Here is a 72,089-nt window from a genome sequence, read left to right as displayed (position 1 = left end):
ATCCCTATACAAATGCCGAATATAGCGGCTTTCTTGACAGCTCTCGCTATTACCTGATCACCGTACCTACAAAGAAAAAACAAGCGTCGTATTAACAATGTCGCATTCCGAACACCATGACCGCCGATAACAACCTCGGATGTATATCACGGCCTCTAAACGCCAGCTCCACCACTTTACGGTGGTGCAAAGAATAAGAGCTGTCGACACTTCCGTGGTGGAGCTGTGCCCTATGTTTACATGAACAAACGTAAGTATGATTTATATTTTATTTGATAATTTCATTTAACGGATATATCTCGAAAATCGGAGAATGTGGTACCGTGTAAGAACACTTCTACTGTAGGCTGGTTACTATTTCGTTTCAATATTGTGCAAGCTGTGGTGCCAGGAGCTTTTCTCCCGAATCGGACAGGTGCATTTTTTGAGATTTGATTGCAAAGCAAGTACATTTCGGTGCTTACACACCCCGTAAGAACGTTCTCACGCATGCAAACATAACTGTTATTTATAGTACCTATGCCGGAACACAACATTACTGATAAGCACTTCTTAAAAAGCAAAAATGCATATATCTATAAAAGTGTATATGGACGATTTACAATGTCAGAAATCAAAGCATTTAGCTACGCTGCAAGTAGATCGCGTATTAATTTCAATATATCAACTAAATGGCATGACTATACTCTAGCAGTGTGTGTATACTACGCGATAAATTACGTCATATATGCTATGTCGGAAGGCAATATTTTGCTTAAAATGAAGACTTAAAACAAAAGTATCTCTTCTTTTATTACACGACTTTAAATGAAACAAAGGACAATATATGTCACTTGAAGAGTCCCGCCTTCGTTTTATTACCGGAGTATTAGTTTCATCAATCACCGACAAACCTGTTTCAAAAATGTTTTGGTAGTGCTCCGTCAGACGGCCGTCTTGTGAAAAGGTCTATCGAAGTGTTTTAAGAAACTTAACTCTCAATCAAATTCTGGTAAAAGACCGAAGGCAGGACTCCGTAAGCGGCGTAGATTGCGATATGTTTCATTTGAAATTGTGATGAAATAGCAAATTTATCTTTATTCGAACCAAAAAGTTGCCTTCCAACGTAGGATTTGTGACGTAATTTATCACATGGTATAAACACACTGTCTAGGGAATCTCAATTGTTTATGCAAAAATACACTAAACTGGCTATCAATTTAAACTAAGTAATACAAAATACACGTTAAAACACTTTATTAAATTAATATCAATATTTAAATTTTACGAACTTCTTCTGATATACCGGCATACATCCGGGGTTGTTTTCGATGGAATATGGCCAAGGTGTACAGAATGTTAAAATTGCATGTTGTTTAACAATAAAGCCAAAACCTGATAAACCCACTTTAAACAGTAAAGTAACAAGAGGAAGAAATAAGTGCGTAGGAGGGTCGTTCAAAAAAATCATGACTGTCGTTTTTTTAATCATTCCTTCCAAAACTACATATCTGCAAATAACACGATGATAGTGTTGTTATTTTTTGCCAACTAGCTTGTTGACCATTTTTGTCACAGACAAGTAAACTAAATGCAAAAGTGTTGAGTTGAGTTGAGTTGAGTTGAGATAAATTAAGTTGAGTTGGGTTGAATGACAATCCGGGAATTATATTTCTCACACCATGGATACGTAGATCTTAATATTTCCCATGCTGGCCCATGGGCAAAGATACAAAAAATACTTTCATTACTAGGCACAAAAGAGCGAAGAAATAAATTATTTTTTGTACTATATTTTGCTAAACTGAGGTGGGTGTAAAAGCATCTACAATGGCCCCTCGTATAAGATAGGTTTCTCCAAACATTTGCGAGTTTTTTTCGCTCGGGATAGGATGAACCTATCTTACACTCGCGGCCATGGTAAAAACTTGTTTTTTCCCTCCTCAGATAAGTAGATCCAATAATTTAACCATGCTAGAAATTCTTATCTTGTCCACGGGCAAAGATAAAATGCCCGTATGGAACTCCTTTTTAATGGTCATCACATTCTAATTACCTCCCTTATTGAAGACTGTCGTCTGTAGCATTGTGGAAACCTTGTCTTGTGGCAATATTTAGAACGATAAATAATTATTTCTCGCTTCAAATGTTCCCATAAAACAGTTTTCACACACCTTTCAATAAATAATGCTTTACTCTCCTTAGAACTGAGCGATCTGAGTATTATCATAGTCTGAATCACTACGCGCATATCCATGACAATCATGAATTATCGCATATCCATACGCAATTATTTTCACTAAGCACAAAAGCGTTCCAGCAAAAAATACATTTTTACTTAATTTTGTTTAACTGAGGTGGGAGAAAAGCAGCTACCATAGCCGCCCGTGTAAGATAGGTTCATCCCGAGTCTCGCGCAAGGTGTTTTGCGGAAACTCGGTAGACCTCGTTTCCGCAAAACACCCTACGCTCGGGTCGGAATGAACCCTCTCGGCCATGGAAAGTTCTTTATAGTTCATGAACGAGTATGTTGGGTCTTGTGTTATCATGATGTCAATTTAAATGTTTGGAATATATGTTATTGTCAAATTATTCAAAAATAAATTACTATTGTCTTTTAAAACATACTTTTACGACGAATTATATAAAGCATGTATTTTTACAACAAACAAGAACTTACTCTTGTCCGACGAAAAATGGTTCAACTTCAACAAGGAGAGAGAATAGCACTGGAAAAAATATAAAACAGTTTATAAATCGTAATATTACCCATCGTTACAGCACCAATAACCAAATTCCTGTTTTTAACGTGTCGTCCAGGACAACGTTCAATAACTTGCATGTGGTTTTCATGAATAACGTTTTAATTTATGCGCATGCTAGGTACTGAATGGTTCAGCTCCGCCTACTGTCAACCGTCCTAATACGGGTGTCAATATATAGACGATAGCAAAGGTTATATAAAACAAAATAGTGAAAAGCTATTCCAACCATTTGGGTTTATATTTATTTTTATTTTTTTAAACAAACCACGATAACCAGTTGATTTATATATTTAAATCAAACAGCAATTTTCGATTGATTAAATCGTAAATTTACCTAATAAACCCAACACGTGAAATATGTTTTCCATAATGCAAGTTTTCCTTTTTATGTTTCTTAAGTTAAACGAATTCTTGACTTCAACAATATTGCAGTTATTTTAATATCTAGCCAGGTTCACTGATGTGTAATAACGTCCGGTTCAATTCAGGCAAACTAATCGAATCGAGGACGTTTTTTTCATCTAAAACAATGAACCAGGAAATCACGACGCACGTGGCATAACTGCCTTGTAAGATTTATATGTTAAGATATATTGTGATGTTCCATTAAAACACTATTTAAGCAATTTGTTAATAAGTAAATATCCATATGTTTCCATTTATCTCATCCTATTTTGTTTATTCTCTGTGATGAATGTCTTTACGTGATCCCTTTTTATTCACATATTTGCACACGCCTACTTAACGTCCACGAACTTCTTTATTTAAACAGTCGTCCGTACCTGCTAATACACGTCAATTGCCGTAAATACCCTATCCGTCTTAAACACCCATGTCCATGAACTTCTTTTATTTAACATCTACCAGTACACGTCAATCGACTGATATAATCCTATATTCACACAGAGCTACTTGTACACGGCCATTGCCTAATTTATTCAAACCTTCGTACACTCCTACAAGCACACACCCATTGATGTTTATATTCCAACCTTCGTAAACTCCTACAAGTACAAGTCCATTGATGTTTATATTAAAACCTTCGTTCACACCAACAAGAACACGTCCTTTGAGTGATTTATTCCGACCTTCGTTCACACCAACAAGAACACGTCCTTTGAGTGATTTATTCCAACCTTCGTACACACCAACTAGTACAAGCCCAATGACTGAATTATTCCAACCTTCGTACACACCAACTAGTACACGTCCATTGACTGAATTATTCAAACTTTCGTACACTCCTTCAAGTACACGTCCATTGATGTTTATATTAAAGCCTTCGTACACACCAACTAGTACACGTCCATTGACTGAATTATTCAAACTTTCGTACACTCCTTCAAGTACACGTCCATTGATGTTTATATTAAAGCCTTCGTACACACCAACTAGTACACGTCCATTGACGTTTATATTCCAACCTTCGTACACACCAACTAGTATACGTCCATTTACGTTTATATTCCAACCTTCGTACACACGAACTAGTACACGTCCATTGACGTTTATATTCCAACCTTCGTACACCCCAACTAGTACACGTCCATTGACGTTTATATTCCAACCTTCGTACACCCCAACTAGTACACGTCCATTGACGTTTATATTCCAACCTTCGTACACCCCAACAAGTACACGTCCATTGACGTTTATATTCCAACCTTCGTACACACCAACTAGTATACGTCCATTTACGTTTATATTCCAACCTTCGTACACCCCAACTAGTACACGTCCATTGACGTTTATATTCCAACCTTCGTACACACCAACAAGTACACGTCCATTGACGTTTATATTCCAACCTTCGTACACCTCAACTAGTACACATCCATTGACGTTTATATTCCAACCTTCGTACACCCCAACTAGTACACGTCCATTGACGTTTATATTCCAACCTTCGTACACACCAACTAGTATACGTCCATTTACGTTTATATTCCAACCTTCGTACACCCCAACTAGTTCACGTCCATTGACGTTTATATTCCAAACTTCGTACACCCCAACAAGTACACGTCCATTGACGTTTATATTCCAACCTTCGTACACCTCAACTAGTACACATCCATTGACGTTTATATTCCAACCTTCGTACACCCCAACTAGTACACGTCCATTGACGTTTATATTCCAACCTTCGTACACACCAACTAGTATACGTCCATTTACGTTTATATTCCAACCTTCGTACACCCCAACTAGTACACGTCCATTGACGTTTATATTCCAACCTTCGTACACCCCAACTAGTATACGTCCATTGACGTTTATATTCCAACCTTCGTACACCCCAACTAGTACACGTCCATTGACGTTTATATTCATACCTTCATTCACACCAACTAGTACACGTCCATTACCTGATTTAATCCAACTTTCGTTCACACCAACTAGTATACGTTCATTGACGTTTATATTCCAACCTTCGTACACACCAACTAGTACACGTCCATTGACGTTTATATTCATACCTTCATTCACAACAAATAGTACACGTCCATTACCTGATTTAATCCAACTTTCGTTCACACCAACTAGTATACGTTATTGACGTTTATATTCCATCTTTCGTACACACCAAATACCCCAACTAGTACACGTCCATTGACGTTTATATTCATACCTTCATTCACACCAACTAGTAAACGTCCATTGCCTGATATAGTCCAGCCTTCGTTCACACCAACATGACACGTCCATTGTCTGATATATTCCAACCTTCGTTCACACCCTCTAGATACGTCCATTGACGTTTATATTCCAACCTTCATACACACCAACAAGTATACGTCCATTGACGTTTATATTCCAGCCTTCGTACACACCAACTAGTACACGTCCATTGACTGATATATTCCAACTTTCGTTCACACCAACTAAACACGTCCATTGTCTAATATATTCAAACCTTCGTTCACACCAACTAGATACGTCCATTGTCTGATATATTCCAACCTTAGTTCACACCTACTAGTAAACGTCCATTGACTGATATATTCCAAATTTCGTTTCCACCTACTAGTGCATGTCCATTGACTAAGTTATTCCATCCTTGGTTCCCAACTTCTAGTGCACGTTCATTGACTGGGTTATTCCAACCATCGTTCACACCTTCTAGTGCACTTCCATTGACTGAGTTATTCCAACTTTCGTACACACAAAATAGTACATTTTCATTGTTTGATATATTCCAACCTTCGTTCCCACCTACTAGTATACGTTAATTGACTGATATATTTCAACATTCGTACACACCTACTAGTACACGTCCATCCACTGATATATTCCAATATTCGTACACGCATACTAGTGCACGTATATTGACTGATATATTCCAACATTCGTACACAACTACCAGTACACGTCCATTGTCTGAAATATTCCAACATTCGTTCACCCCTTCTAGTACACGTCCATTGACTGATATATTCCAACATTCGTACACATCTACTAGTAAACGTCCATTGACTGAAATATTCCAACCTTTGTTTTCACCTACTAGTAAACGTCCATTGACTGATATATTCCAACATTCATACACACCTACTAGTACACGTCCATTGACTGATATATTCCAACATTTGTTCACACCTACTAGTACACGTCCATTGGCTGATATATTCCAACATTCGTACACACCTACTAGTACACGTCCATTGACTGATATATTCCAACATTCGTTCCCACCTACTAGTACAAGTCCAATGACTGATTCATTCAAAGCTTCGTACACACCTACTAGTACACGTCCATTGACTGATTTATTCCAACCTTCGTTCCCACCTACTAGTACACGTCCATTGATTTATTTATTCCAACCTTCGTTCACAACTACTAGTACACGTCCATTGACTGATATATTCCAAACTACGTTAACACCATCTAGTACACGTCCATTGTCTGATTTATTCCAACCTTCGTTCCCACCTACTAGTACACGTCCATTGACTAATATATTCCAACATTCGTTCACACCTTCTAGTGCACGTCCATTGTCTGATATATTCCAACCTTCATTCCCACCTACTAGTAAACGTTAAATGACTGATATATTCCAACATTCGTACATACCTACTAGTACACGTCCATTGATTTATTTATTCCAACCTTCGTTCACAACTACTAGTACACGTCCATTGACTGATATATTCCAAACTACGTTCACACCTTCTAGTACACGTCCATTGTCTGATATATTCCAACCTTCGTTCCCACCTACTAGTACACGTCCATTGACTAATATATTCCAACATTCGTTCACACCTTCTAGTGCACGTCCATTGTCTGATATATTCCAACCTTCATTCCCACCTACTAGTACACGTTAAATGACTGATATATTCCAACATTCGTACATACCTACTAGTACACGTCCATTGACTAATTTATTCCAACCTTCGTACACACCTACTTGTACACGTCCATTGACTAATATATTCCAACATTCGTACACACCTTCTAGTACACGTCCATTGGCTGATATATTCCAACCTTCGTACACACCTTCTTGTACATGTCCATTGACTGATATATTCCAACCTTCGTACACACCTACTAGTACACGTCCATTGACTAATATATTCCAACATTCGTACATACCTACTAGTACACGTCCATTGACTGATATATTCAAACATTCGTACGCACCTACTAGTACACGTCCATTGACTAATATATTCCAACATTCGTACATACCTACTAGTACACGTCCATTGACTGATATATTCAAACATTCGTACGCACCTACTAGTACACGTCCATTGACTTATATATTCCAACCTTCGTACACACCTACTAGTACACGTCCATTGACTGATATATTCCAACCTTGGTACACACCTACTAGTACACGTCCATTGACTGATATTTTCCAACATTCGTACACACCTTCTAGTACACGTCCATTGACTAATTTATTCCAGCCTTCGTACACACCTACTTGTACACGTCCATTGACTGATATATTCCAACATTCGTACACACCTTCTAGTACACGTCCATTGACTGATATATTCCAACTTTCGTTCACACCTACTAGTACACGTCCATTGACTGATTCATTCAAACCTTTGTACACACCTACTAGTACACGTCCATTGACTAATATATTCCAACATTCGTACACACCTACTAGTACACGTCCATTGGCTGATATATTCCAACCTTCGTACACACCTTCTTGTACACGTCCATTGACTGATATATTCCAACATTCGTTCCCACCTACTAGTACAAGTCCAATGACTGATTCATTCAAAGCTTCGTACACACATACTAGTACACGTTCATTGACTGATATATTCCAACATTCGTTCCCATCTACTAGTACAAGTCCAATGACTGATTCATTCAAACCTTTGTACACACCTACTAGTACACGTCCATTGACTGATATATTCCAACCTTGGTACACACCTACTAGTACACGTCCATTGACTGATATTTTCCAACCTTCGTACACACCTACTAGTACACGTCCATTGACTAATTTATTCCAACCTTCGTACACACCTACTTGTACACGTCCATTGACTGATATATTCCAACATTCGTACACACCTTCTAGTACACGTCCATTGGCTGATGTATTCATACCTTCGTACACACCTACTAGTACACGTCCATTGACTGATATATTCCAACTTTCGTTCACACCTACTAGTACACGTCCATTGACTGATTCATTCAAACCTTTGTTCACACCTACTAATACACGTCCATTGACTAATATATTCCAACATTCGTACACACCTACTAGTACACGTCCATTGACTGATATATTCCAACATTCGTTCACACCTACTAGTACACGTCCATTGGCTGATATATTCCAACCTTCGTACACACCTACTAGTACACGTCCATTGACTGATATATTCCAACATTCGTTCCCACCTACTAGTACAAGTCCAATGACTGATTCATTCAAAGCTTCGTACACACCTACTAGTACACGTTCATTGACTGATATATTCCAACATTCGTTCCCATCTACTAGTACAAGTCCAATGACTGATTCATTCAAACCTTTGTACACACCTACTAGTACACGTCCATTGACTGATATATTCCAACCTTGGTACACACCTACTAGTACACGTCCATTGACTGATATATTCCAACCTTCGTACACACCTACTAGTACACGTCCATTGACTGATATATTCCAACATTCGTTCCCACCTACTAGTACAAGTCCATTGACTGATTCATTCAAACCTTTGTACACACCTTCTTGTACAAGTCCAAAGACTGATTCATTCAAACCTTTGTTCCCACCTACTAGTACACGCCCATTGCCTGATTTTTTCCAACCTTCGTACACACCTACTAGTACACGTCCATTGACTAATATATTCCAACATTCGTACACACCTTCTAGTACACGTCCATTGGCTGATATATTCCAACCTTCGTACACACCTTCTTGTACACGTCCATTGACTGATTTGTTCCAACCTTCGAACACACCTACTAGTACACGTCCATTGACTGATACATTCCAATCTTCGTACACATCTACTAGTACACGTCCATTGACTGATACATTCCAACCTTCGTACACACCCACTAGTGTACGTCCATTGACTTTCCGGGGAATAGCGGGGACTTGACTTTCGGTCCAGCCTAGCCCGGGTAAAATTGCCGCCTGGCGGGGACGAACTGATGGTCAAATCGCTGCCAAATGCACCCGTACCCAAGGGACCTTAGGTAAGGCCCATAACCTAGCTATATTTGGCGCGAAGACACCCGGCACTGTTGGGTCATCGGGAAAGTAAAAACACGGCCCATTTCCTCGGCTATACCCGGTAAACCCCCGGACCTGGGGCGGGGCGTGGTTACAATTGACTGGTGCATTACTTGTATACGCCAACAAATGTACGTCCACTGACTGATAGTTGCTGATAGACGAGGTAGTTGCTTACATATTAATTTTCGGTGCTCGCCTCAGTCGCATGCATAACCTCAACCAGAATTTCTAAGTAGGATAATAAAGGACCATAATTTGCATTATACGCAAGATAATGATTACCTTCCATGGCCGCTCGTGTCAGAAAGGTACATAGCAACCCGTGACAACTCGGCCATCTCCGGCAGGCTTCGAGATATACCTCGTAAATAGCAATAAGGATATAAACGAAAATGTAATACCGCCAGCGATTAACACAATGTTTAATCCGCGTAAAGAATGCCCATTGTTCTGTCAAAAAACAAGGAAATAATTTGTGTTGATACACAATTAGATGTGCTTGTTTTAGAGAATATATTAATTGTAACCTCAGAGTATGTTCGCACTTAAGTATTTCGATGTTCGTCTATACTAGGGCTGTTATTCAATATTGGTCTTAATTGGATCTTAGAACGATGTAGCTAATCGGATTGCTTGTTATTTATAATAACCAATAGAGTGAATGAAGTCAATGATGCAAATCCAAACGATTGACTTAAGATGAATATTGAATACCACCACTGAAGCATACTGTTTCCACCGACAAATCGTAAGCACACAGAAAATGTACATGAACGTAATCGAAAGGAATCTAGTCCATAACATGCATAAAATAATACATTGGCTGTCATACATTTATTGACTTAATGTCAGCATTGTCTCAATCCAAGTAGGATTACCCTACAAAATGTAAGTTTAAAGTCATACTTTGATTTTTTTTTTCAGATTTTCTTGCCATTAAAACAACATTATCTGTAAACAGCATTGCTTGCATTTGGCAGAACTGTTTCAAGTGTACAAGTTTCTTTTAAAGAACACAGTTCATAATAACATGACAGCATGATAATATGAGACAAAAATACATAATAAGAACAAGGCTATTTTAAAAAAGAAAAAAACAACAACAAAAAACAGCATGCACATATACAAAGCAAAAGACAAAGGGAGAGACATGTGTAATGTCGTGGTTGTGGGGATGAGCTAGCCGACTAGTTAGCTTAATCAGTTGATTGCCATTCATGCCTTTGTTTCAGTATTATAGGGTTCGGGCTGCACGCTGGGCATTTTCAGTGTATCCAGTCCTGTGGGTGAGTGTGTGTGTCGTGTGGGTGGGGTGTGGTTAGGGGGGGGGGGGGTGGTGCGGGAGTTGAGTGCATCGCCTGGTTCCATGGACTTCATTTTGTAGTTGCTGCTCGTATGGCTTTGCATATTGATTTATTGAACAATTCAACTTCTGCATTTGCTTGCGGTCACATTAGACTTATTGGTATGTGTTTACAACCCATATATGACGCAAATTGTGTAAATTAGATCCAAATCATCGGTGGACCGTTGTCCTTTTGTACTTTTGGAACTCCATATTCAGACATTACTTCATCTAAGATACGTCATACTGTATTTGCTGAGAGTGACTTGGTGAGTTTAACTATTGGGTATCTGGGGAAATCGTCAATATACATATGTATACCAATATGTACGCTTATTTTTAAGACTTGTAATATAAAGCTGTGATGCATGTTGACACTGAAAACCAACATGCTAGGCTGTTGACATTGGCATGCAGTAAACAGTAGCTAATAGCTTTGGCATTTACCTTTTGTTTCAGTTTTCATCACAACGACTGTGTATATTATAGCGGTATATGGTATATGGCATAGCTAGTAGTGCATTAAAAAAGTGAGTAAAGTCCAGTAAGTTACCCACACTGACTACTTTACTGGATCGAGATGTCAGCAATATCGACTTACATAGCATGTTAAACTCGTCGAACTTAACCTTGGTACACTTGTATATAATTGCGATACTTTAAAATAGCGTCTGTATATCTGTCTTTACTCAGATACAGATACGATATAAACTGGGAAACCATTAGGTGTTATTTTAAATGTGGAAACACAGATGTGACAGGAACATGAGTGTTGTGTTTATTATTTGAAAAAAAAGTATTTTCGGCCTCCTTTTAGATCGCATTGAACATTCTCGGCTTGTTTTGAGGAAATATTGTAATTACCGGGTTTTTTACCATCTGGTGTCTTGTCCCTTTAAATCCATTCAAATCCAAATTATTTGTGTTTATTTTGTCTATTCTTAACCTGGTCACTAAACTTATTTGATGTTGTCTAAAAGGACATATTCAGAGGACAGTTATAAGTTAAGCCTAAGTCACACATTCAGGATTTTTACTGCCGTCCTTGATAGGACCATTCCCGATTAAAATGTGTCAAAAGTCTGATCAAGATCCTGTGATTCGTAGCTGGAAATTAAAACTTTTATTAAAATTTGTAAAAACATTTATTGAATCACGACAACAATCAGATATTGTTCAGGAAGCGTCCCGATCCAGCCGTTTCCAGCAGAATTCGTCCCGATTATCCCGTTCTCAATCCGATTCTGATCCGATTTGTATCTTTGTCATGGTAAAAAACGACCGAATCTGTCCCGACAGCGTCCCGATTCTCCCGAATGCGATCCGACAGAGATCAGACAGTGACCAGACAATGAACCGACGCTGACGGAAGACATCCGTTAGAAAACCGTTTCACGTGATAGAAACGGCAATGCAAAATTTCTCCAGATCATGCCCGCTCCACAGGACACTGACCAGACAACACAGGACATTGTTACGATTTTGATCCGATACAGCAGAATCTGTCACGACATAGTCACGATTGTAATCCGACTAGACAAAATCGGCTGAGTTTCCCGAATGTTACGGGACGCACCTAACCGTCTTTAGTGCTTGGCCGACCTCTCCGGACCATTCCTGATCCGTAGGACTCTGTTACGAACATATACGACTGCGTTCAGACAATGATACGACATTCCATATTATTGAGGATAGTAATCCGACTTTTTCGCTTTTCGTGTCGTAGCGCTGTCTGATCTCAAACGGGAGCCATAATCGGCACTGTGTGAACGCCGCATTAAGCTCTGATGTGTTACAGTGAACTACACAAGCAGGTTTTCGTGAATATTTCGGTTGGGAAATGAACGAGCCAATCAAACAACAATATTTGTTTCAATATTTCTATTAAATATATGTTTGCCAATAACAAAACTTAATATAAAATTGATCAATAAACAAAAGTAGTAACAACGACCAGTAATTTTGTAAGAGAATCGAACACTGTACTGTGAATCAGTCATTTTCCTTCGAAAACAAGCCTGGCTGTACATGGACAGTTTATAATGTCATAATTCTTTTAAATAAGCTGCAAGTAGATCGCGTCAAACTGTCACTATAGCAAATAAAAAATACACTACACTAAATTAAAAAATATTATTATTATTGTTGATTTCAATGAAGGTAGTTGCTGAGGTTGTCATTTGTAAATAATAAAGTCATTTGTTGCTAAGAATGCAGTACGTTGCTAATGAAGTCATTGGTTGATTTGGAAGTAGGTGACTGCATAGGAAGTAAGTGGTTTTGTTGGAAGTCATTGGTTGCTATGGAAATCATTTGTTGCTAAAAAAGGAAGTGGTCTCTTAGTAAGAAAATGGTAGCCAAGGAGGTTATTGGTTGCTGAGTGTGAATTGGTTGCTGATGAAGTCAATGTTTGATGAGGAATTACTTCATTGCATGGTTTGTAATAAGGAAATTACTGATTACTGATAAAGCCATTGGCTGATAAGGAGGTCGCTGGTAGCTAAAGAAGTAATTAGTTGCTTTGAAAGCATTGATTTGATAAGGAAATAGTTGGATGCTTAGCAAGACTGTGAATGAAAAGAAAATCATTGTGTGCTGAGGAAGTCATTGTTTGCTAAAAAAAGTCATCGGTTGCTACGGATGTAGGTAGTTACTCACTATTACATGAGTCTACATACCAAGTACCAAGTACCTGGGCCCTGCAGTTTTAAAGAAGAGTGTCTTAGTGTTAACTTTATACGTATATAGAAAACCTGGGGCCCTCGTTGGTAGTATTTTTAAAACATCTTAAGTTAAGTCATTACCTAACTTAAGTCACTTTGCTAAGTCCTTTTTTATATGATATATAAATTTAATGTATAAGATACTTTTATTAATGTTATTTTTAAACATACCTTTATCATGTTTAAAACCCTTGTATTTTCCTTTAAACTTGACATAAGATGTTTGATGAATACACTCCCAGGGCCATGTCTAGCTTTGAACTACTAGGGGAATTATTTGAACAATCTCGGTTGGACATCTACATATGTCTATATACTCAATATAAATGGTCTGGGTCAGGCAGTTTCAGAGATTTTCAAAATGGTACTTATAAGTACTTATAAGTATATAATATAAAATACCTTGGACAACAGGGGCGGGGCCAGCTTTGACACCAGGAACATAAATTGAACAATCTTAGTAAAGGAACATTATATGAGGTCACATACCAAATCTCAAAGATTTTACTATGTATGTATATAAGACTCCTGGGACCCCCAGGTCGGGACCAGCTTAGACCCTTCGATCGTAATTTGAACTGGAATCAATGAACAGTTTCGGTAAACAGCCACTTCATGAGGCTATATACCAATTATGGAAAGTATTGGCCTTGTGGTTTGAGTGATAAAAACATCAAAGATTTTACAATTAAGGTCGATAGAAAACCTAGTACATCAAGGGCGGGGCCATTTTGACCGATATTCGTTCGCAATAAGATCTGAATATTTTCGAAACTTCAATATCGGCCATGTCTAGGTCATGTTAGCAATAATTTGTGTTCAATTTGTTGAATTGTTTCAAAAACGAACGTCATTATACCAATGACGTTTGAACAATGAATAGTTTAACAAACGAAAATATAATTTGAAACTTTTGGGACATTTCAAAATTCCTTTTGTCTGGCTTTTGATAAAGTGGTGTAGTTATATTTTCATAATAATTTGTGCCTCACTAGTACATTATAATTGAAAATCAATTTAGAATATTTAACATTTATTCATAGCAAACACTGGCGTAGCAAATTTAAACAACAACAACAACCATTTATTATGCACTCAACCTTCATTCGCTTGGAGAACTACTCCCGAATGTGGCTCCCACACTCACGGCCTGTAAACGCCAGCTCCACCACTTTACGGTGGTGCAAAGAAAAAGAGATGTCGACACTTCCGTGGTGGAGCTGTGCCCTATGTTTACATGAACAAACGTGTGTATGATTTATATTTTATTTGATAATTTCATTTAACGGACATATTTCGGAAATCGGAGAATGTGGTACCGTGTAAGAACACTTCTACTGTAGGCTGGTTACTATTTCGTTTCAATATTGTGCAAACTGTGGTGCCAGGAGCTTTTCTCCCGAATCAGACTTGTGCATATTTTGAGATCTGATTGCATAGCAAGTACATTTCGGTGCTTACACACCCCGTAAGAACATTCTCAACTGTTATGTATTATACCTAAGCCGGAACACAACAAAACTAATAAGCACTTCTTAAAAAGGAAAAATGTCATGCTGTATTATATACTGATTATTATACTTAGAAAGAACGGGGAACAATAAAGACTTAGAACACTTGAACAGTTGTTGGTTGGTTACTGAACGAACTATCACGAAAGTTAAGTGAGCGTTGGCATTACGCGACACAAGACAAAAAATAAAAAAAGTTGCCAAAACGTTAAATCGGTGAGAGTGCAGCTTTAAGTAGTAATGGTTGAAAAAAAGCCCGAAATGTTTCATCTTTGTTTGATTTTTCAATGTGATTTTTGTAAAATATTAGCGTTTTTAAAGCACAAAAAAGTCATGAAATAGACGCCAAATTGCACCGTTAAATAATATTTCACGGGGGATGATGCCACCCCCCCCCCTACAAACTTGTTGAGAGTACATGCTATATGTCTCTAGGTACGCCCCTGACTTAAAGAGTAACGTTTTGCATAAATTTTATCTTTCGCAGTAAAAATATAAACAAAATACTTTTATACTGTATAATATGATTATTCATGATGACTCATTGAGTGTAACAGTACAAAATAAAATCCCCATATCCATTTCGAAATGTAAAAAGGCATGGGAAAGCCCCTTGCGGTTTAGCAAGTCATCTGTGCTATTAAGCGTAAATTTATTGTTATTCAAAATTTTAGTTATTCACCCAAACAGAATTAGACTGCTCTTCATTTTTCCTTTGATGTAATTTTAAAGTAGTTAATTTAATGCTCTGGGCGTATCTATAACACGTGAGAAAAGCCTTAAACAACGATTTTAGGTTGTCACCTAGACATAATTTTGTGAAGCACAACTTCCTTAATAACGATGTCGCTAGTCTGTAAAAACAGTTATTGGGCGTGAATCTGGCTATTTGCAAAGTTCTTATTTTTCCATGAAGACCGTTGGGACTACATGTTAAGTCTACGAAAAGCACTAAACATTGGTTTATTATCATTTTGATTGATTATAAAATGTTTTCAATTGTTTATAGTCTTGAATTGATTGTGTTTTATTTCCTGGTGTATTTATCCGAACATGGCTAAGGAGTTTGAAATTATTCTTACTTAAATCAAATACAGTCGAAACCCGTTGGCTCGAACTCGTGTATAAGCATTATTGTTTGTATAATATTGTTTAGCATATATTTAGGGTTACTTCTGGTATGATTGTATCTAACGCTAGTTGTAAAGGATTAATATGAAAAACACTGAAGAATGATTTCAATCTCTTTAATTTTAATAACTAGATATAATAGCATCTTAAGTTATGACTTTTGGTAATACCCGACAAACAAATTCGAGACTTAAAGCTGCACTCCAATAGATTGAATGTTTCGACAACTCTTCTTTTTTTTCTTGGAATGACCGATATTTGCGAAAATGCATGCAGACCAGTAAAATAAGACTGCAGAAAAAAAGGTTGCAGATTTTCACATTTATGTTAAAAAAATGATCTTTAATACAATTTTCTAAAACGTTAGTAACGCGTTTAGCCATAAAACATCAATTTTCGAATGAAAATATGAAAATATATGATCTGATCTTTTGTTAGCAGTCTTATATCAATGGTTGTTATATATTGACATCAAAAATTGGCTCATTTCAAGACAAAAAAAATCAAAAGGCAAAAACTGTGGGAGTGCAGCTTTAAAAGAAGTGTTTTGTTGTGTTTTTTTTTTTCAACAAAATTACACATGATGTACTTCATTTAAAAAGTTACTATGAATATAATAAGGGTAAAAAGATAAGTATGTGATTTCCTGATGTGAACCCGGAGTTTCTTCATGGTTTTGATTGATATTTGCTTCGTAAAACTATATTTTAGTTCACAGAATATTTATAACAACAAAAATTGCCAATTTTTGCCACATCCAACATACAACCCAGCGCTCTCCCCCTGGGTCTTCTATATGAAACCACAACATCAAGCCGTCTTGAATGCGTGGATGTCGTTTTGAAACTTGCAATTCCCTTAGAAGTGTTTTAAACAAGTTCTTTTGAAAGATCACCAAAATAAAAGTTTACAAACGCAATATCTGCTTAGATTTTACAGCTCAAGTGTGAAAACCATAAGGCGATATTTTGATGGACTAAATATACATTTCTGCCACGAGACAAACTATAACGGTAACGAGCCACTGTTGCCACTATTCATACAACGCACCTTGTAAAATAAAATTCCAGAACAAGACAGACGAAAGGAGAGAAACATACAAAACAACAGGTGACTTTTTATGATTGTGATTTTATTGACAACTATAATATTGGTTGGTCTTAAACAACTAACATAAATAACAAACACCTATTCGAAATGGTAAAATATAAGTAAAATTAATATCATTTATACAAATTGTACGGAATATGTTGATTCTGAAATTGCGATTAAAAGTATTTATCTTATCATATTTTATTGCATGACGATTCATTTACACAATATAGGATGAAGGTAACAATAAAAAACAGACACAGCGCAATATAACAAAGCTAACGTTCATATAAAGGGACATGCAACAGGAATGGGCAACGAGTTCTTCCAACAATAGTTACGGCCCTTTGCCAAAGTATCACAAGTTTTATCAATATAGCTGGCAGAATAACAACATGTGGGAGCGCCACCACGTAAAAACCAAAACCAATGTGCACGTACATGTAGCCTTTTTAAATACTCGCACGTTCACGTGAGCGAGATATCGATATGAGCAAGTATTTTATTAGTTTACTCTCAAATTATTCATTTATAGGTTTGAAAGTGGGGTAGAAGTCCTTTGGATTTGTTCATAGAATCACGGTATATATACCACGTGGCCCTGACGTCATATGAATACAACCTCATTCACCAGTATTTCGGAAATTATCGGACCGTAGCAAACATGTTAACTATGACATAGCGCATTTGGCCAGCGTTCGCAACCATTCTTAAATCGGCCAATTGATCAAATCATTATGATTGTCATTTTAATATTACATGGAAGATGTATTTTCAAGCATTCTAGATGCAAACATTTAGTGTATTTCGACAAACTGTATCTAGTTAAAATGTATATTTATATACACCTATTATCCTTCTTTGTTTTTACTCCTGATTTCAAAATGTATGGATGAAAGTATCGCCGAGAAATGTCCGTTGTCGTCCTCAAACAAAGACCATCAACACGGCTGCCAAGACGAACATTAGCCACTCCATTGCTGAAAATAAAAACAGCACTTATGCAAAGAAGTGTTATGGTAGCGACATATTTTGGTAATAGCTTTCAAATCTCGGTCGAACTTCACTAAACGAACACTTGTTTAATCAAACGTGTTTTTTGTATATTAGTACAAACGCTTTTTGAAGATGTCCACGACCTGAAATGCTATGTATTTGTATACGCAATATTTAGATAATAGATTGGTTACAGCCACGATCTCCTAAATATCAGAACTCCCATTCTCGCTTCATGACATGCACCGCGTTACAAAAGGCAAACTTCACTTATTTGGAAGCGTCTACTCATTGTTGCATGCCTTATTTATATTAATTATCACAAGACAAGCTCAGACCATTGGCTACATTCCATTTTTCAGGGTTTCGAAGGTGGGACTGGCTAATGATTTCAAACACAGGCTGAGGATGCTGGATCTGCTTGATCTACTTTTGTAATCATTTTCATCGCATTATTTGTACACCTGCATCGGATTTGGTCATTTTATCGAATACACAGTGGTTACGTTTACTAATTTCATTTTTCTTATAAGAAACGTAACTTTTTAACTTTGTTTAGTAATCGTCAGTATGCCTTATGCGAAATATTCCTTTAATATGGCTTTGGTCTTAAGGCTTTTAAATCGCTGTAGTTTGGAGTTCAGACATAATAAAGTCTAAACGGCAAGTACGGGAACACCTACCTCACATGTTTGTTGCAAACAATAATGCTCATGAATACTACAAGTAGCATTTAAAGGAATTGGAAAAGCCACAGGGGTAGGTTGCGTTGTTTTGACACAACCCTTTGACCACCACCCCCCACCCCCCGAACACACTTTTTTTTAAAAATCCAAGGCTTATAATTAATGATTGGGAAACTGTTACAATTGATAACTTACATTTTTGGAGAAATTGTATTCTATTAACTTCGTGTTGAATTGATGAAAGGGGTGTCTCAAAACCTTGTTGCAACGCACCCTGCCCCTATGGGAATAACGACCCTATCACATTACTCTCGTAGCACCATATCGAAGGTGTCAACGTCCCACATTAACCACAAAATACCATACCGAGGGTGTCAACAGTTCCACATTACTCTCGTAATACCATACCGAAGGTGTCTACGGTTCCACATCACCCTCGTAATACCAGACCGAAGGTGTCTACGGTTCCACATCACCCTCGTGATACCATACCGAAGGTGTCAACGGTTCCACATCACCCTCGTGACACCAAACCGAATGTGTAAACGGTACCATATCACCCTCGTGACACCATACCAAAGGTGTCAACGGTACCACATCACCCTCGTGATACCATACCAAAGGTGTCAACGGTACCACATCACCCTCGTGATACCATACCCTCGTGATACCATACCGAAGGTGTCAACTGTTCCACATCACCCTCGTGACACCATACCGAATGTGTTAACGGTACCACATCACCCTCGTGATACCATACCGAATGTGTCAACGGTACCACATCACCCTCGTGATACCATACCAAAGGTGTCAACGGTACCACATAACCCTCGTGATATCATATCATAATTTGCATATACTTTACCAAATTGGACAAAATATAAAGAACAATTCATGAAAGGCGGTACTTTAACAATCTCCAGCGTTATATGTATAAAATTAAGTTTAAATTACCTGAAGCCCCTAAAAGCGTTAGTATTGATATGCAATGACGAGACTATGGCCGAAGGTGGCAGTGTTTCGTAAAAGAAATAGCAGGTTCTGTTCCGCCCACTAATTGAAAAAAAAACTTTTACCAATGTTTCTTAATGGCATTGTCGGACTAAGCGTTGGAGAGTAAATAGTTTTGAAACAAGTTTTTTTTTTTCGATTTTAATCTTTTTTAACCAGCATTTACTACGTTTTATTTAAACGTTTAATTATCTCCCTTTTAAATGTAATCTTTTGACGATTATATTCGACGTTGAGCTTGTGTTTTTATATGAGATGAACTTTGTATATTTTCAAAACAGGCAATTAAAATCTCAGATTACAGCTTTTGATTTTTAGGAAAGTTTAAACTTTAGGAATGCGAAACACGATTTGTAATATCCCACCAAAGTCCCTCCATGGTTCCTGTAAGACATACTTTTTCCGAAAACACTTTTCAATGACTAAGGAATTAAACCTACGTGGTAATCATAGAAAAGGTCTGGGCCATTTATACTACGTTGTTACCATAGGAACAAATATTGAGCTTTTTAGACAAGAATATATCGAATTGGAAGAATACGCAACAACTGCGAAAGATTCATATTCATGTGTCGTAAACGATGTGATAAACCAGTTAAAACAATTCCATGCGTTATTTTACATTCGTACTTGATTTTCTGAAAGATAAAATTTGAGTTCAGGTTGTATAAACCGGTCAGCCTTTCGTGACCTTTGTAGGCGGAGTTTGGCAAGAAAGCAACGCTCTGATTGGGCGCTGGTGAATCAACGTGCGTAGAGATCTTACTACGATCTACTTTATGCTAAATATAGCACGGCACATGTACACTAGCAACCGATAAATTGACATAAATGTGTCCAGTTTAAAAAATTTGAAACGTCATAAAATGTCAAATGCATTTTCTCATCATTAGAATGATGTAATGGTATCTCCTATATTATAGAAGAACATTTTAAAAATGCATAACTTATTATAAAACAACATTTAGATACATGAAATGATTGAAGACTGTCAAAGGGTCATGTATTTGTCGAGTAAGAACAATCGTCAAAAAATTGTCAATTCGAGAACACTAGCACATCATAAGCTTCAATTTGTTTGAATACATTAAAGAAAATAAAACAAAAAGAAAATTATGACCCGATTTTTACCTTGAACTATAAGTAATTGTTAAAATCATCGTCACCACATTTTTATGCCTTCTCACATGGGCCATGCATATGTAAAACAGAATTAAAATGTATCGAATATTTTCTTCAGGATAAAATTCAAACATCAAGGGCGATAAGTGCTCTTACCATTTACATTTGCTCTCGCGTTTTGTTCCCTTTGTTGTTATTTAAGACTTGTTCTCGAACCCTTTTAGGTCGAACAAAAAGACATAAAAAGGGAAAATGTAAATATAAGGATTGATTATTTTTCAACTGCATGAACGCACAAAAAAATAAGAATCAATCCTTAATTACATCGACGAATTTTTTTTTAGGTAAGTTGTTGACAAAAAAACAAATATCTTGCATTTGTATCATATAGTGTCTAATCATTTTAACTCTCTCATAATACAGTATGTTTAGAGCAATTGAGTGCAAAAAACATTTGCCTGACGCGTCATTCCTACAAATGGTCGAGCACTGACCCCAGGAGGATGATTCGTCACTTCCATCATCACAGTCCGGGGTGCAGTCACTAACGAAGCTCTCCACGATACACGTGATCCGCCCACTCGTGACAAGTGAAGAACCCGGAAGGACAATTTTGAAAATTTAAAAAAATCATTTTCTAGTTTTAAAATCGTATTTTGCAATCGTATTGTACGGTTTTCAATTAGATAAAGTAGCTGGATATATATAAAAGGTCTGGGTGATCGATAAGTAGTATGGCCATCGGTGATCGTCTGCATCGTCGTATGCCTACGTTCTGCCGAAAGATTGATGGATATACTAACGGAATGGGTTGTCGTTGGCGTTAAGCAAATACTTAAAGCAGGTTAGAACTTTCATTTCATTCGTTGTACAACAATACATGTGAATAATTGATGCACATTTCTTTTAATTTTAATGCACTATCATGCTTTATTTGTTTGACTTTTATGATAAAAAAACATCATGATTTAAGTACAATAATAAAGTATTTCATGAGTTATTTTCAAATTAAGGTAATGTTAAATATGAAATGAATATTCAACTTACCTATCAATATATATGTAAACACTAAATTTATCACGTCATACGTGACTTATACTGTTTATAAACACAGAAAATCCCCGATATATTACAAAGGTGTACTTCAAACTTCGTTAACGCAAATGGTTGTTAAACCATCCTAAAACGGAACATATCTTTTGAGGGAAGTCACCCAAAACTTATTGTTTACATTGAATACATGACTCGAGAGGTTAGTTTCTAGTATTTACGTTTCATCCAGTTTAACCTTTTTATTGCATTAGCATCCTGCTTTTTTGTGCGAATGTTAAGCATTTTGTTAATTCATTTTCTATTCCATCGCAACTTAAGTCAGCAAATATTTTGTTTTAAAGGGACACTATGTAGGTTTTGAATTTTAATTCATTAGTATGACTAACGCATTTGACGAGAAGATAAAATAAATCATATGATTTTAGTACAGATTTAAAAAATCAAAAAATATATGCGTTAGTTTGGCGTTTTTTAACTTTGGATGTTGATGCCACGTAGCTATTTATAAAAAAATATATAGAATGGGTAATATCTTTAACCAATGAGAATCGAGCTCTACCTTAGCATTCAAACAAGAATGCTCGGTCTAAGTAGATTCAGTTCACTCCCTCGACTTGTGGCATTTACCGATTCTGCCTCCGAGACAAGTTCAGAATCTTATTATCTGGATCCTGCTGTGTCATTTTCTAGACCTAATGACAGCTGTGCGTACGGTAAATTTGTCTCGGGTTGCTAAATAGCGTTAGCCATGTTTGCGTTTACGTACAGCAAGACTGTCTTAAATCACAATGAAGATCTAAATAATAGAGTATTATCATGTCAGGAGAAACTAGGGTTTAGTGACACAACAAACATAACAGTTCTAGATCGGCCCTATTTAACAACCTGTAAAGTATTCGTCTTATGCCTGCAACCGTTTAAAATATGTTCGATCGAGCCAGACATTATTTTCAAAAACGAGTATACAGAAAACATCATTCATCTACTTTAAACCTTTATCATCATTACAATCTTTTGTCAACATTTTTGACAAGACCGATCTACCGTTGACAATTTAAGTACTAATTAAGTGCGATCAGTTTCGCTTCTGGTAACGATTGATTAAATATGAATGTGAATATTTCTTTATTACTTGTTTAAATGCATCCTCAAATTTAAACAGGTACACCAAAAACTACAAAATAGACGATTTTCATCCACAACATCGCGTCACTCTAGTTTTTTCTCAACTGTATCTAGATGAAAACACAGCGAAATCAGATTTGGCAGTTTCAAAATACCTCATCTGGATAATGATGATGTCGCACAGTGTTACGGAAACCTTTAATCTCTCAGAAAGAACAGATACAAACACGAAACAAAATTACCGTAGGTAATGAACGCCTCTCTCAATAAATGGCACCTAACCTTAGCCACTTATTTGCGTGCACTGCTCCTTAGCATTGTGCATAAATACTAGTTTTGAAGCAAATACGTCATTACGGGTTTCTAGACGGATAACTTTTGATCAATACACATTTGTATTGCACCAACTTGACACAACAATCATAATAGTGTTGCTAATCGTCAAAACAGGCCAATATTATCGAGGGATCCTAACCTTAGCCGTGCCTTTTAGTTCGTATTCCTCTCGAGTCGATGGCGATGTCCGAATGTTTGACAAAACTACAGCATGTTTCATGGAGATCCAAGTACCAATGGGTGTGGAATTTTCTCTAGCAGGTTTTTCACAATATGCCAGTGTCTAAACTGGCTTCCAAACTTTTAAATCGCCGAAAAACTCACCTTTTACATGGGCGCCGCCATCTTGTTTGAATGCTAAGGTTAAAGCTCGATTCTCCCCCCTGAAGCAAGCTTACCTGAGTTACTAAATGTGTAAATTTTTCACGTGCTAATTAACTCAAACCTGTCAAATATAACCGTTTAAAGAGACTTGACACCGGATGGTCCAAACATCGGCAAATACAGTATTTCCTTAAAACCAGCCTAGAATTGTCCCTATGAGGTAGTATGAGGCCGATACTACATCATTTTACATGATTACAGAAAATCCATCAAGTGCGTTATAATTGTTCTTTAAAATGCCTTACGTTCATTTATCTACTTGCAAGAAAATATTATTCAACATTTACTTTGTGTTTATGGGCAGTTTGTCGGCATCTAGTAGCAGACAAGCTTAAATGAGAGCATTGCTTTGAGAACATTGAACACATTTTCGTGTCCTTCATGACATAAAATTAATCAAATTTATTTTTATTAGCAATTCCAAGCACGCAGTAATACTTTAGTTGTTGACAACATTGCAACCCTTACCATATGGTCATGGTTAAGCTTTTATACGAAAAAGAACTGTGCTCATATATTATTATTTGAGTGTCAAGGCACCTGTTAAATAAATAAGCGTCATGTTAAATGATGAAGCCTAAGGATCACTTATAATTCTGGTAAGGGCTGAATAAGTAATTGCTTACTGATGACCAATATGTACAACATGACAATATATCAGATTTCATCATACATGAGACTATAACAGTGTGTATATTTGCACTTAAAGTTCATCTGCAATCTGACGTAAAACTGCCCATTTTACCGTATTTAAAGGACTATAAAAATCTTACAATATTTTCTTTTTTGTGTTATAACTTTTTTTTTCTTCAAACAAAACCGTTTTAGATGGTACCTAAATGATACGGGGTCACCAGCCTTCCTACATTTATAGATATCTGAATAGAATGTTTTATTGAACACAATAATTATAATTGAGATGATTATTGCATTTCACAATGATGGCCGTAAGTGATCATTTGGTATTGTTATTTTATCTACTAACCAAGCAACTAGCTACTCAGGACCACAACGGTAAGAGAGTTCCCTATAGTCATATACACATTATACATGTACAGTCGAACCTCGTTGGCTTGACTTTGGTCAACCAACCGGCGAAAATAGCTCGAGCCACGGAATATTCGAGCCAAGCGAAAATGCTTACTTTCAGTATATAGAAATCGGTCCTTTACATTTAGTTTGAGCCACCACCGAATTCGAGCCAAGCGAGTTCGAGCCAACGAGGTTCGACATTATTGGATCTAATATATTATATGTTTAATGTTTATATAAACTGATGTTGGACAATTGCTTAGTAATTGTTAATCAGACATCGGACATTGGACATAAACCCAAAACATGGTATTGTATTATCGCAGAAACCGCAGAGTACAACAGGTCCCAATGTCACGAACAATCTTAAGTCAAATCTCAATCTCAGTCTCAACATATTTTACCACATGGTACCAAATGTTATTTAAAAATAACATATGATTTTACGCCTCTGAAAGGGCATTCTAGCGTGATATTTGTTGATTTATGTCTTTGGTCAAGTTTACAAGGGAATAATTTTCTACAGCCAAAAATGTATTTCAGTACAATCAATTTTTGTTTTTTTACATAAGTCTATTTTTTACTCTGGGACTAAATTTCTTGATACATTGACAAACTCTTTTAATCAACACATACCATGAGAAAATACGTTTTCAAAAAGTATAAAAACACATACAAGACTTTGAATAATTCTATGCTTTCATGTGGTAAAATGTGTTGAAATTGTTTTTTGACTCGAGTATATTTGTGATATTTGGGGGCCTGGTATAATCCTTGTTTTACTTCTCTTAAGAGGTTTCGCTTCCCTGCGTAGAATTTGCCAGTTGGCAAAAATCGCAGAGGTACGATCATATTTTGCGTTTTACCTTTCTTAAGTTATTTAGCTTCTTTTTGAAAAAAAAAAATCGTAATAGCGTCTCTAAAACTTTTTTTAAACATCAAGGCAAATCTATGGTGGCATACTTCTGCCACCATATAACCATATAACTAACTATTTAATCAAGTGGTTAACTAGTTACGTAACTAGATAACCACTTAATTAATTAATTAGTAAGTTATGTGGTTAACTAGTTACGTAACTAGTTATTTTTTCAATAAATAAAAGATCATAACGGGAAATAAATGCATGTTTATGGTGGCATACTTCTGCCACCAGTAACCATATAACTTACAAGTTAATTAAGTGGTCAACTAGTTACGTAACTAGTTAATTTTTTCAATAAATAAAAAATCATAACGGGAAATAAATTCATGTAAGTGTCTACAACTGCCATTCTTGTAGTTTTTACCAGCTTAATGTTAAATGGTTAACAAGTTACGTAACTAGTTAACCAGTTATCACTTATCTATAAATAGATATTGCGTAATATTTGGAATACCCGTACTGTACCATAATCCTTCTTCCGTTTCTGCTGGGGAAGTATATCATACATGACATGTAGGCTATAGATCGAAGATTCTTGCTGTCTGCGCTCGCTCGTACATTTACATACGAAAGGGCTTTTTATATGGACACGGGAGAGCGAGAGGTCAAAGGGGACCTACAATGTTAAAACTTTCTATGTATCTACTAGTATTATAGTCAAAGACCCTACAGATATGCTTATCCAAATTTAACAAATATTTTCTCTCTTCATTGTGAAATTGTTTAGAAAGCCGCCCCCTGATGAGTGTGTTTTCTCATCAAATTCAACGTAAAAAGCCACAGGGGCTTTGTCCCTCATACTCCTGACAAAGTGGAAACCGCCTCTTGGAACCCCTATTTGCCGAACATCGCACCCCCACATTGTCACATCCTGCGAACGGCCATGCATTACGTTAAGGGTAGCATACATCAAAGCCCTTTCGTATGTAAATGCACGAGCGTGCGAAGACAGCAGGAATCTTCGATCTATAGCCTATATGTCAAGAATGGCATACTTCCCGCGCAGATGCAGAAGGATTATGGTACAGTACGGGTGTTCCAAATATTACCAATGTATATTTAAAGATAAGTGATAACTGGTTAATTAGTTACGTAACTAGTTAACCTTATAATAATGCTCTTTTATTTATTGAAAAAAATAACTAGTTACGTAACTAGTTAACCACATAACTAACTTGTTAATTAAGTGGTTAACTAGTTACGTAACAAGTTAACCACTTAATTAACTAGTTAGTTATGTGGTTATCTGGTGGCAGAAGTATGCCACCACACAAATCAAACATAAATATCCACTTATTCTGTACATGGGTAGGCAAATCCCTAAGCAGTTGTCAGAAATAAGACAAGGGTCAAGCTAATTCAGCGTTATGAAATGAGTATTATTCTTAATAGTCATCCAAATAATGTATTGAAACAGGTTCAGTTTTATTACCATAGAAGGGTACATGTCCACTATGAACTGGCTGCATTATCAAACAACACAAATCACTTACCTTCCTTGCTGTGCTGCCATCACGAACAGCATGTGATGGTATGGCATGTGATGGTATGCCATGTGTAGGTATGGAACGTTATGTAAGTCATTTGATGTATGTCATATGAGGGTATGTCATATGATAGTATGTCGTGTGATTGTATGTCATGTTAGGGTATGTCATGTGGTGGTATGTCATGTCATGGTAAGTCATGTGATGGTATGGCATGTGAGGGTAGGTCATGTTATTGTTTGTTATGTCATGTGATGGAATATCATCTGGTTGTTTTATCTCGTGAGGGTATGTCATGTGATGGTTTGCCATGACATATGATGGTATGTCATGTGATGGTTTGTTATGTAATGGTTTGTCAAATCATGGTATGTCATGTGATGGTATTTCATGTGGTGGTTTGTCATGTCCGAGTATGTCATGTGATGGTGTGGCATGTGAGGGTAAGTTATGTGATGGTGGTTATGTCATGGAATGTTTTTTATCTCGTGAGGGTATGTCATGTGATTGTTTGTCATGTCATGTGAGGGTATGCCATGTGAAAGCATGTCATGTGATCGTATATCATGTGATGGTTTGTCATGTCATGGTATGTCATGTCATGGTATGTCATGTCAGGTAAGTCATGTGATGGTATGGCATGTGAGGTTATGTAATGTGATGGTATGGCATGTAATGTATTTCATGTGATGTATATCATGAGATGGTATGGCGTGTGATGCTATTTCATGTGAGGGTATGGCATGTGGTGGTATTTTATGTGAGGATATGTCATGTTGTGGTTTGTCATGTCATGTGTTAGTTTCTTATTTCATGGTATGTCATGTGATGGTATTGCATGTGAGGGTATGACATGTGATGGTATTGCATGTGAGAGTATGGCATGTGATGGTATGTCATGTGAGGGTATGTCATGTGGTGGTTTGTCTTATCATGTCATGGTATGTCATATGATGGTATGTCATGTGGTGTTTTGTCATATCATGGTATGGCATGTCATGGTATGGTATGTAAGGGTAGGTCATATGTTAATTTGTCATGTGAGGGTATGACATGTGAGGGTATGACATGTGATGCTTTGTCATGTGATGGTATGTCATGTGATGGTATGTCATTTGATGGTTTGTCATTTCATGGTACGTCATGTGAGGGTATGTCATCAGATTGTTTTCATCTCGTGAGGGTTTGTCATGTAATGGTTTGTCATGTCATGGCATATCATGTGATGGTATGGCATGTGATGGTATGGCATGTGATGGTTTGTCATGTGGTTGTATGGCATGTGATGGTATGGCATGTGATGGTATGTCATGTGATGGTTTGTCATGTGATGTTGTTCTTATCTCGTGAAGGTATATCATGTATTGGTTTGTCTCGTGATGGTGATTAAAATGACATCATTCAAAGAGTTAAATTTGTCTTTCATTCAACTGTTTTTGAAAGATGTTTAAGGAACTCGTGCATACATACGATCAAAATTAAATTATTTTAAAGAAAAGCATATTATATCGCAAAAATCCAACTGTCTTTGACCGTTGTGGCGAAGATCTTCTCTGATCGTCAATTCAGGTCACTGTTAATGAGATTGGTGCCGTAATGGACTAAATTTATTCGAAAGCTTCAATGAATTTATCAACAATATTTTAATACATTTATTCAACAACATATGCATCCATACAGATTTACTCGCATACACACCTTTGTGACAGTTAAAAATCTTTTTTATAGTTACTGTAGTGTAACATATTTTGATCCATCTGATATTAAGTAATTATCCTTAAACATGCCTCAGTCATTCCATTCAGTCTATTGGGCAAGTATATTATACATTAAAGTAATCATATCAAAACACTCAGATTCTACTCCTAAGATTATGTTAAGTCAAAGGTTGCTGTTGGCTATGGTCCCTGATCTATACATGCTGACTGTGCGGGAGCACTTTCTTTGTCTGCTTTTTTCAATGCATTTTTTATATATAAAGTATATCACCACCACCACCAATATAATCCCTATACAAATGCCGAATATAGCGGCTTTCTTGACAGCTCTCGCTATTACCTGATCACCGTACCTACAAAGAAAAAACAAGCGTCGTATTAACAATGTCGCATTCCGAACACCATGACCGCCGATAACAACCTCGGATGTATATCACGGCCTCTAAACGCCAGCTCCACCACTTTACGGTGGTGCAAAGAATAAGAGCTGTCGACACTTCCGTGGTGGAGCTGTGCCCTATGTTTACATGAACAAACGTAAGTATGATTTATATTTTATTTGATAATTTCATTTAACGGATATATCTCGAAAATCGGAGAATGTGGTACCGTGTAAGAACACTTCTACTGTAGGCTGGTTACTATTTCGTTTCAATATTGTGCAAGCTGTGGTGCCAGGAGCTTTTCTCCCGAATCGGACAGGTGCATTTTTTGAGATTTGATTGCAAAGCAAGTACATTTCGGTGCTTACACACCCCGTAAGAACGTTCTCACGCATGCAAACATAACTGTTATTTATAGTACCTATGCCGGAACACAACATTACTGATAAGCACTTCTTAAAAAGCAAAAATGCATATATCTATAAAAGTGTATATGGACGATTTACAATGTCAGAAATCAAAGCATTTAGCTACGCTGCAAGTAGATCGCGTATTAATTTCAATATATCAACTAAATGGCATGACTATACTCTAGCAGTGTGTGTATACTACGCGATAAATTACGTCATATATGCTATGTCGGAAGGCAATATTTTGCTTAAAATGAAGACTTAAAACAAAAGTATCTCTTCTTTTATTACACGACTTTAAATGAAACAAAGGACAATATATGTCACTTGAAGAGTCCCGCCTTCGTTTTATTACCGGAGTATTAGTTTCATCAATCACCGACAAACCTGTTTCAAAAATGTTTTGGTAGTGCTCCGTCAGACGGCCGTCTTGTGAAAAGGTCTATCGAAGTGTTTTAAGAAACTTAACTCTCAATCAAATTCTGGTAAAAGACCGAAGGCAGGACTCCGTAAGCGGCGTAGATTGCGATATGTTTCATTTGAAATTGTGATGAAATAGCAAATTTATCTTTATTCGAACCAAAAAGTTGCCTTCCAACGTAGGATTTGTGACGTAATTTATCACATGGTATAAACACACTGTCTAGGGAATCTCAATTGTTTATGCAAAAATACACTAAACTGGCTATCAATTTAAACTAAGTAATACAAAATACACGTTAAAACACTTTATTAAATTAATATCAATATTTAAATTTTACGAACTTCTTCTGATATACCGGCATACATCCGGGGTTGTTTTCGATGGAATATGGCCAAGGTGTACAGAATGTTAAAATTGCATGTTGTTTAACAATAAAGCCAAAACCTGATAAACCCACTTTAAACAGTAAAGTAACAAGAGGAAGAAATAAGTGCGTAGGAGGGTCGTTCAAAAAAATCATGACTGTCGTTTTTTTAATCATTCCTTCCAAAACTACATATCTGCAAATAACACGATGATAGTGTTGTTATTTTTTGCCAACTAGCTTGTTGACCATTTTTGTCACAGACAAGTAAACTAAATGCAAAAGTGTTGAGTTGAGTTGAGTTGAGTTGAGATAAATTAAGTTGAGTTGGGTTGAATGACAATCCGGGAATTATATTTCTCACACCATGGATACGTAGATCTTAATATTTCCCATACTGGCCCATGGGCAAAGATACAAAAAATACTTTCATTACTAGGCACAAAAGAGCGAAGAAATAAATTATTTTTTGTACTATATTTTGCTAAACTGAGGTGGGTGTAAAAGCATCTACAATGGCCGCTCGTATAAGATAGGTTTCTCCAAACATTTGCGAGTTTTTTTCGCTCGGGATAGGATGAACCTATCTTACACTCGCGGCCATGGTAAAAACTTGTTTTTTCCCTCCTCAGATAAGTAGATCCAATAATTTAACCATGCTAGAAATTCTTATCTTGTCCACGGGCAAAGATAAAATGCCCGTATGAAACTCCTTTTTAATGGTCATCTCATTCTAATTACCTCCCTTATTGAAGACTGTCGTCTGTAGCATTGTGGAAACCTTGTCTTATGGCAATATTTAGAACGATAAATAATTATTTCTCGCTTCAAATGTTCCCATAAAACAGTTTTCACACACCTTTCAATAAATAATGCTTCACTCTCCTTAGAACTGAGCGATCTGAGTATTATCATAGTCTGAATCACTACGCGCATATCCATGACAACCATAAATTATCGCATATCCATACGCAATTATTTTCACTAAGCACAAAAGCGTTCCAGCAAAAAATACATTTTTACTTAATTTTGTTTAACTGAGGTGGGAGAAAAGCAGCTACCATAGCCGCCCGTGTAAGATAGGTTCATCCCGAGTCTCGCGCAAGGTGTTTTGCGGAAACTCGGTAGACCTCGTTTCCGCAAAACACCCTACGCTCGGGTCGGAATGAACCCTCTCGGCCATGGAAAGTTCTTTATAGTTCATGAACGAGTATGTTGGGTCTTGTGTTATCATGATGTCAATTTAAATGTTTGGAATATATGTTATTGTCAAATTATTCAAAAATAAATTACTATTGTCTTTTAAAACATACTTTTACGACGAATTATATAAAGCATGTATTTTTACAACAAACAAGAACTTACTCTTGTCCGACGAAAAATGGTTCAACTTCAACAAGGAGAGAGAATAGCACTGGAAAAAATATAAAACAGTTTATAAATCGTAATATTACCCATCGTTACAGCACCAATAACCAAATTCCTGTTTTTAACGTGTCGTCCAGGACAACGTTCAATAACTTGCATGTGGTTTTCATGAATAACGTTTTAATTTATGCGCATGCTAGGTACTGAATGGTTCAGCTCCGCCTACTGTCAACCGTCCTAATACGGGTGTCAATATATAGACGATAGCAAAGGTTATATAAAACAAAATAGTGAAAAGCTATTCCAACCATTTGGGTTTATATTTATTTTTATTTTTTTAAACAAACCACGATAACCAGTTGATTTATATATTTAAATCAAACAGCAATTTTCGATTGATTAAATCGTAAATTTACCTAATAAACCCAACACGTGATATATGTTTTCCATAATGCAAGTTTTCCTTTTTATGTTTATAAGTTAAACGAATTCTTGACTTCAACAATATTGCAGTTATTTCAATATCTAGCCAGGTTCACTGATGTGTAATAACGTCCGGTTCAAATCAGGCAAACTAATCGAATCGAGGACGTTTTTTCATCCAAAACAATGAACCAGGAAATCACGACGCACGTGGCATAACTGCCTTGTAAGATTTATATGTTAAGATATATTGTGATGTTCCATTAAAACACTATTTCAGCAATTTTTTTATAAGTAAATATCCATATGTTTCCATTTATCTCATCCTATTTTGTTTATTCTCTGTGATGAATGTCTTTACTTGATCCCTTTTTATTCACATATTTGCACACGCCTACTTAACGTCCATGAACTTCTTTATTAAAACAGTCGTCCGTACCTGCTAATACACGTCAATTGCCGTATATACCCTCTCCGTCTTACACACCCATGTCCATGAACTTCTTTTATTTAACACCTACCAGTACACGTCAATCGACTGATATATTCCTATATTCACACAGAGCTACTTGTACACGGCCATTGCCTAATTTATTCAAACCTTCGTACAATCCTACAAGCACACACCCATTGATGTTTATATTCCAACCTTCGTAAACTCCTACAAGTACAAGTCCATTGATGTTTATATTAAAACCTTCGTTCAAACCAACAAGAACACGTCCTTTGAGTGATTTATTCCAACCTTCGTCCACACCAACAAGAACACGTCCTTTGAGTGAATTATTCCAACCTTCGTACACACCAACTAGTACACGTCCAATGACTGAATTATTCTAACCTTCGTACACACCAACTAGTACACGTCCATTGACTGAATTATTCAAACTTTCGTACACTCCTTCAAGTACACGTCCATTGATGTTTATATTAAAGCCTTCGTACACACCAACTAGTACACGTCCATTGACGTTTATATTCCAACCTTCGTACACACCAACAAGTACACGTCCATTTACGTTTATATTCCAACCTTCGTACAAACCAACTAGTACACGTCCATAGACTGAATTATTCAAACTTTCGTACACTCCTTCAAGTACACGTCCATTGATGTTTATATTAAAGCCTTCGTACACACCAACTAGTACACGTCCATTGACGTTTATATTCCAACCTTCGTACACCCCAACTAGTACACGTCCATTGACGTTTATATTCCAACCTTCGTACACCCCAACTAGTATACGTCCATTTACGTTTATATTCCAACCTTCGTACACCCCAACTAGTACACGTCCATTGACGTTTATATTCATACCTTCATTCACACCAACTAGTACACGTCCATTACCTGATTTAATCCAACTTTTGTTCACACCAACTAGTATACGTTCATTGACGTTTATATTCCAACCTTCGTACACACCAACTAGTACACGTCCATTGACGTTTATATTCATACCTTCATTCACACCAACTAGTACACGTCCATTACCTGATTTAATCCAACTTTCGTTCACACCAACTAGTATACGTTATTGACGTTTATATTCCATCTTTCGTACACACCAAATACCCCAACTAGTACACGTCCATTGACGTTTATATTCATACCTTCATTCACACCAACTAGTAAACGTCCATTGCCTGATATAGTCCAGCCTTCGTTCACACCAACATGACACGTCCATTGTCTGATATATTCCAACCTTCGTTCACACCCTCTAGATACGTCCATTGACGTTTATATTCCAACCTTCATACACACCAACTAGTATACGTCCATTGACGTTTATATTCCAACCTTCGTACACACCAACTAGTACACGTCCATTGACTGATATATTCCAACTTTCGTTCACACCAACTAAACACGTCCATTGTCTAATATATTCAAACCTTCGTTCACACCAACTAGATACGTCCATTGTCTGATATATTCCAACCTTAGTTCACACCTACTAGTACACGTCCATTGACTGATATATTCCAAACTTCGTTTCCACCTACTAGTGCATGTCCAATGACTGAGTTATTCCAACCTTGGTTCCCAACTTCTAGTGCACGTTCATTGACTGGGTTATTCCAACCAACGTTCACACCTTCAAGTGCACGTCCATTGACTGATATATTCCAACCTTCGTTCCCACCTACTAGTATACGTTAATTGACTGATATATTCCAACATTCGTACACACCTACTAGTACACGTCCATCCACTGATATATTCCAATATTCGTACACACATACTAGTGCACGTATATTGACTGATATATTCCAACATTCGTACCCAACTACCAGTACACGTCCATTGTCTGAAATATTCCAACATTCGTTCACCCCTTCTAGTACACGTCCATTGACTGATATATTCCAACATTCGTACACACCTACTAGTAAACGTCCATTGACTGAAATATTCCAACCTTCGTTTTCACCTACTAGTAAACGTCAATTGACTGATATATTCCAACATTCATACACACCTACTAGTACACGTCCATTGACTGATATATTCCAACATTCGTACACACCTACTAGTACACGTCCATTGGCTGATATATTCCAACCTTCGTACACACCTTCTTGTACACGTCCATTGACTGATATATTCCAACATTCGTTCCCACCTACTAGTACAAGTCCAATGACTGATTCATTCAAAGCTTCGTACACACCTACTAGTACACGTCCATTGACTGATATATTCCAACCTTCGTTCCCACCTACTAGTACACGTCCATTGATTTATTTATTCCAACCTTCGTTCACAACTACTAGTACACGTCCATTGACTGATATATTCCAAACTACGTTCACACCTTCTAGTACACGTCCATTGTCTGATATATTCCAACCTTCGTTCCCACCTACTAGTACACGTCCATTGACTAATATATTCCAACATTCGTTCACACCTTCTAGTGCACGTCCATTGTCTGATATATTCCAACCTTCATTCCCACCTACTAGTACACGTTAAATGACTGATATATTCCAACATTCGTACACACCTTCTAGTACACGTCCATTGGCTGATATATTCCAACCTTCGTACACACCTTCTTGTACACGTCCATTGACTGATTTGTTCCAACCTTCGTACACACCTACTAGTACACGTCCATTGACTGATATATTCCAACCTTTGTACACACCTACTAGTACACGTCCATTGACTAATATATTCCATCATTCGTTCACACCTTCTAGTGCACGCTATTGTCTGATATATTCCAACCTTCATTCCCACCTACTTGTACACGTTAATTTCCTGATATATTTCAACATTCGTACACACCTACTAGTACACGTCCATTGACTAATATATTCCAACATTCGTACATACCTACTAGTACACGTCCATTGACTGATATATTCCAACATTCGTACACACCTACTAGTACACGTCCATTGACTAATATATTCCAACATTCGTACACACCTACTAGTACACGTCCATTGACTGATATATTCCAACCTTGGTACACACCTACTAGTACACGTCAATTGACTGATATTTTCCAACATTCGTACACACCTACTAGTACACGTCCATTGACTAATTTATTCCAACCTTCGTACACACCTACTTGTACACGTCCATTGACTGATATATTCCAACATTCGTACACACCTTCTAGTAAACGTCCATTGGCTGATGTATTCCAACCTTCGTACACACCTACTAGTACACGTCCATTGACTGATATATTCCAACTTTCGTACACACCTACTAGTACACGTCCATTGACTGATTCATTCAAACCTTTGTACACACCTACTAGTACACGTCCATTGACTAATATATTCCAACATTCGTACACACCTACTAGTACACGTCCGTTGGCTGATATATTCCAACCTTCGTACACACCTTCTTGTACACGTCCATTGACTGATATATTCCAACATTCGTTCCCACCTACTAGTACAAGTCCATTGACTGATTCATTCAAACCTTTGTACACACCTACTAGTACAAGTCCAATGACTGATTCATTCAAACCTTTGTTCCCACCTACTAGTACACGTCCATTGCCTGATTTTTTCCAACCTTCGTACACACCTACTAGTACACGTCCATTGACTAATATATTCCAACATTCGTACACACCTTCTAGTACACGTCCATTGGCTGATATATTCCAACCTTCGTACACACCTTCTTGTACACGTCAATTGACTGATTTGTTCCAACCTTCGTACACACCTACTAGTACACGTCCATTGACTGATACATTCCAACCTTCGTACACATCTACCAGTACACGTCCATTGACTGATACATTCCAACCTTCGTACACACCCGCTAGTGTACGTCCATTGACTTTCCGGGGAATAGCGGGGACTTGACTTTCGGTCCAGCCTAGCCCAGGTAAAATCGCCGCCTGGCGGGGACGAACTGATGGTCAAATCGCTGCCAAATGCACCCGTACCCAAGGGACCTTAGGTAAGGCCCATAACCTAGCTATATTTGGCGCGAATACACCCGGCACTGTTGGGTCATCGGGAAAGTAAAAACACGGCCCATTTCCTCGGCTATACCCGGTATACCCCCGGACCTGGGGCGGGGCGTGGTTACAATTGACTGGTGCATTACTTGTATACGCCAACAAATGTACGTCCACTGACTGATAGTTGCTGATAGACGAGGTAGTTGCTTACATATTAATTTTCGGTGCTCGCCTCAGTCGCATGCATAACCTCAACAAGAATTTCTAAGTAGGATAATAAAGGACCATAATTTGCATTATACGCAAGATAATGATTACCTTCCATGGCCGCTCGTGTCAGAAAGGTACATAGCAACCCGTGACAACTCGGCCATCTCCGGCAGGCTTCGAGATATACCTCGTAAATAGCAATAAGGATATAAACGAAAATGTAATACCGCCAGCGATTAACACAATGTTTATTCCGCGTAAAGAATGCCCATTGTTCTGTCAAAAAACAAGGAAATAATTTGTGTTGATACACAATTAGTTGTGCTTGTTTTAGAGAATATATTAATTGTAACCTTAGAGTATGTTCGCACTTAAGTATTTCGATGTTCGTCTATACTAGGGCTGTTATTCAATATTGGTCTTAATTGGATCTTAAAACGATGTAGCTAATCGGATTGCTTGTTATTTATAACTAACCAATATAGTGAATGAAGTCAATGATGCAAATCCAAACGATTGACTTAAGATGAATATTGAATACCACCCCTGAAGCATACTGTTTCCACCGACAAATCGTAAGCACACAGAAAATGTACATGAACGTAATCGAAAGGAATCTAGTCCATAACATGCATAAAATAATACATTGGCTGTCATACATTTATTGACTTAATGTCAGCATTGTCTCAATCCAAGTAGGATTACCCTACAAAATGTAAGTTTAAAGTAATACTTTGATTATTTTTTTCAGATTTTCTTGCCATTAAAACAACATTATCTGTAAACAGCATTGCTTGCATTGTGCACAACTGTTTCACGTGTACAAGTTCCTTTTACAGAACACAGTTCATGATAACATGACAGCATGATAATATGAGACAAAAATACATAAAAAGAACAAGGCTATCTTAAAAAAGAAAAAAGAAAAAAACAGCATGCACATATACAAAGCAAAAGACAAATGGAAAGACATGTGTTATGTTGTGGTTGTGGGGATGAGCTAGCCGACCAGTTAGCTTTATCAATTGATTGTCATTCATGCCTTTGTTTCAGTAGAATAGGGTTCGGGCTGCACACTGAGCATTTTCGGTGTACCCAGTCCTGTGGGTGAGTGTGTGTAGGGGGCTGGTGGGGTGGGGTTAGGGGGTGTTGAGTGCATCGCCTTGTTCCATGGAACTCATTTTGTAGCTTATATTCGTATGGCTTCGCATATTGATTTATTAAACCATTCAACTTTTGCATTTGATTGCGGTCATGTTGGACTTATAGTTATGTGTTTAAAAACCCATAAAAAAATTATATGTAAATTAGATCCAAATAATCGGTGGACCGAATCACGTGGTATACACACACTGGCTATACTGGATCGAGATGTCAGCAATATCGACTTACATAGCATGTTAAACTCGTCTAACTTGACCGTTGGTACACCTGTATATAAATACGATATTTTAAAATAGCGTCTGTATATCTGTCTTTACTCAGATACAGATACGATATTAACTGGGAAACCATTAGGTGCTATTTTAAATTGGGAAACACAGATGTGACAGCAACATGAGTGTTGTGTTTATTATTGCAAAAAAAAATGTATTATCGGCCTCCTTATAGATCGCATTGAACATTCTCGGCTTGTTTTGAGGAAATACTGTATTTGCCGGGGTTTTTTACCATCTGGTGTCTAGTCCTTTTAAATCCATTCAAATTCAAATTATTTGTGTTTATTTTGTCTATTCTTAACCTGGACACTAAACTTATTTGATGTTGTCTAAAAGGACATATTCAGAGGACAGTTATAAGTTAAGCTCTGATGTGTTACAGTGAACTTCACAAGCAGGTTTTCGTAAATATTTCGGTTGGGAAATGAACGAGCCAATCAAACAACAATATTTGTTTCAATATTTCTATTAAATATATTTTTGCACAATAACAAAACTTAATATAAAATTGATCAATAAACAAAAGTAGTAACAACGACCAGTAATTTTGTAAGAGAATCGCACACTGTACTGCGAATCAGTCATTTTCCTTCGGAAACAAGCCTGGCTGTACACGGACAGTTTATAGTGTCATAATTCTTTTAAATAAGCTGCAAGTAGATCGCGTCATACTGTCACAATAGCAAATGAAAAAATACACTACACTAAATTAAAAAATATTATTATTACTATTATTATTGTTGATTTCAATGAAGGTAGTTGCTGAGGTTGTCATTTGTAAATAATAAAGTCATTTGTTGCTAAGAATGCAGTACGTTGCTAATGAAGTCATTGGTTGATTTGGAAGTAGGTGACTGCATAGGAAGTAAGTGGTTTTGTTGGAAGTCATTGGTTGCTATGGAAATCATTTGTTGATAAAAAAAGAAAAGTGGTCTCTTAGTAAGAAAATGGTAGCCAAGGAGGTCATTGGTTGCTGAGTGTGAATTGGTTGCTGATGAAGTCAATGTTTGATGAGGAATTACTTCATTGCATGGTTTGTAATAAGGAAATAACTGATTACTGATAAAGCCATTGGCTGATAAGGAGGTCGCTGGTAGCTAAAGAAGTAATTAGTGAATGCTTTGAAAAGCATTGATTTGATAAGGAAATAGTTGGATGCTTAGCAAGACTGTGGATGAAAAGAAAATCATTGTGTGCTGAGGAAGTCATCGGTTGCTACGGATGTAGGTAGTTACTCACTATTACATGAGTCTACATACCAAGTACCAAGTACCAAGTACCTGGGCCCTGCAGTTTTAAAGAAGAGTGTCTAAGTGTTAACTTTATACGTATATAGAAAACCTGGGGCCCTCGTGGGTAGTATTTTTAAAACATCTTAAGTTAAGTCATTACCTAACTTAAGTCACTTTGCTAAGTCCTTTTTTATATGATATATAAATTTAATGTATTAGATACTTTTATTAATGTTATTTTTAAACATACCTTTATCATGTTTAAAACCCTTGTATTTTTTTTTAAACTTGACATAAGATGTTTGATGAATACACTCCCAGGGCCATGTCTAGGTTTGAACTACTAGGGGAATTATTTGAACAATCTTGGTTGGACATCTACATATGTCTGTATACTCAATTTAAATGGTCTGGGTCAGGCAGTTTCAGAGATTTTCAAAATGGTACTTATAAGTACTTATAAGTATATAATATAAAATACCTTGGACAACAGGGGCGGGGCCAGCTTTGACACCAGGAACATAAATTGAACAATCTTAGTAAAGGAACATTATATGAGGCCACATACCAAATCTCAAAGATTTTACTATGTATGTATATAAGACTCCTGGGACCCCCAGGTCGGGACCAGCTTAGACCCTTCGATCGTAATTTGAACAGTTTCGGTAAACAGCCACTTCATGGGGCTATATACCAATTATGAAAAGTATTGGCCTTGTGGTTTGAGTGATAAAAACATCAAAGATTTTACAATTAAGGTCGAAAACCTAGTACATCATGGGCGGGCCATTTTGACCGATATTCGTTCGCAATAAGATCTGAATATTTTCGAAACTTCAATATCGGCCATGTCTAGGTCATGTTAGCAATAATTTGTGTTCAATTTGTCGCATTGTTTCAAAAACGAACGTCATTATACCAATGACGTTTGAACAATGAATAGTTTAACAAACGAAAATATAATTTGAAACTTTTGGGACAATTCAAAATTCTTTTTGTCTGGCTTTTGATAAAGTGGTGTAGTTATATTTTCATAATAATTTGAGCCTCACTAGTACATTATAATTGAAAATCAATTTAGAATATTTAACATTTATTCATAGCAAACACTGGCGTAGAAAATTTAAACAACAACAACAACCATTTATTATGCACTCAACCTTCATTCGCTTGGAGAACTACTCCCGAATGTGGCTCCCACACTGAGAAATGGAGAAATTCTGTTTTCAGCCTACTCAAAAGTACATGTAGTAATAACACAAGCGGCATAGCGGCAAAAATGTATACCTTGAGGGTTGACAACACATACAACACGTGTTCAATATTGGCGCTTCCATGATAGAGCACTTAAAAGGCCCATATTATTTCCGTGGTCATATATGTTGGATAATTGCCGAGGTGTTCCGATTGGCTCGTTGTATGACGGAGATGCCCGAGGTGTTTCGAATGGCTCGTTGTATGACGGAGATGGCCGAGGCAACCCGATTGGCTCGTTGTATGACGGACATGGCCGAGGTGTTTCGATTGGCTTGTTGTATGACGGAGATGGCCGAGATGTTTCGATTGGCTTGTTGTATGACGGAGATAGCCGAGGTGTTCCGATCGGCTCGTTGTTTGACGGAGATGGCCGAGGTGTTTCAATTGTATACAAGTTGTAATTTCAGACGAAGGCATGCTCCAAACATATAAACTACAATGAGGTTTAAACCTATGGAAGTTCAGAAAGATCAAAATTCCAAACCGCGTATTGAGTATGTTAATACTGTTGTTAGAAAAAATCAACAAATGGAGTTCAAATATATTGATTAACGTATACGAAGAATAACTATTTCCTAAAATGCTTTAGAAATGGCAAAATGTAGATATAACAAATAGCTTAGCATAAAGGCATGGTTTTCTGACATTTAAAAAATGACAATACAGATTTTGCGCAAAGAATTCTTCAACAGCAGTATTAAAATAATCAATACACAGATTGTTTACCATATTGCCCTTCTATATAAACCAACGTCTAGTTTCTTTAAATTGTATACACTAATCTTTCTAGTTCGAAACTAAACTTGCGTCTGGCTGTAAACCGGTTTCATCATTCACAGCAGTAGTGAACACAGGTTGTTTGGCATTTGGCATAGTATTTTTATTATCTAATGACGCATAAGGTGGTGGCTGGACGTTGACAGGTTCAGTTCTAACTGATTGTAGCGCTGCGGATTGATTGATACGATTCCCCGTACCGGAGTTATCCCAAAAATAGCAGCAGCAAATGAGTAACAACACAATAAGTGTAGCTCCGATAGCTCCTCCAATTATTCCAACAAGCTTCCCTGCATTCTCGTTTCCACCATCAATTGAATAATTCCTGTAGGGAAAGAAGAAGTAAAGTTGAAACGAAATATAATTGTATGTTTAAAGAAAATGAAATATGATTGGCTGTACGGCGGGGAAAAAAATCCGTAAAATGGTATCAATTACTATGTTTCTGAATTTGTAATGTCATATCAAAAGTTTACAGATGTTGCATGGACATTTGTGAAACAGTCAAAACTGTTGTCCCGAGGTGGAGGGGATGACTTCTGAACTGTTGTACCGGGGGGATAGGCCGAGGGCAACAGTTAAGATTGTGATCCCGGACACAAATGCCCATGCAACATCTGTTTTATTGCCTGGTTATATATTTTTGTTCAAACACGAAACAGACAAATACTTTTGTAAAGCGTATATATTGAAGTTTATATGGACGATTGAGCCCTTGAAATTTCTTCGGTATTCTCTATGAACCAATCAAAATTACAAAACCAATATCGGAAAGTCACGAGATTAAACGATATGCAGTTTATTTTTAGAAATACGGTAAAACCCATGACGTACATATGACGTAGCCTCACGCGCGGGTAACAGTTCATACTGTTTATCGGTCAACAGTTCAAAACATTGTAATGTTGATACTAAAACAGTCGAAAATAGCCAGTTACATTTATATAGGACATGGGGTAATAATCATCAATATATTTCAATGAAATGTTGTCCTTCAAATGGATACCTTATTGGAGTAATAGCACTACAGTCAATAATTATCCTATATATGTGACTCAAAATTAGCATACCATCCGCCGGACCTGCCGCTGATACGTCGAACAGTGGACCTGCCCCGATCACGACCTCCTTTAGACTCTACCACCGCGCCTGGGAACAATTGTACAAATAAGGAAACATCGATTTGTATTAAAAACAGTCTAAATATATTTTTAGAATATTTTAAATGTTCTAAAAGCATTCAGTTTATGTGTTTATACATATACATACTTTTTGTCCTTTTTTCCTTCTATGTTATCTATACTTTCTCAGAGATTTGTAGTTTAAAATGACACTCTTATTCAAAATCAATACATACACATGCATAACAAACACCAAATTTTACTAAAGAAAATCCGTACTAACTTAATAATGCATTTATGAAAAATTTTAATTACTGATAACAGGATTGTAACCGTGTATTTAATAGCAGAGGGCAAAAGAAAATGATTGGTAAATGCTAAAAAATTAGTGTGGTCTACTACAGTCTCAAAAGGTAGAAATATCGTGCTGTTCGCTCATTTATTTCAAATTAAACTCGGTATCCTTCTAAAGAACCATTGTTTCCGACATTTATTCATCCTTTTGAATATTAAAACAATATTATTAATTGTTGTAAATCTTATTTGGAAGATGAGAGCATCTTTAAGTATTTGTTAAAAGCATTAATGCAAGTTTAAAGAACAAAAAATCGTAACAACACTTTTCAAAGATTGGTCTATTCTTGTAGATAGAAATGATCGTAAATATTATTTTCATTTTAAAGATGCACTCTTTCTCCCGGATAAGATTTACCACATGTAAAACAATTGTTTTAGTATACCGAAATGGATTAATAAATGTCTAATACAATGGTTATAATGAAGTACTACTAATTTCATTTTTCTTATAAGAAACGTAACTTTTTAACTTTGTTTAGTAATCGTCAGTATGCCTTATGCAAAATATTCCTTTAATATGGTTTTGGTTTTAAGGCTTTTAAATCGCTGTAGTTTGGAGTTCAGACATAATAAAGTCTAAACGACAAGTACGGGAACACCTACCTCACATGTTTGTTGCAACCAATAATGCACATGAATACTACAAGTAGCATTTAAAGGAATTGGAAAAGCCACAGGGGTAGGTTGCGTTGTTTTGACACAACCCTTTGACCACCTCCCCCCACCCCCCGAACACACTTTTTTTTAAAAAATCCAAGGCTTATAATTAATGATTGGGAAACTGTTACAATTGATAACTTACATTTTTGGAGAAATTGTATTCCATTAACTTCGTGTTGAATTGATGAAAGGGGTGTCTCAAAACCTTGTTGCAACGCACCCTGCCCCTATGGGAATAACGACCCTATCACATTACTCTCGTAGCACCATATCGAAGGTGTCAACGTCCCACATTAACCTCAAAATACCATACCGAGGGTGTCAACAGTTCCACATTACTCTCGTAATACCATACCGAAGGTGTCTACGGTTCCACATCACCCTCGTAATACCAGACCGAAGGTGTCTACGATTCCACATCACCCTCGTGATACCATACCGAAGGTGTCAACGGTTCCACATCACCCTCGTGACACCAAACCGAATGTGTAAACGGTACCATATCACCCTCGTGACACCATACCAAAGGTGTCAACGGTACCACATCACCCTCGTGATACCATACCAAAGGTGTCAACAGTACCACATCACCCTCGTGATACCATACCCTCGTGATACCATACCGAAGGTGTCAACTGTTCCACATCACCCTCGTGATACCATACCGAATGTGTCAACGGTACCACATCACCCTCGTGATACCATACCAAAGGTGTCAACGGTACCACATAACCCTCGTGATATCATATCATAATTTGCATATACTTTACCAAATTGGACAAAATATAAAGAACAATTCATGAAAGGCGGTACTTTAACAATCTCCAGCGTTATATGTATAAAATTAAGTTAAAATTACCTGAAGCCCCTAAAAGCGTTAGTATTGATATGCAATGACGAGACTATGGCCGAAGGTGGCAGTGTTTCGTAAAAGAAATAGCAGGTTCTGTTCCGCCCACTAATTGAAAAAAAAACTTTTACCAATGTTTCTTAATGGCATTGTCGGACTAAGCGTTGGAGAGTAAATAGTTTTGAAACAAGTTTTTTTTTTTTTAGATTTTAATCTTTTTTAACCAGCATTTACTACGTTTTATTTAAACGTTTAATTATCTCCCTTTTAAATGTAATCTTTTGACGATTATATTCGACGTTGAGCTTGTGTTTTTATACGAGATGAACTTTGTATATTTTCAAAACAGGCAATTAAAATCTCAGATTACAGCTTTTGATTTTTAGGAAAGTTTAAACTTTAGGAATGCGAAACACGATTTGTAATATCCCACCAAAGTCCCTCCATGGTTCCTGTAAGACATACTTTTTCCGAAAACACTTTTCAATGACTAAGGAATTAAACCTACGTGGTAATCATAGAAAAGGTCTGGGCCATTTATACTACGTTGTTACCATAGGAACAAATATTGAGCTATTTAGACAAGAATATATCGAATTGGAAGAATACGCAACAACTGCGAAAGATTCATATTCATGTGTCGTAAACGATGTGATAAACCAGTTAAAACAATTCCATGCGTTATTTTACATTCGTACTTGATTTTCTGAAATATAAAATTTGAGTTCAGGTTGTATAAACCGGTCAGCCTTTCGTGACCTTTGTAGGCGGAGTTTGGCAAGAAAGCAACGCTCTGATTGGGCGCTGGTGAATCACCGTGCGTAGAGATCTTACTACGATCTACTTTATGCTAAATATAGCACGGCACATGTACACTAGCAACCGATAAATTGACATAAATGTGTCCAGTTTAAAAATTTTGAAACGTCATATAATGTCAAATGCATTTTCTCATCATTAGAATGATGTAATGGTATCTCCTATATTATAGAAGAACATTTTAAAAATGCATAACTTATTATAAAACAACATTTAGATACATGAAATGATTGAAGACTGTCAAAGTGTCATGTATTTGTCGAGTAAGAACAATCGTCAAAAAATTGTCAATTCGAGAACACTAGCACATCATAAGCTTCAATTTGTTTGAATACATTAAAGAAAATAAAACAAAAAGAAAATTATGACCCGATTTTTACCTTGAACTAGAAGTAATTGTTAAAATCATCGTTACCACATTTTTATGCCTTCTCACATGGGCCATGCATATGTAAAACAGAATTAAAATGTATCGAATATTTTCTTCAGGATAAAATTCAAACATCAAGGGCGATAAGTGCTCTTACCATTTACATTTGCTCTCGCGTTTTGTTCCCTTTGTTGTTATTTAAGACTTGTTCTCGAACCCTTTTAGGTCGAACAAAAAGACATAAAAAGGGAAAATGTAAATATAAGGATTGATTATTTTTCAACTGCATGAACGCACAAAAAATAAGAATCAATCCTTAATTACATCGACGAAATTTTTTTTAGGTAAGTTGTTGACAAAACAACAAATATCTTGCATTTGTATCATATAGTGTCTAATCATTTTAACTCTCTCATAATACAGTATGTTTAGAGCAATTGAGTGCAAAAAACATTTACCTGACGCGTCATTCCTACAAATGGTCGAGCACTGACCCCAGGAGGAGGATTCGTCACTTCCATCATCACAGTCCGGGGTGCAGTCACTAACGAAGCTCTCCACGATACACGTGATCCGCCCACTCGTGACAAGTGAAGAACCCGGAAGGACAATTTTGAAAATTTAAAAAAATCATTTTCTAGTTTTAAAATCGTATTTTGCAATCGTATTGTACGGTTTTCAATTAGATAAAGTAGCTGGATATATATAAAAGGCCTGGGTGATCGATAAGTAGTATGGCCATCGGTTATCGTCTGCATCGTCGTATGCCTACGTTCTGCCGAAAGATTGATGGATATACTAACGGAATGGGTTGTCGTTGGCGTTAAGCAAATACTTAAAGCAGGTTAGAACTTTCATTTCATTTGTTGTACAACAATAAAAGTGAATAATTGATGCACATTTCTTTTAATTTTAATGCACTATCATGCTTTACTTGTTTGACTTTTATGATAAAAAAACATCATGATTTAAGTACAATAATAAAGTATTTCATGAGTTATTTTCAAATTAAGGTAATGTTAAATATGAAATGAATATTCAACTTACCTATCAATATATATGTAAACATTGGTCTAAATTTATCACGTCATACGTGACTTATACTGTTTATAAACACAGAAAATCCCCGATATAGTACAAAGGTGTATTTTAAACTTCGTTAACGCAAATGGTTGTTAAACCATCCTAAAACGGAACATATCTTTTGAGGGAAGTCACCCAAAACTCATTGTTTACATTGAATACATGACTCGAGAGGTTAGTTTCTAGTATTTACGTTTTATCCAGTTTAACCTTTTTATTGCATTAGCATCCTGCTTTTTTGTGCGAATGTTAAGCATTTTGTTAATTCATTTTCTATTCCATCGCAACTTAAGTCAGCAAATATTTTGTTTTAAAGGGACACTATGTAGGTTTTGAATTTTAATGCATTAGTATGACTGACGCATTTGACGAGAAGATAAAATAAATCATATGATTTTAGTACAGATTTAAAAAATCAAAAAATATATGCGTTAGTTTGGCGTTTTTTTAACTTTGGATGTTGATGCCACGTAGCTATTTATAAAAAAATATATAGAATGGGTAATATTTTTAACCAATGAGAATCGAGCTCTACCTTAGCATTCAAACAAGAATGCTCGGTCTAAGGAGATTCAGTTCACTCCCTCGACTTGTGGCATTTACCGATTCTGCCTCCGAGACAAGTTCAGAATCTTATTATCTGGATCCTGCTGTGTCATTTTCTAGACCTAATGACAGCTGTGCGTACGGTAAATTTGTCTCGGGTTGCTAAATAGCGTTAGCCATGTTTGCGTTTACGTACAGCAAGACTGTCTTAAATCACAATGAAGATCTAAATAATAGAGTATTATCATGTCAGGAGAAACTAGGGTTTAGTGACACAACAAACATAACAGTTCTAGATCGGCCCTATTTAACAACCTGTAAAGTATTCGTCTTATGCCTGCAACCGTTTAAAATATGTTCGATCGAGCCAGACATTATTTTCAAATACGAGTATACAGAAAACATCATTCATCTACTTTAAACCTTTATCATCATTACAATCTTTTGTCAACATTTTTGACAAGACCGATCTACCGTTGACAATTTAAGTACTAATTAAGTGCGATCAGTTTCGCTTCTGGTAACGATTGATTAAATATGAATGTGAATATTTCTTTATTACTTGTTTAAATGCATCCTCAAATTTAAACAGGTACACCAAAAACTACAAAATAGACGATTTTCATCCACAACATCGCGTCACTCTAGTTTTTTCTCAACTGTATCTAGATGAAAACACAGCGAAATCAGATTTGGCAGTTTCAAAATACCTCATCTGGATAATGATGATGTCGCACAGTGTTACGGAAACCTTTAATCTCTCAGAAAGAACAGATTCAAACACGAAACAAAATTACCGTAGGTAATGAACGCCTCTCTCAATAAATGGCACCTAACCTTAGCCACTTATTTGCGTGCACTGCTCCTTAGCATTGTGCATAAATACTAGTTTTGAAGCAAATACGTCATTACGGGTTTCTAGACGGATAACTTTTGATCAATACACATTTGTATTGCACCAACTTGACACAACAATCATAATAGTGTTGCTAATCGTCAAAACAGGCCAATATTATCGAGGGATCCTAACCTTAGCCGTGCCTTTTAGTTCGTATTCCTCTCGAGTCGATGGCGATGTCCGAATGTTTGACAAAACTACAGCATGTTTCATGGAGATCCAAGTACCAATGGGTGTGGAATTTTCTCTAGCAGGTTTTTCACAATATGCCAGTGTCTAAACTGGCTTCCAAACTTTTAAATCGCCGAAAAACTCACCTTTTACATGGGCGCCGCCATCTTGTTTGAATGCTGAGGTTAAAGCTCGATTCTCCCCCCTGAAGCAAGCTTACCTGAGTTACTAAATGTGTAAATTTTTCACGTGCTAATTAACTCAAACCTGTCAAATATAACCGTTTAAAGAGACTTGACACCGGATGGTCCAAACATCGGCAAATACAGTATTTCCTTAAAACCAGCCTAGAATTGTCCCTATGAGGTAGTATGAGGCCGATACTACATCATTTTACATGATTACAGAAAATCCATCAAGTGCGTTATAATTGTTCTTTAAAATGCCTTACGTTCATTTATCTACTTGCAAGAAAATATTATTCAACATTTACTTTGTGTTTATGGGCAGTTTGTCGGCATCTAGTAGCAGACAAGCTTAAATGAGAGCATTGCTTTGAGAACATTGAACACATTTTTGTGTCCCTCATGACATAAAATTAATCAAATTTATTTTTATTAGCAATTCCAAGCACGCAGTAATAATTTAGTTGTTGACAACATTGCAACCCTTACCATATGGTCATGGTTAAGTTTTTATACGAAAAAGAACTGTGCTCATATATTATTATTTGAGTGTCAAGGCACCTGTTAAATAAATAAGCGTCATGTTAAATGATGAAGCCTAAGGATCACTTATAATTCTGGTAAGGGCTGAATAAGTAATTGCTTACTGATGACCAATATGTACAACATGACAATATATCAGATTTCATCATACATGAGACTATAACAGTGTGTATATTTGCACTTAAAGTTCATCTGCAATCTGACGTAAAACTGCCCATTTTACCGTATTTAAAGGACTATAAAAATCTTACAATATTTTCTTTTTTGTGTTATAACTTTTTTTTCTTCAAACAAAACCGTTTTAGATGGTAACTAAATGATACGGGGTCACCAGCCTTCCTACATTTATAGATATTTGAATAGAATGTTTTATTGAACACAATAATTATAATTGAGATGATTATTGCATTTCACAATGATGGCCGTAAGTGATCATTTGGTATTGTTATTTTATCTACTAACCAAGCAACTAGCTACTCAGGACCACAACGGTAAGAGAGTTCCCTATAGTCATATACACATTATACATGTACAGTCGAACCCCGTTGGCTTGACTTTGGTCAACCAACCGGCGAAAATAGCTCGAGCCACGGAATATTCGAGCCAAGCGAAAATGCTTACTTTCAGTATATAGAAATCGGTCCTTTACATTTAGTTTGAGCCACCACCGAATTCGAGCCAAGCGAGTTCGAGCCAACGAGGTTCGACATTATTGGATCTAATATATTATATGTTTAATGTTTATATAAACTGATGTTGGACAATTGCTTAGTAATTGTTAATCGGACATCGGACATTGGACATTAACCCAAAACATGGTATTGTATTATCGCAGAAACCGCAGAGTACAACAGGTCCCAATGTCACGAACAATCTTAAGTCAAATCTCAATCTCAGTCTCAACGTATTTTACCACATGGTATCAAATGTTATTTAAAAAATAACATATGATTTTACGCCTCTGAAAGGGCATTCTATCGTGATATTTGTTGATTTATGTCTTTGGTCAAGTTTACAAGGGAATAATTTTCTACAGCCAAAAATGTATTTGAGTACAATTATTTATTTTGTTAACATAAGTCTATTTTTTACTCTGGGACTAAATTTCTTGATACATTCACAAAATCTTTTAATCAACACATACCATGAGAAAATACGTTTTCAAAAAGTATAAAAAAACACATACAAGACTTTGAATAATTCTATGCTTTCATGTGGTAAAATGTGTTGAAATTGTTTTTTGACTCGAGTATATTTGTGGTATTTGGGGGCCTGGTATAATCCTTGTTTTACTTCTCTTAAGAAGTTTCGCTTCCCTTCGTAGAATTTGCCATTTGGCAAAAATCGCAGAGGTACGATCATATTTTGCGTTTTACCTTTCTTAAGTTATCTAGCTTCTTTTTGAAAAAAAATCGTAATAGCGTCTATTTAATTTAGTGGTTAACTAGTTACGTAACTAGATAAGCACTTAATTAATTAATTAGTAAGTTATGTGGTTAACTAGTTACTAACTAGTTATTTTTTCAATAAATAAAAAAATCATAATGGGAAATAAATGCATGTTTATGGTGGCATACTTCTGCCACCAGTAACCATATAACTAACAAGTGAATTAAGTGGTCAACTAGTTACGTAAATAGTTAACCACTTATTTAACTAGTTAGTTATGTGGTTAACTAGTTACGTAACTAGTTATTTTTTTTTCAATAAATTAAAGATCATAACGTGAAATAAATTCATGTGTCTACAACTGCCATTCTTGTATTATTTTACCAGCTTAATGTTAAATGGTTAACTAGTTACGTAACTAGTTAACCAGTTATCACTTATCTATAAATAGATATTGCGTAATGTTTGGAATACCCGTACTGTACCATAATCCTTTTTCCACATCTGCGCGGGAAGTTTATCATACACGACATGTAGGCTATAGATCGAAGATTTTTGCTCTCTGCGCTCGCTCGTACATTTACATACGAAAGGGCTTTTTATATGGACACGGAAGAGCGAGAGGTCAAAGGGGACCTACAATGTTAAAACTTTCTATGTATCTACTAGTATTATAGTCTAAGACCCTACAGATATGCTTATCCAAATTTAACAAATATTTTCTCTCTTCATCGTGAAATTGTTTAGAAAGCCGCCCCCTGATGAGTGTGTTTTCTCATCAAATTCAACGTAAAAAGCCAACGGGGGCTTTGTCCCTCATACTCCTGACAAAGTAGCAACCGCATCTTGGAACCACTATTTGCCGAAAATCGCACCCCCACATTTTCACATCCTGCGAACGGCCATGCATTACGTTAAGGGTAGCATACATCAAAGCCCTTTCGTATGTAAATGTACGAGCGTGCGAAGACAGCAAGAATCTTCGATCTATAGCCTATATGTCAATAATGGCATACTTCCCGCGCAGATGCAGAAGGATTATGGTACAGTACGGGTGTTCCAAATATTACCAATGTATATTTAAAGATAAGTGATAACTGGTTAACTAGTTACGTAACTAGTTAACCACATAACTAACTTGTTAATTAAGTGGTTAACTAGTTACGTAACAAGTTAACCACTTAATTAACTAGTTAGTTATGTTGTTATCTGGTGGCAGAAGTATGCCACTACACAAATCAAACATAAATATCCACTTATTCTGTACATGGGTATGCAAATCCCTAAGCAGCTGTCAGAAAACAGACAAGGGTCAAGCTAATTCAGCGTTATGAAATGAGTATTATTCTTAATAGTCATCCAAATAATGTATTGAAACTGGTTCAGTTTTATTACCATAGGAGGGTACATGTCCACTATGAACTGGCTGCATTATCAAACAACACAAATCACTTACCTTCCTTGCTGTGCTGACATCACGAATGTCATGTGATGGTATGGCATGTGATGGTATGCCATGTGTAGGTATGGCACGTGATGTAAGTCATTTGATGTTTGTCATATGAGGGTATGTCATGTGATAGTATGTCGTGTGATGGTATGTCATGTGAGGGTATGTCATGTGGTGGTATGTCATGTCATGGTAAGTCATGTGATGGTATGGCATGTGAGGGTAGGATATGTGATTGTTTGTTATGTCATGTGATGGAATATCATCTGGTTGTTTTATCTCGTGAGGGTATGTCATGTGAGGGTAGGATATGTGATTGTTTGTTATGTCATGTGATGGAATATCATCTGGTTGTTTTATCTCGTGAGGGTATGTCATGTGATGGTTTGTCATGACATATGTTGGTATGTCATGTGATGGTTTGTTATGTAATGGTTTGTCAAATCATGGTATGTCATGTGATGGTATTTCATGTGGTGGTTTGTCATGTCCGAGTATGTCATGTGATGGTATGGCATGTGAGGGTAGGTTATGTGATGGTGGTTATGTCATGGAATGTTATATGATTGTTTTTATCTCGTGAGGGTATGTCATGTGATTGTTTGTCATGTCATGTGAGGGTATGCCATGTGAAAGCATGTCATGTGATCGTATATCATGTGATGGTTTGTCATGTCATGGTATGTCATGTCATGGTATGTCATGTCATGGTATGTCATGTCATGGTATGTCATATCAGGTAAGTCATGTGATGGTATGGCATGGGAGGTTATGTAATGTGATGGTATGGCATGTAATGTATGTCATGTGATGTATATCATGAGATGGTATGGCATGTGATGCTATTTCATGTGAGGGTATGGCATGTGATGGTATCTTATGTGAGGGTATGTCATGTTGTGGTTTGTCATGTCATGTGTTAGTTTGTTATTTCATGGTATGTCATGTGATGGTATTGCATGTGAGGGTATGACATGTGATGGTATTGCATGTGAGGGTATGGTATGTAATGGTATGTCATGTGAGGGTATGTCATGTGGTGGTTTGTCTTATCATGTCATGGTATGTCATATGATGGTATGTCATGTGGTGTTTTGTCATATCATGGTATGGCATGTCATGGTATGGTATGTAAGGGAAGGTCATATGTTAATTTTTCATGTGAGGGTATGACATGTGAGGTCATGACATGTGATGCTTTGTCATGTGATGGTATGTCATGTGATGGTATGTCATGTGATGGTTTGTCATTTCATGGTACGTCACGTGAGGGTATGTCATCAGATTGTTTTTATCTCGTGATGGTTTGTCATGTAATGGTTTGACATGTCATGGCATATCATTTGATGGTATGGCATGTGATGGTATGGCATGTGATGGTTTGTCATGTGGTTGTATGGCATGTGATGGTATGGCATGTGATGGTATGTCATGTGATGGTTTGTCATGTGATGTTTTTTTTTATCTCGTGAAGGTGTATCATGTATTGGTTTGTCTCGTGATGGTGATTAAAATGACATCATTCAAAGTGTTAAATTTGTCTTTCATTCAACTGTTTTTGAAAGATGTTTAAGAAAATCGTGCATACATACGATCAAAGTTAAATTATTTTAAAGAAAAGCATATTATATCGCTAAAATCCAACTGTCTTTGACCGTTGTGGCGAAGATCTTCTCTGATCGTCAATTCAGATCACTGTTAATGAGATTGGTGCCGTAATGGACAACATTTATTCGAAAGCTTCAATGAATTTATCAACAATATGTTAATACATTTATTCAACAACATATGCATCCATAAAGATTTACTCGCATACACACCTTTGTGACAGACAAAACCGTTATGTTAAAGAGAAGAATAGTACTGGTTTGACATTCGTTCAAATATTTATTCTGAAAAGGAGATAAAGGTCTATCTTTTTTATAGTTACTGTAGTGTAACATATTTTGATCCATCTGGTATTAAGTAATTATCCTTAAACATGCCTCAGTCATTCCATTCAGTCTATTGGGCAAGTATATTATACATTAAAGTAATCATATCAAAACACTCAGATTCTACTCCTAAGATTATGTTAAGTCAAAGGTTGCTGTTGGCTATGGTCCCTGATTTATACATGCTGACTGTGCGGGAACACTTTCTTTGTCTGCTTTTTTCAATGCATTTTTTATATATATAGTATATCACCGCCACCACCAATATAATCCCAAAACAAATGCCGGATATAGCGGCTTTATTGACAGCTCTCGCTACTACCTGATTACCGTACCTACAAAGAAAAAACAAGCGTCGTATTAACAATGTCGCATTCCGAACACCTTGGCCGCCGATAACAACCTCGGATGTATATCACGGCCTCTAAACGCCAGCTCCACCACTTTACGGTGGTGCAAAGAATAAGAGCTGTCGACACTTCCGTGGTGGAGCTGTGCCCTATGTTTACATGAACAAACGTAAGTATGATTTATATTTTATTTGATAATTTCATTTAACGGACATATCTCGAAAATCGGAGAATGTGGTACCGTGTAAGAACACTTCTACTTTAGGCTGGTTACTATTTCGTTTCAATATTGTGCAAGCTGTGGTGCCAGGAGCTTTTCTCCCGAATCGGACAGGTGCATTTTTTGAGATTTGATTGCAAAGCAAGTACATTTCGGTGCTTACACACCCCGTAAGAACGTTCTCACGCATGCAAACATAACTGTTATTTATAGTACCTATGCCGGAACACAACATTACTGATAAGCACTTCTTAAAAAGCAAAAATGCATATATCTATAAAAGTGTATATGGACGATTTACAATATCAGAAATCAAAGCATTTAGCTACGCTGCAAGAAGATCGCGTATTAATTTCAATATATCAACTAAATGGCATGACTATACTCTAGCAGTGTGTGTATACTACGCGATAAATTACGTCATATATGCTATGTCGGAAGGCAATATTTTGCTTAAAATGAAGACTTAAAACAAAAGTATCTCTTCTTTTATTACACGACTTTAAATGAAACAAAGGACAATATATGTCACTTGAAGAGTCCCGCCTTCGTTTTATTACCGGAGTATTAGTTTCATCAATCACCGACAAACCTGTTTCAAAAATGTTTTGGTAGTGCTCCGTCAGACGGCCGTCTTGTGAAAAGGTCTATCGAAGTGTTTTAAGAAACTTAACTCTCAATCAAATTCTGGTAAAAGACCGAAGGCAGGACTCCGTAAGCGGCGTAGATTGCGATATGTTTCATTTGAAATTGTGATGAAAAGCAAATTTATCTTTATTCGAACCAAAAAGTTGCCTTCCAACGTAGGATTTGTGACGTAATTTATCACATGGAATAAACACACTGTCTAGGGAATCTCAATTGTTTATGCAAAAATACACTAAACTGGCTATCAATTTAAACTAAGTAATACAAAATACACGTTAAAACACTTTATTAAATTAATATCAATATTTAAATTTTACGAACTTCTTCTGATATACCGGCATACATCCGGGGTTGTTTTCGATGGAATATGGCCAAGGTGTACAGAATGTTAAAATTGCATGTTGTTTAACAATAAAGCCAAAACCTGATAAACCCACTTTAAACAGTAAAGTAACAAGAGGAAGAAATAAGTGCGTAGGAGGGTCGTTCAAAAAAATCATGACTGTCGTTTTTTTAATCATTCCTTCCAAAACTACATATCTGCAAATAACACGATGATAGTGTTGTTATTTTTTGCCAACTAGCTTGTTGACCATTTTTGTCACAGACAAGTAAACTAAATGCAAAAGTGTTGAGTTGAGTTGAGTTGAGTTGAGATAAATTAAGTTGAGTTGGGTTGAATGACAATCCGGGAATTATATTTCTCACACCATGGATACGTAGATCTTAATATTTCCCATGCTGGCCCATGGGCAAAGATACAAAAAATACTTTCATTACTAGGCACAAAAGAGCGAAGAAATAAATTATTTTTTGTACTATATTTTGCTAAACTGAGGTGGGTGTAAAAGCATCTACAATGGCCGCTCGTATAAGATAGGTTTCTCCAAACATTTGCGCAGAGTTTTTTTCGCTCGGGATAGGATGAACCTATCTTACACTCGCGGCCATGGTAAAAACTTGTTTTTTCCCTCCTCAGATAAGTAGATCAAATAATTTAACCATGCTAGAAATTCTTATCTTGTCCACGGGCAAAGATAAAATGCCCGTATGGAACTCCTTTTTAATGGTCATCTCATTCTAATTACCTCCCTTATTGAAGACTGTCGTCTGTAACATTGTGGAAACCTTGTCTTGTGGCAATATTTAGAACGATAAATAATTATTTCTCGCTTTAAATGTTCCCATAAAACAGTTTTCACACACCTTTCAATAAATAATGCTTCACTCTCCTTAGAACTGAGCGATCTGGGTATTATCATAGTCTGAATCACTACGCGCATATCCATGACAACCATGAATTATCGCATATCCATACGCAATTATTTTCACTAAGCACAAAAGCGTTCCAGCAAAAAATACATTTTTACTTAATTTTGTTTAACTGAGGTGGGAGAAAAGCAGCTACCATAGCCGCCCGTGTAAGATAAGGTTCATCCCGAGTCTCGCGCAAGGTGTTTTGCGGAGACTCGGTAGACCTCGTTTCCGCAAAACACCCTACGCTCGGGTCGGAATGAACCCTCTCGGCCATGGAAAGTTCTTTATAGTTCATGAACGAGTATGTTGGGTCTTGTGTTATCATGATGTCAATTTAAATGTTTGGAATATATGTTATTGTCAAATTATTCAAAAATAAATTACTATTGTCTTTTAAAACATACTTTTACGACGAATTATATAAAGCATGTATTTTTACAACAAACAAGAACTTACTCTTGTCCGACGAAAAATGGTTCAACTTCAACAAGGAGAGAGAATAGCACTGGAAAAAATATAAAACAGTTTATAAATCGTCATATTACCCATCGTTACAGCACCAATAACCAAATTCCTGTTTTTAACGTGTCGTCCAGGACAACGTTCAATAACTTGCATGTGGTTTTCATGAATAACGTTTTAATTTATGCGCATGCTAGGTACTGAATGGTTCAGCTCCGCCTACTGTCAACCGTCCTAATACGGGTGTCAATATATAGACGATAGCAAAGGTTATATAAAACAAAATAGTGAATAGCTATTCCAACCATTTGGGTTTATATTTATTTTTATTTTTTTAAACAAACCACGATAACCAGTTGATTTATATATTTAAATCAAACAGCAATTTTCGATTGATTAAATCGTAAATTTACCTAATAAACCCAACACGTGAAATATGTTTTCCATAATGCAAGTTTTCCTTTTTATGTTTCTTAAGTTAAACGAATTCTTGACTTCAACAATATTGCAGTTATTTTAATATCTAGCCAGGTTCACTGATGTGTAATAACGTCCGGTTAAATACACGCAACTAATCGAATCGAGGACGTTTTTTCATCCAAAACAATGAACCAGGAAATCACGACGCACGTGGCATTATTGCTTTGTAAGATTTATGTGTTAAGATATATTGTTCTGTTCGATTAAAACACTATTTAACAATTTGTTTATAAGAAAATATCCATATGTTTCCATTTATCTCATCCTATTTTGTTTATTCTCTGTGATGAATGTCTTTACGTGATCCCTTTTTATTCAAACATTTGTACACTTCTACTTAACGTCCATGAACTTCTAAATATAAAAAGTCGTCTGTACCTGCTAATACACGTCAATTGCTGTAAATACCCTATCCGTCTTACACACCCACGTCCATGAACTTCTTTTATTTAAACGTGGTTCACACCTACTAGTACACGTCAATTGACTGATATATTCCTATATGCATACAGAGCTACATGTACACGGCCATTGCCTTATTTATTCAAAACCTTCGTAAACTCCTACAAGTACACGTCCATTGATGTTTATATTCCAACCTTTGTACACACCAACTAGTACACGTCCATTGAGTGATTTATTTCAACCTTTGTACACACCAACTAGTACACGTCCATTGACTGATTTATTCCAACCTTCGTACACACCAACTAGTACACGTTCATTGATGTTTATATTCCAACCTTTGTTCACACCAACTATTACACGTCCATTGACTGAATTATTCCAACCTTGGTTCTCACCAACTATTACACGTCCATTGACTGAATTATTCAAACCTTCGTACACTCCTACAGGTACACGTCCATTGTTGTTTATATTCAAACCTTCGTACCCACCAACTATAACACGTCCATTAACTTAATTATTCAAACATTCGTAAACTCCTACAAGTACACGTCAATTGACTGATATATTACAATCTTAGTACACACCAACTCGTACACGTCCATTGACTGTTTTATACATACCTCCGTACACGCCAACAAGTACACGTCCATTGAGTGATTTATACATACCTTCGTACACACCAACTAGTACACGTCCATTGAGTGATTTATACATATCTTCGTACACGCCAACTAGTACACGTCCATTGTCTGATATATTCCAACATTTGTACACGCCACTTAGTACACGTCAATTGACATATATATTCCAACCTTCGTACACACCAACTAGTACCCGTCCATTGAGTGATTCATTCATACCTTCGTACACGCCAACTAGTACATGTCCATTGAGTGATTTATTCCAACCTTCGTACACACCAACTAGTTCACGTCCATTCACTGATATACCTTCGTACACGCCAACTAGTACACGTCCATTGCGTGATTTATTCATACCTTCGTACACACCTCCTAGTACACGTCCATTGAGTGATTTATTCATGCCTTCGTATACACCAACTAGTACAGGTCCATTGAGTGATGTATTCATGCCTTCGTACACGCCAACTAGAACACGTCCATTGAGTGATTTATTCATACCTTCGTTCACGCCAACTCGTACACGTCCATTGAGTGATTTAAGTGATGTATTCCAACCTTCGTACACATTAACCAGTACACGTCCATTGAGTGATTTATTCATACCTCAGTACACACCAACTAGTATACGTCCATTGAGTGATTTATTCATAACTCCGTACACACCAACTAGTATACGTCCATTGAGTGATTTATTCATGCCTTCGTATACACCAACTAGTACACATCCGTTGAGTGATTTATTCACACCTTCGTACACACCAACTAGTACACGTCCATTGACTGATTTATTCATACCTTCGTACACGCCAACTCGTACGCGTCCATTGAGTGATTTATTCATACCTTCGTATACGCCAACTAGTACACGTCTATTGAGTGATTTTTTCCAACCTTTGTACATAACCACTCGTAAAAGTCCATTGAGTGATTTATTCATACCTTCGTACACGCCAACTAGTACACGTCCATTGAGTGATTTTTTTCCAACCTTTGTACACAACCACTCGTACACGTCCATTGAGTGATTTATTCATACCTTCGTACACGCCAACTAGTACACGTCCATTGAGTGATATTTTTTCCAACCTTTGTACACAACCACTCGTACACGTCCATTGAGTGATATATTCATACCTTCGTACACGCCAACTAGTACACGTCCATTGAGTGATTTTTTCCAACCTTTGTACACAACCACTCGTACACGTCCAATGCCTGATTTATTCCTTCATTTATACAGAGCTACTTATTATGCGTTTGCTGTTCTTACGTCTTTATAGATTGATTTAATGATCCTTTCAGTTTTTGCATTTGCTAGCGGCCACTGAAATTCTAAATGTGATGGTATGTCATGTGATGGTATGTCATGTGATTGTATGGCATGTGCTGGTATGGCATGTGATTATATGTCATGTGATGGTATGGCATGTGATGGTATGCCATGCGATGATATGTCATGTTATGATATGCTATGTGATGGTATGCCATGTGATGGTATGGTTTGCCGTATGATTGAATGCCATTTAATGTGTCATATAATGGTATAACAAGTGATGGTTTGCCATATGATGGTATGATCAGTGATGGTATTTCATATGATGGTATGTCATGTGATGGTATGCCATGTGATGGTATAGTATGTGATGGTATGGTATGTGTTATTATGTCATGTGATGGTATGTCATGTGATGGTATGCCATGTGATGGTATGGTATGTGATGGTATGGTATGTGATGTTATGTCATGTGATGGTATGTCAATTGATGGTGTGGCATGTAATGGTATTGCACGTGATGTTATGGTATGTGATGGTATGCCATATAATGGTATGTCATGTGATGGTATTTCATGTGATGGTATACCGTGTGATGGTATGTCATGTGATGATATTTCATGTGATGGTATGTCATGTGATGCTATGGTATGTGAAGGTACGTCATGTGATGGTATGCCATGTGATGGTGTGGCATATGATGGTGTGACATGTGATGGTATGGCCTTTGATGGTATGGCATGTGATGGTATGTCATGTGATGGTATGTCATAAGATGGTGTGACATGTGATGGTGTGACATGTGATGATGTGACATGTGATGGTGTGACATGTGATGGTGTGACATGTGATGGTACGGCCTTTGATGGTATGACATGTGATGGTATGTCATGTGATGGTATGTCATAAGATGGTGTGACATGTGATGGTGAGACATGTGATGGTGTAACATTTGATGGTGTTATATGTGATGATATGTCACGTGATGGTATGTCATGTTATGGTGTATCATGTGATGGTGTTTCATGTTATGGTATGTCATGTGGTAGTAGGTCATGTGATGGCGTGTTATGTGATAGTGTATCATGTGATAGTGTTTCGTGTGATGTTTTGTCATGTGATGGTATGCCATGTGAATGTATGGCACGTGATGGTATGCCATGTGAATTCATGTCATGTCATGTGATGGTATGCCATTTGATGGTATTGTATGGCATGTGATGGTATGCCATGTGATGGTATGTCATGTGATTGTGTGTCATGTGATTGTTTGTCATGTAATGGTTTGTCATGTGATGGTTTGTCATGTAATGGTTTGTCATGTGATGGTGACATGTTACTGTATGGCATGTGATGGTATGTCATGTGATGGTATGCCGTGTGATGGTATGTCATATGATGGTGTGTCATGTGATGGTTTGTCATGTGATGATTTGTCATGTAATGGTTTGTCATGTGATGGTGTGTCATGTGACTGTATGGCATGTGATGGTATGTCATGGGATGGTATGTCATGTGATGGTATGTCATGTGATGGTATTGCATGTGATGGTATGTCATGTGATGGTGTGTCATGTGATGCTTTGTCATGTAATGGTTTGTCATGTGATGGTGTGTCATGTGACTGTATGGCATGTGATGGTATGTCATAGGATGGTATGTCATGTGATGGTGTGTCATGTGATTGTTTGTTATGTAACGGTTTGTCATGTGATGGTGTGTCATTTGACTGTATGCCATGTGATTGTATGTCATGTGATCGTGTGTCATGTGATGGTTTGTCATGTAATGGTTTGTCATGTGATGTTTTGTCATGTGACTGTATTGCATATGATGGTATGTCATGGGATGGTATGTCATGTGATGGTGTTTCATGTGATGGTTTGTCATGGAATGGTTTGTCATGTGATGTTTTGTCATGTGACTGTATGGCATATGATGGTATGTCATGGGATGGTATGTCATGTGATGGTATGTCATGTGATCGTGTGTCATGCGATGGTTTGTCATGTAATGGTTTGTCATGTGATGTTTTGTCATGTGACTGTATGGCATGTATATGTCATGGAATGGTATGTCATGTGATGGTGTTTCATGTGATGGTGTGGCATCTGATGGTATGTCATGTGATGGTATGCCATGTGATGGTATGTCATGTGATGGTGTGTCATGTGATGGTGTGTTATTTGACTGTATGGCATGTGATGGTATGTCATGGGATATTATGTCATGTGATGGTGTTTCATGTGATGGTGTGTTATGTGGTAGTGTGTCATGTGATAGTGTGTCGTGTGATAGTGTGTCTTGTGATGTTGTGTCATGTAATGGTATGCAATGTGAATGTATGTCATGTGATGGTATGTCATTTGATGGTATGTCATGTGATGGTGTGCCATTTGATGGTATGCCATGTGATGGTATGTCATGTGATGGTGTGTCATATGATGGTGTACCATGTGATGTTTTGTTATGTGATGGTTTGACATGTGATTGTGTGTGATGTGATGGTTAGTCATGTCATGATCTGTCGTGTGATGGTGTATCATGTGATGGTGTGCCATGTGATGGTGCGTCATGTGATGGTTTGTCATGTGATGGTGTGGCATGTGATGCTTTGTTATGTGATGGTGTGCCATGTGATGGTTTGTCATGTGATGGTGTGTCATGTGATGGTGTTTCATGTGATGGTATGTCATGTGATGGTGTGTCATGTGATGGTTAGGCATGTAATGTTGCGTCATTTGATGGTATGGCATGTGATGGTGTGGCATGTGATGGTGCGTCATGTGATGGTTTGTCATGTGATGGTTTGACATGGGATGGTGTGTGATGTGATGGTTAGTCATGTAATGGCGTGTCATGTGATGGTGTGTCATGTGATGGTATGGCATGTGATGGTATGTCATGTGATGGTGTGCCATGTGATGGTGTGCCATGTGATGGTATGTCATGTGATGCTGTGTCATGTGATGGTATGCCATGTGATGGTGTGGCATGTAATGGTATGTCATTTGATGGTATGCCATGTGATGGTGTGTCATGTGATGGTGTTTCATGTGATGTTGTGTCATGTGATGGTGTACCATGTGATGGTTCGCCATGTGATAGTATGCCATGTGATGGTTAGACATGTGATGGTGTTTCATGTGATGGTATGCCATTTGATGGTATGTCATGTGATGGTATGTCTTGTGATGGTGTGGCATGTCATGGTATGTCATGTAATGGTATGTCTTGTGATGGTATGGCATGTGATGGTATGTCTTGTGATGGTATGCCATATGATGGTATGTCTTGTGATGGTATGCCATATAAGGGTATGTCTTGTGATGGTATGCTTTGTGATGGTGTATTATGTGATGATATGTGATATTATGGTATGTCATGCGAGGGTATGTCTTGCGATAGTATGTCATGTGATGGTATGACTTGTGACGGTGAAGATATATCATGTATTGGTTTGTCATGTGATGATGATTAAAATGACATCATTCAAAGAGTTAAATTTGTCTTTCATTCAACTGTTTTTTAAAGATCTTTAAGAAAATAGAGAATACTTACGATCAAAATTAAATTATTTTAAAGAAAAGCATATTATATCGCTAAAATCCAACTGTCTTTGACAGTTGTGGCGAACATCTTCTCTGATCGTCAATTCAGATCACTGTTAGTGAGATTGGTGCCGTAATGGACTACATTTATTCGAAAGCTTCAATGAATTTATCAACAATATTTTAATATATTTATTCAACAACATATGCATCCATAAGATTTACTCAGATACAAACCTTTGTGACAGACAAAACCGTTGTCTTAAAAAGAAGAACATCATTCGTTTGACAGACGGTCAAATATTCATACTGAAAAGGAGTTGAATGTCCATGTTCTTCATAGCGGTGCAAGAAAATAGAACCATATGGTAATATAGTAATTATCCTTATCCTTAGACAAGCCCCAGTGATTCCATTCAGTAAATTGAACAAGTATAGTATACATACAAGTAATCATATCAAAACACTCAGATTCTTCCCTTAAGATTAAGTTAGCCTATTTTAAAGAATGCTGTTGGCTAAGGCCCCTGATCCATTCATGGGAACTGTACGGGAACACTTTCTGTGTCTGCTCTTTTCATAAGACAGTCTTCCTTTGTTTCTATCAGTTCATCAAGTCCATCTCCAACGCAACCACATTTTTTATATATATAGTATATCACCGCCACCATCGCCATAATCCCGAAGACAATGCCCATTAAAGCGACAACACCGACAGCACTCACTCTCCCATAACTGAGGCTACAAAGTAAAAACGAGCGTCGTATAAACAAGTCCACAATGTCGCATTCCGAATATTTCGGCCTTCGAAAACAACCTCGGATGTATAAGGACGGTTTATAATGTCAGAAATAAAACCATTTAACTTCGCTGCAAGTAGATCGCGTATTAATTTCAATAATGCAATTAAATTTTATGACTCTAAGAAATTTCTATTGTTTATGCAAAAATACACTTAACTGGCTATCAATTTAAACTAAGTAATACAAAATACACGTTAAAACACTTTATTAAATTAATATCAATATTTAAAATTTACGAAATACTTTTTCTGATGTACCGGCATACATCCGGAGTTGTTTTCGATGGAATATGACCAAGGTGTACCGAATGTTAAAATGGCATGTTGTTTAACAATAAAGCAAAAACCTGATAAACCCACTTTAAACAGTAAAGTAACAAAGAGGAAGAAATTAGTGTGGGAATGGACACCGGATATAGCTCGAAAAATGATCAATCGATAAGCATTTGATTCTGACACATGGTAAGTTTTTTGTTATTATTATTTTATTTTATAGTGATATTTATCAAATTCGAAGAGCTTCGAATAGATCAATCCTGTACAATACACGACTATAATGGAAATGTGTCTCTTCTTTTGTATATTAGCAACATTCTCGCCGAATGTTGCATGATCGCTCACAAATGTTCAGTACTTTGGTACGATTTCAAACATAAAACAACAAATAGAAAATAAGAATGAAAACTGAATCGAGCGATTTCATTGTAATTACAGCATCTAATAGTGTGTATGATATCAATACGATATGTTTTGTTGTTATGGAGATATTTTGTACCGGGGATAGCTGAAGCAAATATATAACTGCACAGGGGATAGCTATTAACTGTACTGAGGATAGTTGCGATGTATTTATATTAACGAGACTGTGATGATGGTTACGACTTCTTAACTCTATGCAAGCTCAGGGGAAATTGTCCAATGTTGTCCATATCGAGACATTAGAGCAAATATGTTACTGTTATATGTATAGTATACCTTACATAAATGTGTCCCTTCTTCGTATATATAAATAAAGATGATCGGTCCGTGTGTCTTTGTATTCTAATGAAAAATCAGTTTTATATCATCAGCTGTCCATATCATAAATATAATATTGACCGGTGACGTCATACAACTAGTAAGTGCGGCTTGCTATTTTCACAACGACGTAGAAAAGTCGCAAGAAAACTTCATTGGCTTTGTTTAATAAAACACACCTAAAGCGCTTTTAAAGTATTTAATGGTAATCTAAAAGGTTTGGTATAATTTAAAAAATATTTACATTACACTTCGGGCCATATGACATTTTAAGGACCGGTCAATCAGCCCCCGAAGGTAAATGGACCTTAGCTTACGCCTCGGTCCATATACACTTTCGGTGGCTGACTCGCGGGTCTTTCCTATTGCTTGTCAAACGAGAACGTACGTTTTTGCACACTAAGTCATCAATAAGAAATGATATATTGTGATTTTGTTTTTTTCTTAGCTTGGATCGATGTTGCTATTACTTAGAACAGAAAATGGTCTCAGCTCGTTCACTTCACCGAGAAACCAAGTATTGTGACCAACCTTGAAATATAAGCAGCATGCATACACATGTATACGTTCATTAAGGAGGGCTTGCACCAAACTCTATCATTGATAACTTAAGTTTATTCAATAATTTGTTATTACATTGTACTCTCACTTTTGCAGATAATTTGAAAAATGGATTTGACGGATGCATCCATGGATTTGTCAGCGGTAACTGTGACTGAGGATAATGGAAAAAAGTTTGTGTGCAGCATATGTACCTATTCAACTGACTACAAAAGCAACCTGAAAAGGCATATGAATGTACAAAGAGACATACCAAGGACCAGCACTCCAAAATCCAAAGAAAAGGCGAATGAAATATCGGAACCATTAAACATTATGTGTGACCAGTGCGGCAAGCATTATAAAACCAAGTATGGACTCACTCTCCACAAAAAGAAACACGAACAGTCGTTTAAACACATTTGCCCAGTGTGCCATAAGGGATATAACCAAACTGTACAATATCGGTTTCACTGCAATATGCATCATAAACTGTCCTCAGCTAAGTGCTCTTTCTGCAAGAAGGATTTAAAGGACACTTATCTCTGCAGCGTCACGTAAATATGTGCGTGATGAATCCAAACGCCAATGAAAGTGCAAATGAATATACATGTGAAGATTGCTTCAAGGTTTTCGCTTCAAAGGATCGACTGACATATCATAGAAAAGGAAAACATGGGGCACCGCGCTACGTTCGTGAAAAATGTGGGAATGTTTTTTCCTGGCGTTCTTGTCTGAAGGCGCATACCACTTCATGTGGCTGAATATCTATCTTAGATTGAACATAAAATTCATACCGGAATAACAGATCGTCGTATCAAGAAATGATTAGTACTTAACACCAGATTTTTTTATACAAACCGTATTTGAATAATATCATCAATTTCTCAAGAATATGTGTACTTTTTGACAGAAATATTTTTTTTTCATTCCCTAAATCAAGCTTAAACACATATATACTGTATATTGTTATTTTAGTTTGTATTTTGGAAATGTGACAGTTGTGTCTTTTGTTCAAAACATGTTATCATTTTTAAGCGATGGGCATTTTATCTCAAGGGATTCATTTTCTAGGATATATTAATCGTTGGTTAACAGTATAATCCTTCAAACATTTACATGGTAAAGTCAGGCATTAAACGGGTAGTCCTTTTGTTTTCAACTTGCTTTCATTGTTGTTTATGTAGGATTAGTTTTTTCATATTGTTCTCTACCACCGCATTCTGTTTATTATTTGTATGAGTGTTTGCACAAGAAGTGCAGACATATCTTAAATTACATAGCTGCTTTTGATTAACGTGGGTTAGCCTTGTCTGTTTTCTTTTAAAGGGACATACCTCTTGTTTAAAAGCGACACGCATCATACTTTTAAAGACGACATGGCTCCTTCTTTTAAAGGGAGCTGGTTCCAGATATGCATTTCAATTTTAAGAGATTTAAAATCAAAACTCAAAAATCAGTAATTTAATATTATAATTCTTACAAACATACGTAGGTTATTTCTATTTCACATTACATTTATGTTACACGGCTTATATTTAACACTGTTTTTCTACGTACTTCACACTGAGCGCATATTCTAATTTAAATATACTACATAGTACTCATTGTCGGAATTATGTTATAATTGTTTTACCATTTTCTTTAACTGAAACACAAGAAAGGGACTAGACACCAGGCAGATGGTACCCTTGTAAGAAAAAAAGAAAATTGTCTAAAAACTTTATCTTGAAAAATGATGTATTGTCGTTATTTCATTAATAATTCTTTGCTTCTTTTGAGAAATACTTATTTGCCGATTTTGCCACGTGGTTTCTAGTCCCTTTAAGCTTTAGTTATTTCTGTTTGTGTTCCGTTGTTGTAAAGCATACTCTTCTAGTCATGTTTAAATTTTAATTAAAATGTTTATTGTAATTTAAAACTCTTTGTGATTATACCATGTGATTATCTGTGATTTAAGTTGTAACAAATATACTCAAATATATTTCTAATAAAGATGCTATATATGTACTGCATTGTTATTCTGAAAGTAAAGTAATTTTGTAGGTTATTAAACAAGAGTCGAATAGATGGTAAGAAAGATGATAATAAAGGTAGTAGCCCTGGACCTATAAATCTTTGGTAAATGTGATACGTCTTTTATACTCAATTAGTATTGGACGTACCTATGATAAATATTGATAATTTAAAAAAAATGGAGTAACCGAAATAGTTCGAAAAAGACATACATGTGTATTGTATATATACTGTTATAGTGTTACGATCATTTTGGTCCATTTTTACATGCTATCCCCAGTACACATTGCTCAACTTTGAAACTATCCCCAGTACACAAACGGCTATCCCCGGTACAGTATCGTGAACATTTGTAAGGGCATTTCTTTAACAGTTTAAAAGTTACATTGCCAGTTTTTACAATAAACATAGTTTAGCTTATGCTTGTAAAATCCTTCGATTCAGATTTCTTTATTTCTTCGATATATTTCCTAAGATTACAATACTTGTCGAAATTCTGTGAGTTTTGAGGTGATCATCACAGATTTAAAGTAACATTTTTCATGGTCTGCTAACTTTTAAGCATTATAAAGCACATCAAAGGTCAAATTTAGCATTCAGCTATTAGTTCAAACACTTGTTTCATTTGTGGATACGGTAGATAATCTTTAACACAGCAAGATCTTACAGATCTAGATCTGGTCTAGAAAAACAACAGCATATTGGTATGTTTACTTATCAATTTTTGAGCTATATCCGGTGTCCATTCCCACACAGTGGTACGAGGGTCGTTCAAAAAATTCCGGACTGTCCTATTTCAAAAGGCATTTTTGCTGTATAGCAATTGAGGCTATTCAATACACGGACCACGTTAGGCTTTGTACCACCTTAACTGTAGTATCCGTTTTTACAAAACAGTCATTTGTTACTTTCTAATATATAAATATTGTTGTCAATGATTTCCAAGTCATTCTCGATAATAATGATTTAATAGGATTAAATAAAATTGCCGATAACTTATGCGAAGTTTCTTTGAAAAACAAAATATTTTTATGGACGTTAGCGTTTAATACTGCATTAAGAGTTGTGAATCATTCCTTCAAAAACTACATATCTGCAAATAACACGGTGACAGTTGTTTTTTTGGCCAAGTGGCATTTTGTCCATTTTGTCACAGACAAGTTTACTTAATGCAAAAGTGTTATTAATAAGTTGAGTTGAGATAAATTTAATTCAGTTGGGTTGAATGACAATTCGAGAACTGTATTTCTCACATCCTGATTAAGTAGATCTTAATATTTCTCATGCTGTGTATCATTATCTTTGCCCACGGGCAAAGATAAAAAAGTACCCGTATGGAATTATTTTTATCACTACGCACAAAAGAGTTCCAGCGAAAATAAACATTAAATTTTTGTTATATCATTTGTTTAACTGAAGTGGGAGAAAAAGCATCTACAATGGCCGCTCGTATAAGATCGCGGCCATGGTAGATACTTATTGTCTCTATGTTGAACATGAACGAGTATGGTGGGTCTTGTGTTATCATGAAGTCAGTTAAGATGTTTGAAATATAGCATTGTTAAACTATAGACAAATAAATAACTATTGTCTTTTAAATCATACTCTAACGACGAATTATATAAAGCATGCATTTTAAGAATATACATGAACTTACTTCTGTCCGAAGAAAGATGATTCAACTCCAACAAGAAGAGAATATAACACTGGAAAAAATATAAAACAGTTCATAAATCGTCACATTACCTATCGTTACAGCAACAATAACCAAATTCCTGTTTTGTATCATGTTGTCAAGGAACTCGTTCAATAACTTGCATGCGGTTTTCATGAATCACGTTTTGTTTTTTTTATGCGCATGCTAGGTAATGAATGGTTAAGCTCCGCCTACTTGCAACCGTGCCAATATGGGTTATATGAAACAAAATAGTGAATAACCCTTCCAAACATTCGGGTTTATATTTAATTTTATTTTTTAAACAAACCACGATAACCAGTTGATTTATAATTTTAAATTAAATAGCAAATTTCGATTTATTAAATCGTTAATTTACCTAATAAATCCAACACGAGAAATGTTTTCTCCATAATACAAGTTTTCCTTTTTATGTTTCTTAAGTTAAACAAAATTCCTGACTTCAACAAAATTGCAGTAATATAAATATCTAGCCAGGTTCACTGATGTGTAATAACGTCCGGTTCAATACAGGCAAACTCACCGAATCGAGGACGTTTTTCAATCAAAACAATGAACCAGGAAGCCTTGACGCACCTGACATTGCTGCCTTGTAAGATTTATATGTTAAGATAGCGTACTGTTCGATTAAAAACACTACTTAAACACTTTGTACTAGATATAGACGATCTCAAATTCGTGTTTATTTTGTATCGAATTTATTAAACGAGTTCATTTTAAAACGATAAAAACGAGGCTCTGTCGAGTTTTTATCGTTTTTAAATGACGAGTCTGATAAATATGATACAAAATAAACACGAATTTGAGATTCTATTTATAACATAACTCAATTGCGGTCCAAATCTAGGTCAAAGTTCCTTCAATACACTTCTCTTGTCATAGTGCGAAGAATTTACATTGTATTAGAAGGATTCTTCATCTGCAGGAAAGAAAATAGCCCGACATAAAAACATTTTATTAACAATACAAAACATAAAGCATGTCTTAATTATCAACCGATTTTCAAAGGTTTCACTTAAAAACAACAAAAATACATATATTCATATATGTCATAACCGCGGGACGTCATAAGTAATCACGCGAGTGTGTACATATCATTTGGCGGTTGAAGTTTAACAAGAACATAAGTCAGCGTCACAGTCGCTTTCAATAGTGCGAATTCGCTTTGTAGCAGGTCGATTACAGCATGGATTTATGTCATTTTAATGGATGTGCACAAGGACATTACTTCCGTGAATTCGAACTACATAAATGTTGTAAAATCCACCAGAATAAAGTTGGATTTCATGTGGAATCAGTGACAGTGACAGTGTGTGAACTTGAGCATTAATGGCGAACAGCCTGAGCGTTTTGCAAGGCAATAGACAGATGTTGTTTTTTTCCACTGGAGTACAGGACGCTGAACATTTCCTCGTGTTGGTTTGGATTTTTGTGGCTATCGTTTTTTATAGATGCAATATTCTTGTCTACCGATGTTTGCATAATCTGGTTCGCAGAAACATTCTTGTGATTAAATTTCTGGACAAGGTATTTTCTGTCGCTGTGATCAGGGAGGTGTTTGTTTGGATGAAGCCCAGCCTTCTTCACAATTCGTTTCATCGTGAAGCTGAGTTTGTTGACACCGACATGATTTCGTTTGAAACATCGTTTCTAATGTTTGTTTACATTTTTTGACAGCGCGTATGAATAAATTTTTCTGTGATGCAGTTACCTAATTTGCTTACTAGGATAACTTTTCCTACTATTTCTACTTGGCTTGACTTGTGTATTGTAATTGCATGCGGTGTTGCTCTGTAATCTCTCAGATCTGAGGGCGTCGCCTGGTTCCATGGAATCCATTTTGCGTTTACTGTTATTACGGCTTTATAGATTGATTTAATGATCCGTTCAACTTCTGCATTTGCTTGCGGCCACTGTACACTTGAATTTCTGTGTTTAAAAACTATATATGAAGCAAATTGGGTAATTCATTTCAATTATTGGTGGAAATTTGTCCGTTTTGAGTACTTTGGGTATATCCTTTTCATATATTATTTCATCTAAAATACGTAATACTGTCTTTACTGGAAATGATCGAGTAATCGTCAATATATACAAATATTATACCTTACATAAATGTGTCCCTTCTTTTTGTATATAAAGTTAATCGGTCCGTATGTCAATGTATTTAAATAAAAATTCAGTTTTACGACGTCATTGGTCCATATTATGTTTTACGCTGGTCCGGACCTCGCAAAAAATACAATATGGACCGCTGACGTCATACAATATGGACCGCTGATGTCATGAAACAGGAGAGTGCTGCTTGCAATTTTCACAACGACATTTTTTCCGCAAGTATAAACTATTAGATTTGTTCAATAAAACACATGAAGGCGCTTTAAAATGAGTAAATGGTAAAAAAAAAACTCGTTCGGC

At 36.5% G+C, this 72,089-nt stretch overlaps 2 protein-coding genes and 1 long non-coding RNA gene across 3 annotated transcripts; all 3 read right to left on the bottom strand.

Annotated features, from left to right (window-relative positions):
- Positions 1-41,937: 41,937 nt before the first annotated feature.
- LOC128244222 (uncharacterized) lies at positions 41,938-47,847 on the bottom strand. The gene is made up of 4 exons (XM_052962240.1): positions 47,792-47,847; positions 46,564-46,685; positions 42,999-43,077; positions 41,938-42,253 (listed from the first exon to the last, which is right to left on the bottom strand). The coding sequence occupies exons 1-4, from the start codon at positions 47,845-47,847 to the stop codon at positions 41,938-41,940; spliced, it is 573 nt and encodes a 190-aa protein (XP_052818200.1).
- Positions 47,848-54,242: 6,395 nt separating this feature from the next.
- LOC128242710 (uncharacterized) lies at positions 54,243-57,734 on the bottom strand. The gene is made up of 3 exons (XR_008262676.1): positions 57,655-57,734; positions 57,236-57,284; positions 54,243-54,639 (listed from the first exon to the last, which is right to left on the bottom strand). It is a non-coding gene; the product is annotated as an uncharacterized LOC128242710 (long non-coding RNA).
- A 3,651-nt stretch (positions 57,735-61,385) lies between these two features.
- On the bottom strand, positions 61,386-63,150 carry LOC128244221 (histidine-rich glycoprotein-like). Its single transcript, XM_052962239.1, has 2 exons — positions 63,133-63,150; positions 61,386-62,093 (listed from the first exon to the last, which is right to left on the bottom strand). Exons 1-2 carry the CDS (start codon positions 63,148-63,150, stop codon positions 61,386-61,388), a joined length of 726 nt encoding a protein of 241 aa, XP_052818199.1.
- Between the last annotated feature and the right edge of the window lie 8,939 nt (positions 63,151-72,089).

The sequence above is a fragment of the Mya arenaria genome, chromosome 8 (assembly GCF_026914265.1).
Source record: "Mya arenaria isolate MELC-2E11 chromosome 8, ASM2691426v1".
Taxonomy (NCBI): Eukaryota; Metazoa; Mollusca; class Bivalvia; order Myida; family Myidae; genus Mya; species Mya arenaria.
This window is presented reverse-complemented; position numbering and strand designations above follow the sequence as displayed.

What these genes read in the sequence shown, in the direction of transcription:
- LOC128244222 (XM_052962240.1), bottom strand. Translation starts at nt 47,847, where the DNA reads ATGACACAGCAGGATCCAGATAATAAGATTCTGAACTTGTCTCGGAGG. An exon ending in TTGTCTCGGAGGCAGAATCG is followed by an intron (nt 46,686 to 47,791) that starts GTAAATGCCACA and finishes ACTTGTCACGAG; the next exon opens with TGGGCGGATCACGTGTATCG. An exon ending in TTGTAGGAATGACGCGTCAG is followed by an intron (nt 43,078 to 46,563) that starts GTAAATGTTTTT and finishes AATTGTTCCCAG; the next exon opens with GCGCGGTGGTAGAGTCTAAA.